Source organism: Lygodium microphyllum, chromosome 5 (assembly GCF_053477565.2).
Source record: "Lygodium microphyllum isolate KBCC chromosome 5, Lygodium_microphyllum_v1.1.10, whole genome shotgun sequence".
Taxonomy (NCBI): Eukaryota; Viridiplantae; Streptophyta; class Polypodiopsida; order Schizaeales; family Lygodiaceae; genus Lygodium; species Lygodium microphyllum.
This window is the reverse complement of record NC_141139.1, coordinates 57,976,777-58,048,865: the sequence shown is the minus strand read 5'-3', so window position 1 is coordinate 58,048,865 and position 72,089 is coordinate 57,976,777. Positions and strand designations below refer to the sequence as shown.

General features: G+C 39.5%; 1 protein-coding gene across 2 annotated transcripts; it reads right to left on the bottom strand.

Annotated features, from left to right (window-relative positions):
• Positions 1–52,345: 52,345 nt before the first annotated feature.
• Positions 52,346–55,449, bottom strand: LOC148035863 (peroxidase A2-like). Of its 2 annotated transcripts, none has more exons than XM_087677872.1 (2): positions 54,689–55,449; positions 52,346–53,097 (listed from the first exon to the last, which is right to left on the bottom strand). In XM_087677872.1, the coding sequence occupies exons 1-2, from the start codon at positions 55,154–55,156 to the stop codon at positions 52,510–52,512; spliced, it is 1,056 nt and encodes a 351-aa protein (XP_087533998.1). In that variant the 5' UTR covers positions 55,157–55,449; the 3' UTR covers positions 52,346–52,509. The 2 variants fall into 2 exon arrangements, with proteins under 2 accessions (XP_087533998.1, XP_087533999.1); XM_087677873.1 differs by having other exon boundaries at positions 52,346–53,094; positions 54,689–55,447.
• Between the last annotated feature and the right edge of the window lie 16,640 nt (positions 55,450–72,089).

Here is a 72,089-nt window from a genome sequence, read left to right as displayed (position 1 = left end):
CATATTTTACTTAAACAGTCTGAATCTCAACAAGTGATTCTCTTCACATGTGCACACTTCATCTACTAAGATGTATATTTTATTATTGAAATTTTCATTGAGCAACATTTTGAAAATTTCAAGTATTTGTGATTTTAACTGTGAGAGAATCGAAGCATAGATACAACTACTAGATGTGCATTTATAGGCATATCTAATACTACATCTACACTCACGTGTAAAAGCTTGAATAGTAAGAATATTCCAATCCAAATATAAATCCACACAGAATATACGTACACAAACCTCACACCCTAACATGCTATTAAATATCTAGTTAAACACACTTGAAATACAAAAACATATAAATTCATTTCTTAAAGGGGGGATAACTCAAAATATGTAAAGCTATCACATAAGTTCAAAAGAGGGATCTATTAAATACAAATTTCATAAATTTTTTACACACAAAAGGGTGCCATATAAAGGGGTTATTTATAGATTGAATGAAAAGTATATGCTTTATTTTAAGAAAATTTACAATAATGGTGTTTCTAAATAGGCTTTGAACACATGTGATATAGAGGGCTTATATGTAGTGAAACCCTCAAGGTTAATTTTAGCTTTAAATTTCATTTTGAAATAAACAAGGTGCCAAGAGAGCTCAATGAGAAAGACCAACTAATAGATGAGGTACAAGATGAGGCTCAAGAGTTCCCATATTAGAGATGTCATACTTATGAGCTAATATGTAAGGAGTGCACTTTGTTCCTCACATAGTCTTCTTCTCCACATAGCAAAAGATAAGTTACTTTTGTTCTTTTTCTTTTGCTTATTCTCTTCTAGTTTTTCCCTTTATAGTTATCTTCATCTTTATGTTCTTTTTCTTCTTGTTCTTGTTTGCTTCTTTAGCTCCTAAAGAAAGCAAGCAACAAAAAACTTGAAAGAAAGAAAGATTTAAGCCTGAGTGGAAATATACTTTTCTTTGTTTGTTTTTTATTTGGAAAATATGTAAATTGTTTTGTTTGTACGTCAATGCTCTGTTATCTTTCTTTTCAATTTTAGGTTTCAATGCTTTTATATACAAATAAGAAGGAGCAAGGAAGGAAGAGGAAAGACTTAATGAAGTAAACAAGAGTCAAGCTTATGTAAAAATGTATTTTTCTTTTCTTCTTCTTAGTTTTAGAATTATGTAAATTTGTTAGATGTCTATGGTGTAGAAATTCAGTGGCTTTTCTACTATCAAGGATGAATGCATTGTAGTTACTAAGTCTTACAAGGGGGCCCTATAGTTCAATTGTCTCGTTGTAGAGCTTAGTATCACTTCTATGACTCTAGCTTGTCTTTGGACTCTATAAGTGCCATTCAATTGGCACATAATTAGGTCTTTCATGAAAAGACTAAGCACGTTGAGGTCAGTTATCACTTCATCAGAGAGATAATTGAGTGCAATCAGATAGAGCTTGTCAATATCTCTATAAATGAAAATCCTATTGATTTGCTAACAAAAAGTCTCCCAATGAGACATTATGCTTTATTTAAGAGGATGATGGGCACAAGATTCAGATATTATCTTTCTTTATCCAATTGTATCCATATGTACATTTTGTATTTTCTTCTTCTTACTCCCGGTACATTCACCTTAACTAGGAGGTTAATGGAGATTAAAGGTTTCTTGTGCCTTGCTACCTATTTTTATTTTATACTCAGTGTCCTCACACCTTTACATTGTAAGTGGCAAGTAGCACCATCACTATCAAATTTATTCTTTATTCTTAATTATGGAATAGCAAAGGAAAGGCAGGTTATATATTGTGACTAATGGAGTCTCCACAAACTAGTCTTGTTCTCTTGAGTTCAAACCTTCATAGCCATTACTCTCATCTTTCTGTTTTTTTTGCTTCTCTCTCACTCTTTCAACTCTAAGAGATTACTATGCTATCAAAATGAAGGAAGAAGCAACAGTAATGGGAAAAAGTAGAAATTCAAAGGAGAAACTATAATAAATATGATAGGTGTGAAAGAAGTTCACGGGGGATTCACTAGTAGTAATAAGGAGACATCACCTGTGTGCAAGAAATATATGAAAATACCCCTTATCTACCCCCTATTTAGGGACCTTACCTTATAAAATATACCTTCCTTCCCTTGAATAACCCCCCTCCTTTACACTCACGTGGTACCATACGGTATAGCACATTAGGTGATGGACTGTATGGAGGATATATTGCTAGTAGATCTACACATGACATTGAGGTTATGCATGTATATAGTTGTCTATTGTCTTTATGATGGCTTGCATTTTGGTCTAAAAAAATATTAAATTTATGTTGCTCATGATAACTATCATCTTAGTAAAAGAGGCATAAACACTACTTCATCCCATATCATTACATAAAGTTATTCTTGATATAATGATAAGTTGGTTTCAATTTCTTTAGTGGGACATTTTCTAGATCACTAGGATAGCATTCATTGCTAGACATGTGTCATTGATAGTGCTATGAAGACTACTTTGTAGGCAAGGCTTGATCCCACATGAGGAGATTGACAATGACATCCATAACTACATGACACTCTTGGATGATGCACGAGTTGCTACTATTAAGAGGCTATTTTCCTTAATGTTGCCCCATCATCTCAAAGATAAAACCTTGAGAAATCCACTCACAACTATGAGGTAAGTTTTTTGTTTTATTTTTTTTGTAACATAACTTTTGAAATGGGCTTATGAGTATTCACATTCACTATTTTTCATTATCCATGGTAGGACCTAGCTTCCATTAACTCAAGCAATGCAAAATTTGGGTCATATCAATAGGTTGGATCCAAGTATGGATTCTAAAAATCTATCACTTATGGATTCTCAAAATCTTTTAGACTCTATTTTGCCCAAATTGAATTATATGTTATCTATGGTAGGATCTAGCTTCCGTTAACTCAAGCAATGCAAAGTTTGGGTCATATAAGTTATGTTGAGGTAAGATCAAGGTATAGATTTAAAATCTATTAGACTCTATTTGTTGGGGGTAAAGGCGCCTCTGCCTAACCACCCGTGTATTACTACACTAACAGTCACTGCCACTGCACACTGCAGGTGGCAGGCGCCCGTCACTGTCACTTTATTCTTTATTCTTTTAGTGACAGTTTGAATAAAGGAAGGCCCAGTCACACATTGTGACTGTTGGAGTTCCCATTTCTAGCCTCTCTCTTTCTTGCTCTTGCTCTCCCACCATAGCTCTCGAGTCCAACCTTTGATCCGTCGCTCCCTTTCAACTGGTATCATAGCTTTGCTTTCCGACTCTTGAGCTTGATTTGTGGCATTCTCAGCATCCCATCGACTCCCTACTTGCATTGGGTCTCCTTCCCGGTAGCCATATCCAACTCCTTCAAGCTCCTGTCACTCCTTGGCTTCCCGAGCACCTTCCTGGCATTGTTGGGCACCTTCAGGGCATTACATCAGGGGTATTTGATCATTTTCTTCAGAGTTTTTTTTCAGTTCTCAGGTCTCACAGGCTATAAACAAGTTGTGGGCAACCATAGCTCACACCTCTTGGAGCTTTCTTCACTTGGATCTTGCTTCCAGCCTATCAAGGCTTGCTGAGGCTTGGTGTAGGCCTTCTTTGGCCCTCATTTGTGCCCCCTTTTGGCCCCACTATTGACACGTGGGACAACAGACCCCCCAGCCAGCTGACGTTTTTTTTGCGCATGTTTTAAAATCTGGCCCAAAAATCACTCTTTTTGTCATATCTCGGGTATTCAGAACCCGATTTACTCAAGATAAGAGTCTAAGTTGGGGTTTTGGCACGCTCCAGATGCGATGGTGATGTTGGATTTGGAAAATTCTAATGAAAAAATCTTCTGCAACAGATTTTAGGTCTGAGACAGCATGTATTAGTATGCCTATGCTTGTTTGGGCATGACTACATAACCGATTTGATGCCTATTGCATCCCGATTGATTGGGGGATTAAAGTTACATGTAATGCTATGATTTTGGCCTGATTTTAGGGCTGAAAATACATAGTTTATAATAGTAAATGCATGCTGAATACTCTTGGGCTGAAGCTATCTTTCATGCTTTGACATATGCCTATTGGTTCCAGATGTATGTCTTGGGTTATGCTATGATGTATTGATCATCGAGAGAAGACTTTGAGCTGGTCATTGAATCCGGATGCTTTTGGAAGCTTGATCTTATTTCAGCCACACTTATTGACATTGGTATATCCTTTGACAGTGATGCTTCTTGGGTTTATGCATACCCGTTGCCTACGGCTTGATGCTCATGTCACGGTTGATTACCCTATGCATACGTTGAGCTTGAGTGCTCACTGAAGCTCCACCTTGGATGCATTTTGGATTATCTGGAGTAGTCTTGGATGTTACTTGGCTTGTTAGAGTTTGGAATGGGATGTATTTGATGTCTTACATGCTTACGGATGCTCTACTGCCTACATGTTTGAGATGTACTATTGATGTATTGTCTTGGGCTTATGTCATTGGCATTGTATCTTGCCTTGGCTTAAGCTTTTGAGCTCATACATATGACTTTTGTGCCAGTGGGAGCATTCTTGAATGCTTATCAGACATTGAGTAGGCGGTACGTTTATGCACTGAGCCGTTACATGCCATTGAGCAGTTTTACAGACACTTGAGACTTTGGGACTTCTTACCTTTTGGGATGATACATCATATGTCTTGGTTCACTATATGCTTATAAGCTAATTCTCAGTTTTAGATCCGTATCTTTGTGAACTGACACCTACTTGTGTCAAGTTTTGGTAGTGGTAGGAACACTTTGCCACATTGACTGGGGGATGTGCCTACTCACTGGCAGATGTTTGTATGACATACTTGGGTGTTGGATTCATGCTTATCAACTGCCATATGCTTATGCTATGCCCGCATGATGTTGGCTTTGGTCTTGGCAATATCTAATTGCCTTGGGATCCGATTTTGACACTATTAGCTCTCTTTTATTACTGAAATCTGAAATTTATTACAACAAGCATATATGTATGGATTGGCATGGATTTTTCATGCTGAGACACTCTGAAATGATGTACTTTCACTAGTACTTGGTGAAAAACAGCTTTGGTTCCACTTTCCTCGCCATTTTCCCTCGATTTTGGTGATTTTTTAGTCATTTTCTGCAGTAAACAGCAAGCAGTTTTGAACTATCTACAATCTTCCAACTTGCATTATGGCGAGTTCGTCAACCAATCATGCTATTTTCAACATCACTAAGCTTGATGGTACGAATTACTCTTTTTGGAAGAGCCAGATTTGGTAGGTGTTGGTGCAGAAATCGCAGATCAAACCTTTGAGGTTAAGCGGGTATCCGCCTGCAACTATGCTAGATGAGGAATGGCTTGAGCTTAATGAGTTATGCAAGTCCACCATTATATTGTCTCTCACAGAACAGGTTCACTACAATGTATTTGAGGAAGAACAGAGTGCATGGCAGTTGTGGGATAAAATCAAGAATCTCTATGACAAGAAAAGTCCAGCGAGTCAAATGTATTGGCTGAAGCAGCTTATGGATCTGCATGAAGGAGAATGTGACTATGTCTGCTCACTTGAGCCAGTTCCATGCTATACTCAAGAACTTGACTTCACAAGACATCACTTTTGCAGAGGATGTCACTCCTCTTTTCTTGCTTGGTACTCTTAATGAGTCATGGGATGTATTCCGCACTGTATTATATGCCTCTACTGCTACCTTGAAATTATCTGATGTTGAGAGTGCTCTTCTGTAGGAAGAGGTTAACCGTAAGAATTTGGATGCCTCTCATGTATCTCATGCTATGACAGTTAGAGGCAGGAATGATGGATATGGAAAGCATGGGAGTGGTAGTGGCCGTGGACAGGATTCTCAAAAATCTTGGTCCAAGTCTCGTGGAAAGTCACGTAGCAAATCCCGTGGCAGGAATGCAGATGTTACTTGTCACCATTGTGGGAAAAAGGGCCATATTAGGCCACAATGCCATGAATTGCGCAATGAAAGGCGCAAAGATAAGGGGAAAGACAAAGTGCATGATAAGTCTTCTGATCGCAACATAGTGCCTACAAAGTCCAGTGTTAAAATTGAAGAGATCAATGTTATGCAACTTAAGGATGTCGATGATGATGATTATATCCTTGAAGCTTCTTCTAGTGCTTCGCAGATGACAAAGATACACTCTATGTATGCACAGTGTTGGCTCTTGGACTCAGGTGCATCCTTTCATGTGACACCTTGCTGAGAGTAGTTTCATTCATACCGTACTATTTCGGGTACTGTGCGCTTGGGTGATGAGAGCTCTCTTGATATTGTGGGCATTGGTGATGTTAGGCTGCACTTTCCTTCTGGCAGTAATTTTGTTATGCATGATGTACGCCATGTACCTGCTTTTTGACACGTAGTCTCGTATCAGTTGGACAGCTTGATGACGCAGGTTATCATGTATCTTTTGGAGACTCTGCTTGGAAGATCACTCATCGCAGACTTGTGATTGCGAGAGGTGCCAAGGGTGGCAGTCTCTACCCCTTGATTGTATCAGCTTCTTTCCTTGATCATATTTTGTCTGTGGGTTCTATCCCACATGTATCTCTTTGGCATGCCTGTTTGGGACATATATCTTTGAAGGGAATGAAAATGCTTTCTGGTTTCCAATACTTACCGCCCCTTGATTATGCATGTTTTGATTCATGTGAGCATTGTCTTTATGGTAGGTAGACTAGGTCTACGCATAAGAAGTCTGGTAGACCACGCATGAGTGAGCCCTTAGCATTGGTATATTTCGATGTCTATGGGCCCATGCCTTGTCAGTTTATGGGTAGTGCAAAGTATTTTATTACGTTCATAGATGATTTTTCACGAAAATTTTGGGCTTATTCCATTAAGCTGAAATCCGATGTCTTGGCTATATTTCAGAGATGGCTTACATTGGTTGAGAACCAGTCTGGGTATAAGCTAAAATGCCTAAGGACAGATAATGGGGGTGGGTGTGTCTCACGTGCTTTTGAGCAGTTATGTGATGAGAGGGGTATTAAGCGTCAGTTGACCGCCCCCTACACCCCCCCAAGAATGGTTTGGCTAAGGGGATGAATAGAACCATCCAGGAGTGTGTACACAGAATGCTTAGCCATGCAGGCCTACCACAGAGCTTTTGGACTGAGGCACTTAGTACAACTGTGCATATCATAAATAGATCACCCTCTAGTGGTTTGGATTTCCAGGTTGCAGAGGAGGTATGGACTAGAAAACCTCCCTCTTATGCGTATCTCCGTGTCTTTGGATGTGAGGAATTTTGCCACGTGCTTGCAAGGAGGCCATTTGGTTGGGTCGTTTAGTTGGTGACCTTAGTATTGATGCTATCCCTACACAGCATTTCGATTCTATGAGTGCTATTCAGTTAGCTAAGAATCCGATCTTCCATGCGAAGACAAAACACATTGAGGTGTGGTATCACTTCATATGTGGGCTCGTTGAGGACAAGTCTATTGATCTTGTCAAGATCTCGACTGACCGGAATCCTGTAGATTTGCTCACGAAAAGCCTCTCTACAGAGTGCTTTGCCTTCCTCAAGAGGTTGATGGGCGTGGAATGAGATGACGTCTTTCCTCATCCTGTTGTACATATGTACATGTTGTACTGTCTTTTTTCTTTTTTATTTTCACTCCTCACTAGAGCAGATTTGCCTTTAAGTGGGAGGTTGTTGGGGGTAAAGGTGCCTCTGCCTAGCCGCCCGTGTATTACTACACTAACACTCACCACTACTGCACACTGCAGGTGGCGGGCGCCCGTCACCGTCACTTTATTCTTTATTCTTTTAGTGACAGTTTGAATAAAGGAAGTCCCGGTCACACATTGTGACTATTGGAGTTCCCATTTCTAGTGTCTCCCTTTCTTGCTCGCTCTCCCGCCATAGCTCTCGAGTCCAACCTTCGATCCGTCGCTCCCTTTCACTATTTTGTGCAAATTGAATTATATGTTATGATAGGACCTAGTTTCCACCTTTTTAACTCAAGCAATGCAAAGTTTGGGTCATATCATTTAGCACGAGGTTGGATCGGGCCGATAGACATTGTGTTGGGTTGCAATTGGCTAAAAACTTTGGGCACCATTTCCATGGATTTTTCATTGCTGTACATACAGTTTTTCAAGGCTCAACAGCTTGTTCACCTGCAGGGAATTAAAAATAGCAGTGAATTTCAGCTTATTAAAGCCAAACAACTCAAGAAAGAGTTCACGAAATGCTCCCAAATTCTTGTACTGCAATTAAATAAGAAAAATGTAGATCAGTCCCAAAAAATGCATGATAATTCAGCCCTTAAGGCTCTACTTGCGGAGTATGGTGACTTGTTTCAGTTACCTACAGCATTACCTCCCAAGAGAGCAGTTGATCATCCCATTGATTTGGAGCCCCATTCCAAGCCGTTCAATAAGCCCCCTTACAAGTTGTCCAAATGTGAAAGAGAAGAAGTGGCCAAGCGGGTCAAATATTTAGTAGATATGGATTCATTGAGCCTAGCTCATCCCCTTTTGCATCACTATCTTGCTGGTCAAAAAGAAAGATGGCACTTTCAAGATGTGCATTGATTATAGAGATCTGAATAAGATTACTATCAAGAATAGATACCCTATTCCTAGGGTGGATGACCTATTAGATGAGTTGAAGGGAGCTAAGTATTTCACAAAGATTGATTTGAGATCCGGATACCATCAAATATGCATGCGTGAAGGGGATGAGATAAAGATTGCATTCAGGACCGATCGTGGGCTCTATCACTTCTTAGTCATGCCCTTTGGCTTGACTAATGCGCCAACCACATTTCAGAGCCTCATGAACAAAATACTCCAGCCTTACTTATTCAAAATTTTATTGGTATTTTTCGATGACATCTTCACTTATAGTCACTCAAAGGAAGCTCACCTTATGCACATGAGATAGATATTTGATATACTTAGATAGCATATACTCTTTGCTAAGGAGACAAAGTGTTCGTTCATGTAGACTGAGGTTGAGTACTTGGGACACATTGTTAGTGAGATAGGCATTAGAGCTAACCCAAAGAAAGTGCAGTGTGTCAGAGATTGGCCCACACCTGCAAATACTACCTCCTTGAGAGGATTCTTGGGTCTCTTCTCATTTTACTGTAGATTCATTTGGCACTATGCCACTATTGTAGCCCTTCTCACTGATAGGCTGAAGAAAGAAGCATTTTTCTGGGATGCATTGGCAAATAGAAGCTTTAATTAGCTAAAAGATTTGCTTACTTCAGCCCCTATCTTGGTATGCCCTGATTTTTCTAGAGAATTCACCATTCAGTGTGATGCCAATGGGAGAGAAATTGGTGCAATCTTGTTGCAAGAACATGGAGTCATAGCTTTTGAGAGCCGAAAGCTGGCTGAAAATGAGAGGGTTATGAATGTCTACGATCAGGAAATGATGGCCATCCTTCATGCCATCAAGAAATGGCATCATTATCTGTGTATGGCAGTCGGTTTAGAGTGAAAAGCAACCATAGAGTACTCAAGTACTTCTTGTCTGAGTCAAATCTGACTCCGAAGTAGAGGAGATGGGTAGCCACCTTACAGAACTATGACTTTGATATCACCTATACTCGCGGGAAGAATAATGTAGTGGCTGATTCCCTGTCTAGGATGTTGGCATGTAAAGTCTATGCTATCATGGATTTACACAGTGATTGGATACATGAGCTTCAGAAGGCTTACATGTTAGACGCTGATTTCAGCAATGTATTTCAGAAATTACAGCAAGAACAATGTGTGGAAAAATCTTCATATCAGCTGAAAAATGAGATTTTATGGTATAATGGCCAAATTGCCATCCCTCATACCTCCCCATTCAAGCAGAAAATCATGCAGGAGATGCATTCAGCCCCTATAGCTGGTCATTTGGGAGTCTTTAAGACCTATGACAAAATTACTGAAAGCTTTTACTGGAAGGGCCTTTGAAAATATGTGAAAGACTTTGTCTTGGGTTGCGTGCCTTGTCAGCAAAACAAGGACAGCACCTTAAAACCAACTGGTTTACTTCAACCATTTCCTATGCTTGAAGGCAAGTGGAGACACATCACTATGGACTTCATTACCGGCCTACTGGTGACCAAGAAAGGTTGAGACAACATCTATGTAGTTGTGGACATACTCACAAAGGAAGCCCATTTCATTCCCACAAAGACTCAGTATAATGCTTCCCAAGTAGCCAACAAATTCATGGAATATGTTCTCAAATTACATGGCTTACCACAGGTCATTGTGCATGACCGAGATGCTAAGTTTATGAGTAACTTTTGGTGGGCAGTTTCTAGCTCTATGGACACTCAGTTAGCCCCTTCCACTACTTACCATATCCATAGATAGATGGTCAGATAGAAACGGTTAACAAATGGCTAGAAACTTACTTGAGGCATTTCTGTCATGATGTGCAGCATGCTTGGGACTCATGGTTGCATTTGGCAGAGTTTGCCTATAATAACTCTACACATGCTAGCATAGGAGTTTCACCTTTTAAGGCCTTGTATGGCTACAAGGTGCCCCTTCCTGTGGTTATCTTCAATGATAAAATAAATCCACAAAGCAAAGAAGAATCGGATAGAATGCAGGCCTTACTTTAGCAATGTAAAGCTAACTTGAAGAGAGCCCAAGATCAAATGAAGCTTTATGCTGATGACAAAAGACGGGATGTGGAGCTCCAAGAAGGCGATTTGGTGCTCTTGAAAGTGCCTAAGTCTAGATATGCCTCCCTTAAAGATGGGTCCAGCAATAAGTTGGAACATAGGTTCTATGGACCATACCGGATTATCAAGAGAGTGGGAGACTTGGCATATCGATTGGCATTACCCCCATCTACGAAGATCCATAATGTCTTCCATGTGAGTTAGTTGAAGTCCTTCATTGGCTCAGCAGTGGACTATGTTGAGGAACTCCCACCGATAGATGAAGAAGGCATCATTCAATACATACCCAAAAAAGTCATAGGACAAAGGGAAAAAAGGCTTCGCTCTCGCTCGATCATGGAATACTTTATTAAGTGGTAAGGTTTACCACTTGAGAAAGCTTCTTGGAGGCCAGCTTCAGTTTTGGAAGAGTTCCCATACCTTTTAGGATCAGATTTGGCTGAAATCTAGCTAGCTATGGCCCTATTTCCCCCCAGACAGACAACAGACAGCACTCTGTTTTGAAGCAGATTTTATTCTGCACTATGGACAGCCATGCACATCATACATGGGCTGAAAGTACTTCTTGAGAGCTCTGTTTTGATGCATAGCACACCCCGTTCGGAGCCTCCCACAGAAAGTTATGATAGATTTACTACAGTAGGGTCCTATAGTAAATAGCATGCTATCCACTGTCTGCAGCATGCATTTACTCCAGATATTTGGGTCAAAAACTCATGTTTATAACTCCCCAATAAGACCCATATATCATACATACCCCATGGCCCATCATACACAATAATACCTCTTCATTCATCAGTATACCCTTGTAATAATGCCACAGAGTAGTTCTTTGATCGGCCCCTCCCAGTTATCACACGTGCCCCAAATTGTTTTTGAGGGCAAAAACCTTCAGGTGGGGATGGAATGTAAGAGAGCGGGATTTAATAACGGAAAAATACTAGCTACGTTGGTTGGTATATAAGGTGAGAGAGACTTAATTTTTCATTATCAGATAAATATACAAGTCTTCTTTCTCCTTTACCTTGCTTCCCAAGCTTCCATGTCTTCCTTCCCTATCTTCTAGTCTTTCTCTCTCTATTTCTAGTTTTTGTCTCTCCTCGTAACTATCTTTCTCTCTCTTCTACTCTTCTTCTTCTTCTCTGTAGTTTTCTCTCTCCTCTTTCTCTCTCCCAGTTCCTCTCCTTGACAAATCCATCTTAGCATAGCAATGTCGAGTGTAGAGCAGTTGGCAATCATGCCCAAGAGTGGAAAACAATCAGTTTCTACCACTATGGAAGCACCTATAAAGTATTCACGATCACACTTTAATGCTGTTACAACTCCCCACAATTCCCTTTTTACTTGTGCATACCTTCTTTGACATTCATTGAGAACTTTTGCCCCAAAAAAATTTCATACTTGTTACCTTCAAGATCCTCTTGGCCAATAGCCCATCCTATCCCAATGGGACTTGTATCCGCAGTCAGGATGATGGGTTGACCATTTGAATAATCAGCCCTTTTGAGAGTGGGGGCTGAAATTAACAGCCTATTTAATTTATGCATAGTGAGAGTATACTCATTATCCCAATAGAATCTTTGGCCTATCATACTACAAGAAAGGGGTTGGCAATCAAGACTGTAAAAAACTACAGAGCCTATCATACTACAAGAAATTGTGCCAGCAGAAGTGAGGAGAACTCGGCATGTTAGAGATGGCCAACATCTGTAGTCGAATTGCCTCTGTAACTCAGTGGGAAAGCGTCAGTCTTGTAAACTGAAAATCCTGAATGTGATTACACACTGCCACAGTATTGTTTCCATAAACCCTATGAGTTCCATCTGCCATGAACTTACAACTTCCCTCCCTTCTTCACCACAAACTCCAAGCTCAATATGAAATATTATCTCATCTTTGATTATCAACATTAGAGGTCCTGTTCTTCTGAAGGACTAACACCTGATTAAAAAGTTTGCTCAGTTTGACTGCTTTTAAATAAACAAAATATTTCTGAATGTGTTGTCCATGTCAGAGGTGTCAATACAAAGGAAAGCCCTTTGATTTTGTATCTCAATCCCTTAACCTTACTTGGAGGATTTATTGGCACAAAAACAGAGCATATTCAGTACCCTGTATGCATTAATCAGATTTCAAAGGATATTCTGAAACAGAAATACACTTCTTGCTTTTTGGCCAGAAGCATCTATGAGAAATTTGCAAATTGAGATAGGTATAACGGTGACATGAATTTTATTGTCATCATCCTAATCTCTTCCAACTCCTAAGGAAGTAAGCGCCTACATTTAAACACCTTTGGACTTGAGAACTCTTCTATCTTGGACCAATAACCTCTGTGGTTGCGACATTGCTTTCACAAACCCTTCGACAACGTGTGGCATGATAAAAACTATAGAATTAAGAATACACATTGAATCATTGAATTAAAAAAATAGAGTTAATAATTACTTTTTCATTGCTCTCTAATGAATGGCAGTTCCTCCAGTTGACAAGCCTGATATAAGTAATTAGTGGCAAGCGACAGAAACCTTACAATTAGTAGCAAGCATTGCAATATGTATCTCGTAATTTCTCTACTTAAAGATGATAAAAAATACTTGCTTTTTATTATGGAAAATTCAATTTAGCTTTAAACTTGACTATTGATTCTTGAGTATGCACGTGTGCACATGATAAAAACCATAGAATTAGGAATACACATTGAATCATTAAGAAAATTAAGTATGTTGCAGTGAATGATCCATCTCATATTCAATGAGATCAGCCCTTGCTAAACTATCTACTTCTAGGTCTATGTTACGAAGAGGTAACGAAACAAATAAGTCTATCCCACTATCAGATGTGTTGCTATATTGCTCAATAACTTCATCAATATCATCGACAATCACATTATTGTCTTCTTCTGCGTTTCCTTGAACATCCTCGCGAGGTTCATCTTGTACTATATCACACATATCATCCATTGTGGTGTCATCATGCACATCATCATTAATTGTTGGATTGTCATCTGATATCTCCATGTCGGTAATATTACCATATATTGGTTTTGAATGATTAGATATAGGGATGACATACCACCATCGGTTATTGTTTACCATTGGATGCTACACAACCTGTATTTGAAAAACAAAAGCAAGAAACTTAAATACTTATTATATTGTGTATATGTATCACATGTATACATATTAAAAAACTAGCCTTTGCATATATACCTGCTCGCATTGTTGAGGTAGTACTAATGCGTCATTCTTGTTTTGGTGAAATTTTGTAGAGTCAATGATTACAAAACCACTTGGATGACGTCTGATTGTGCGATGCTCACCATTTGTTACCACTTCTTTAAACCACTTCACATCCAGTACATATATAAAAAATCGTCTGAAGTCAAGCTTCAGAATATCTTGGATCAAGCCACAATAACCTTCCATGGCACCATTGGCATCCTCGAAGTGAGCAAGGACACCACAATCTTGGGTATTTCTCTTTTCATCTATACATTGAGTTCAAAGATGTTTACTCTCACACCAAAGTGCATTGAATAATGTGCACTAGTAGTAAAAGATAAAAGATCAAACATGTCAATTATTTATATAAAATAAAACTTATAGAAACAAATTAATTGATAGTATGTCTCACCTTTGATAAGCAACCTCGTGCGTATTTCCACTCTTCTTTAGATATATTAATTTCCTCCTCTTTTTCTATTGTCTGCATTTTCTCATGTAACCAATCTATATCAATATGACATGGGAGTGCATTTAGATGATCTGGAAATGAGACATTACGTCCATATCTAGTGCGAAATTCTTGTCTTTCGCTTTTTCTTCTTGCCCTTCCTTCATTATATAGTGTCACCCATTTGCTCATTACATCACTATTGAGCACACAAAAACTATTTAAATTACGAAGTTCTTCTTTTGTTAGCACTTTACTCATTCCTTTTCCTTGAGGTACTACAGAGGTCATCCTCAAGTCTTCATCATCTTTCCATAGTTGTGGTTGAGAGGGATCCGCTTCAGCAAGATATTCAAAGATATAAACAAGGGATGATTGCACTAACCAACCCTCAGCTATGCTTCCCTCAGGCCGTGCTTCTTGCCTCACAAAATCTTTCAAGGTTTTCATGAAGCGCTCAAGAAAAAACATTTACCTTACATGAACTACCCCACAAAGTGCCATCTCATCAATCAAATGTACGAGTAAATGTAATTGAGTAGTCAAAATGGATCGAGGAAAAATTTCCTCCACCAAACAAACCACCTCAACAGATAATACTCGAGCATCTTACAATGTGTTTGGATCAATTTCCTTCAAGCTCACGTATCTGTCAAGATGTATTTGAGAATTGTTTATTTTTGTGTAGAAATTCAAAGATATATAATGAAAAAATACAATGTATACACACCTCATAAGCTCTCCCATCTTGTAAATGATATCACATACATCTTTCGATACACAATGGGATATGCTAGTAGGAAGTACAAACTGAATGTAAACAATATTCATAGATCAAATGATTAGTTGAGGAAAAAGTCATCATACCCCAAAGTTTACACATAGTTACTCCACTAATTACTATATTCATGGTTAGAGATACCCTTACTTGAATCATTTTGTGCCAATCGTGGGACTTCAAACCAGATAGTTGCTCCACACCTCTTTTCTTTTTCTTTATGAAGGCTCCCTTGAGACATCTCATACATCCTGTGGGTGTTTGAAAGCTATATATTTATTCCTTCACTATTTTTTCCTCGTTCTTTGACAACATCCAAGGTGCATGGGGTAGCTCTATCTTTCCTTTGGGTCCAATGCATGGCCAGGCTCGTCTTATGCGACCAATGTTACGTAAATCCTCCCTTACATTAACTGAATCACGAGCGCCTATCAAGTGATCCCATAATGTAGATACAACATTTTTGAATATGTGCATAGGGTCCAACAGGTGATTGATCTTGAGTTCAGTCCAGTACGGAAGATGAAAAAATATAGAGAATCTAACAAACAAACAATATATTATGTAAACAATTCATCATGCTAAATACTTTAAAGTCAATCGAGAGAAATGCACTTCTTACTGACTCATGCCGAGTGGAGGGTGGCTGTCGACATTAATCCATCTCTCCTTCCAATCTCGAATGGTTAGAAATCATGGAGTCATTCCATTAGTAGGGAGAACATATTTGGGAAGGTCAATAGGAAGGAATCGATGATGATTGTCGTAGATAATCTTCTTTAAACGTGCCGGCCTAGAGGAAACTAGAGAGGGACCGCAAATAGGACATGCATGATATCCTGACGTGGTTAAATCTGAAAAAACAAGTGAATTAATAAAATGCAATTGATTCAAGTCCTGAATTTCAAATATAGAGTTATATACATGTACTTGAACACTCTCCGTATCTTGGAAAGTCATGCATGGTCCACAACAACATGGCCTTCAATGTGAAATCTCTAGAGGATGCAAATGCACTTGTATCTTGCACCTCAATACCTTCCCATAACATTTCTAACTCTTCAATCAAAGGCTCTAAGTAAATGTCCATGTTTTTTACCTTGTGCTTTCCAGGAATCAGAAGGGACAACATTACATGACGCTTTTTAATTGCCATGGATGGAGGAATATTATAGTTCACCAATACCATTGGCCATACACTGTATGATGTGCTTTTGATGCCAAATGGATTGATTCCATCCATACCCAAACCAAATCTCAAATTTATTGGCTCTTCTTTGAAAACGGGCCACAAATTATCTATATGTTGCCTTGCCGGTGTGTCTGCAGGGATCCTCCATTTTCCATCACTTGTACGATGATTAACATGCCATGACATGAGCTTTCCAATAGACTTACACTTGAACATAAGTTTTATATGTGGAACAATTGAAAAATGTCGCAAAACCTTACGAGGCACATCCATTGACTTCATCTCCACTTCGTATCTTGATTTGCCACAAACAAGACACTCTTGTGCGAACTCATGAATCCCACAAAATAAGACACAATCATTGACACATGCATGGATCTTGACATAATCGAGGCCTCCCAGAGATGTCAAGTAATGTCTTGCTTGCTCTCTCTTAGTTGGCAATTTGTTTCCTTTTGGAAGCATTTGTGATAATGACCTACATATATTTTTAAAAGTGAGTTAAAAAACCACCAACATATATTTCTGTCTGATTTCAAAATAGAATATTTAATATTATGATTCATAAGCCAAACTAAATTGATACATACTTCAATAACGCATCCAAACTGACATTACTCCATCCATAAATTGTTTGCAAGTTAAGTATCTTGAGGGACGCACGAAGAACGGAGTACATACAACCTTCATACAACGGAGTAGATGATGCTACATATAGTGGATCATCTGGCTTCGTAGAGTGACCTTCTCCCTGAACCAGTTGCAAAAATAGATGGTGTACCATGTTGTCCAAAATCTCATCCTCTACGACTTGATGGGGCATTTCATGAGGGCTACTATCATGGTCGTCAATCTCTACTCTTCTTGAAGACTCCGCCTCCTCGCATCGATGTTTTGCAGCCTTTCGACGCCCGAGAGGGAGCATCTGAGGATGTGGCACCACATCCTGCTCAACCACAAAAGGGAGTTTCATGTACGTTGATATATAATTCCCGTAACATAGACTAGCAACCTTAGTGGTAAAAAAAAACAATGAATACCGGTGATTTTTCTTGGTCCCATTCTCCATACAAGCTGAGGTGTGACATTGCAATTCGACGTGCTCGAAAAATACACCCTTGACAACTATCACATATGCATTTAATTTTTCATCGTAGTCATGCATCTCGATTATGAAGACGCAATGTTTCATCCTCACTTGAGGATGTGCTCATTGACTCATCATCATGTACCGCACTAGGTGCTGACGACAACATGATTAAACCTAATTCATGACAACATCAAAATATTTGTCATTCATATGTTTACATAAGATCTTAATTTTAAATACACAAAAATCATCATAAATACATTAAAACTTATAATAAGAATTCACTATTAACACTTATCTTAAAAACAAAATATTATGATAAAGCCTAAATGCGTGTCTATATCCGTGTTTACGTACGCGTCTATATTAGCATTTATTTACATGTCTATGTTCGCGTCTATACTCGCGTCTATCTGAACAATAGACGCGCATATACACGCAAAAATAGATGCACACATCAAAATTCAAACCATACTTAAATCATTTCTTTTCAAACTGTGCCTTTCCTTTCCTGCGTTTTTTACAGTTTCTGAAGCTTGAGTTTAGCTGACATGCAGTCTCTTCATGCCTCACCTCCTCATGACTCACCTCTTCTTTCATTTCAAATACACAAGAAGGGAAAAAGGAAAGCCAAGGAGAGGAAGAAAGAGAGAACAAGAGAGGAGAACAAGAAGAAGCAGCAAGCAAGCATCAAGGGAGGGTAACTTACCAAGGAGAGGAAGAAGGAGAAGGAAGAAACGCCACCACCTGCCACACCAAACACCCAAGGTGACTCTCTCTCTTTCTCTCTCTCTCTCTCTCTCTCTCTCTCTCTCTTTGTTTCTCTCTTTCTCTCTCTGCTCTGTCTGTGTATTTAGGATTTCTGATTCCATTATGTATTGCATTTTGTAAATCATCAATGGCGGTCGTCGGGCTAAAATCAGCCGACTAAGCGCGTCAAATAGCGCTCTACATTTTAGTGTAGACGTAGATATAGACGCGAAAAAATTTATTCTCTCATTGCATCTGAGGACGCATCTTAGAGCGTGTGTGCTAGCACGTGTTGTAGGTCAATCTACACGCGAGGATACATGCGCGCGTAGATTGACCTGGAATTTGCGTGTGACAGTGCGCCACCACCCGCCACACCAAACACCCAAGGTGAGTCTCTCTCTCTCTCTCTCTCTCTCTCTCTCTCTTTCTTTCTCTCTTTCTCTCTCTGCTCTGTTTGTGTATTTAGGATTTCTAATTCCATTATGTATTGCATTTTGTAAATCATCAATGGTGGTCGTCGGGCTAAAATCAGCCGACTAAGCGCGTTAGATAGCGTGTCTACATTTCAGTATAGACGTAGATATAGACGCGAAAAAATTTATCCTCTCATTGCATCTGAGGGTGCGTCTTAGAGCACGTGTGCTAGCGCGTGTTGTAGGTCAATCTACACGCGAGGATACACACGCGCGTAGATTGACCTGGAATTTGCGTCTGACAGCGTCTCTGTGCTGCAATTTAGACGCAGTTATACACGCGCCAACTCTCCCAGCTCTGATAAAAAACAATATATTTTTGCAATGATGAATGTGACCAATCCCATGTTTGTGTCTATCAGTTTTCTTGTTTATGAGAAGCATTAGCACTTAAGTTTTATGCTCAATGTCTAAAGAAAGCTCTTTGAAAATGTAGGTAATATATGATTTTTTGTATGCATGGAAATTTGTCTTTTTCCTGTGTTTTTCTTGCAGATGTCGTATCCTGGTTCATCTATCAATGACGCGGATTTGGATCGCATGAATGATACATTGGCCTCGTTTGGCAGGGGGGTCAATGCATTTTTTGGAGGTTTTCCTAGTAGGGAAGACTTCATGGGAGAGATGACCAGACACCTTGGCCGCTCTCCCACAGTGGACGAGGTGTTCACTGTCATGTCTGGAATGCCTCTGACGTCTTTGCCTGGCACTACTTCCAAAACTCCATATGCAGGTACACCACATGCAGGTACTCCATATGCAGGTACTCCACATGTAGGTACTCCATATGTAGGTACTCCACGTCCAGCACCTGTACATGCATCGACTGAAGCACAAGCGTCTACAGAAGCACGTGCATCCAGCGAGGTGGAGGGTAGTCGACAGAGAGGGAGGAGGGAGAGTCGAGGGGGAGGACGAGGCTTGTGTGGGGGTTGCCTAGGAGGTGGCGAGGGATCACCCTCACCAGTAGATCATGTAGAGGAGGTTGTACACCAGTAGTATAGAGTTACAAATGCTGGTGGCATCTTCCATGATGATGAAGGAAGGGATGTAATAGCGTACATGAGGAGCATCGTGCATGCGACGTATAAAGATTGTTTCATTGCCTTCAAAAATCAGAAAAGCGGCTTGTGGCAGGAGGTGTTGAGAGCAGTCCATAGGAGGTACCCAAATCCTGAGGGTTAGCGATTCTCGGATGATTGGGGACGCACAAAAGTGAGGGATATGATTCACAACAAAAGATCCCACCTCATGACATGCGCCAGGGACTCACTGCAGAGGCAGGAGGAGCCTATAGCCAATCACCTATGTGCCACCGCATAGAGTGGAAGAAAGCTAAGAAGAAAGCAGCAGAGAAAGTGAAGAGTCGCCAGCACGTAGAGGCACAACGGATCCAAATGGAAACCATGGGATTTACTGATCAGGCAGCAGAGAGTCATAGGAGGCAGAGTTTGTAAGTATATTTTGATTTCTAGTTTTTTAAAATTTATATTTCTTTCTTTATATAATTTGTTCTAATATATTGTGTCTCATAATTGTTTATATATATCATAATTGTTTTGCAGACTACTATCGTTGGTAGGATACCTACTCCTAGAGAGGTAGGTTACCATCGAGGCCATAACCGCACAGCCACATGGCTTAACCTCTATGAGGAGGGTCTCATCACTGAGGACCAATACAACCGGGCTATGAGGATTCGACAGCCAGAGGAGGTCTGTTTTTCTTACTTTCCTATTACAAGTATAGCTAATTATAACTTTTTATCCACCATGTCTACGTAAGCAACCTTGATCTTTTGTGTGTGTAGGCAAACCCGAATGTGGAGCATAGTGAGGAGGGGGATAGCAACGCTAGTAGCCATGGTGGTACTAGCGAAGATGTTTCTTCTTCAGATTCGTAGAGGAGCACCATACCTCCTCATGAGGCCTTGTTTTCTTGTATATGTATGATCCATCTTTGAGCCTACTGCTTGCGGCCACGCTTTAGGTCGCAAGCACTTAAACTTCCCATGTAAATGCTTTTGATCTATAATGAATACATGGACTTTTATTTTCAATTCTCGTACCCGTAAGATACATTGTCTTTTTCCCAAATGCACAATATGATGTATGGGAGGGGAAAAAAAAAAACTAGAGAGCATGTAAATAAATGCGCTAATAGAAGCACAAAATGAATTAAATAAATAGCAATTTTGCTTTATTATGTGCATATATTCATGCGTGTATATGTGCGTCTATTCCGCGCCTATTTTTACGTGGAAATTCATTTATACATGCGATTATAAACTCGACACGGTAGATATGCAAATAGACGGGAGGATAGACGCGCCCGTAAGATTTTCTCTATATTCAAAAATCGTGTCTAAAAGTGCGTCTATGAGGCCTTTTTGTTGTAGTGGTTCTACACACGCAAGGCACTTAAGAATGGGGTTGCAAAGCCCAAGTGGCTAGACGCGGACGACTGGCACTGACTGAGGGAGGAGGCTACAGATTCTCCAGGACGTTGGAGTCAGCAGCACGAGACGGCGAGGGTATGACTAGAGGCCGAAGTGGTCCATCATCTTGGGAGTGGTGGCCACAGGACATATCTGGAGGACTTTGTAAGTTTTTCTTTTGTTTTGCTTGCTTTTTTTTTTGCAATATCCCTTGTACTAACAATCATGTTTCTAACAGTTAGTATTTTATTTTCTTTGCAGCACTCCATTACAAATCGTGATTCGATCGGCCTTAAGATTCGATATACAGAGAGGCATAGTCTCGCTGCATTGATCAACCGATTGTATAGATGCGATGGCCTTGTAAGTCACTCATATTTCTTGTCCGTAGTTACCATGTTTAATTAGAATGCATTATTGTATGGTGGACTGACGTGTAGTTGTTTCTTTTTTTGTAGAGTCCATTTGATGCTTCTTTGCGGCGGGACAAGCTTTAGGATGGCGAGGATATGTAGTTTGCCCTTGGATTCCTGGAGCTTACACACTCTTCTTTTTTGGTCGCCTGATCTGTGTAGACATTTTCTATGTAGTAGTAATATCTTGTCATGATTGTACGAGTCACTTTCATTATGTGATCATGTATTTATTTCATGTATCAGTGTTATGATTTAAATACACTTTGTTTTTGTTTACACAAGCATTGTACAAAGCTGCCCTGCCACATAAATTTTTTTCCCCTGTTACTGTCGCTATTAGCGTCGCAAATTTATCTACACGTGTCATTATTAGCATTCTAGAGTGTCATTATCAGTGTCGTTATTTGCGTCGGTATCAGCATCATAAATAGTGACGCTGATAACGACGCTGATACAGACTATTCTATGGCATCGCCAATAACGACGCTTTTTGCGACGACGGGGGAAAATTTTGTTATTTACATTTTTATCACTTTTAATGTCGGTATAAGGCCTATATCTTGTAGTGTATCTCTACGGCAGTCACATTCATTATGTTGCAAAGTTAGATCAAGTGGTTGAGCAGATGGTTCAATCAAATACCTAAATCAAGGAAGTCAAAGAGTGGATAGTTATGCTTGTGGTGACACAAATACCTAACTCAAGTCAAGTATCTCAGCTACACTCATTATGTACACTGATATTCCCTCTTTAAATCACATGTTGAGAGTGACTCCATGGCACACCATCACCCTAGAAAACACACCAACTAGGTCTTCACATGACTTGTCACTCCATCACCAACTACAACAATCATTCAAAGCCTCACAACATGACCACCAATGCATATACTTGGCTCACTACAAAAGACGACCCTCCCAATCTTCAGAGGGACATGGAATGCAAAGCTTATGTGTCGCATGCATAATGGTCTTCCACAAAGCTTGCATAGTTCTCAAATAGACACAACTCTTGCTCTTTAAGCATGTTGCTTGTTAGCTTTTCAACCTCACCAGAGTATCTACTAATATGTACATTACAACACGAACCTCCTAAAAGCATGTCAATCCCTCTAGACACATAGACAACCTTCACATAGATAACATCTCCTTGAGATCATCCTAGGTCCTTCTCTCTGTTCATGCAAGTTGAATAACGGTTAGAATATATTTAGCCTGACCACATGATGCCACCCTGCTCTTCCTTGATTCTCAAGTAGAGGTTTATAAGGACATTTCACTTCACACTAGTTTTAGGATCACCCATTAGCACTTAGAACCTCATAGTGAAAACTTATCATGAAAATTTCAATGTTTCTCATAATACAACACATTGATAATGTAGCATGTTACCTTGTATATGATTATTTTTCTTTATCACTATATGTCATAAGTATAGTTTCTATCTTTACCCTACTTAAGGGGTAGTTTTCAACCCTTCTTTACTGCAAATAGATTTTTCAAGAAAATGGGGGGTAGCTAGGATAGCCAAGTTATGTAGCACAAATCACACTACTTGTCTTGGGGCTTCTACTAATGTGGCTAATGGAGTGAGTCATAATGCGACTATTATAAATACCCAAGCACTTCCCCAAAAAGACATGGGAAAGTTTGGAAAAATCATGAGTAAGAAAAAGATCAATGGGACTAATTTATACCTTAGAGTGTGATCTCTTTGAAAGCTTGAAGTCAAACTCTTCTTCTTGGTCTTAAGATAGTGATGGAGAAGCTCCTTGAATAATATTTTTTTCAAATTGATTATATCTAGCTTTTACAATCAATAGATTCCTTTTTTTTTGTGAATCATGATGTACAATCTTTAGACGTTAGGTGTTTGTTACATTGCGAATGAATTGTATAAGAATATTTAGTCTATGTGGTTTGAAAGGTGGTAGGGTTGCATGCCTTGCTACTTAAATTTTTGTTCCATCTATAACCTTCATTATTTGTATAAAAAATTTACTCTACAAGTGTCACTATTTGTATCACTATATGCATTGCTATTTGTGTCACCATATGCATCACTATATACATTGCTATTTGTGTCACCATATGCATCACTATATGCATCACTATTTGTGATGCATATAGTAATAGATTTATCATGTCACTAATAGCAACATGAATAGCGATAATGGGGGTAAATTTTTCCATGAATAATTTCATCACTTTAAACATCGGCATTGGGTCTATATGTTGTAGTGATGGCACAAATAGCATCCATGAATATATGATTTTTCAATTTACAAATACAATTTCATTGAGGATGGTAGGGAATGGAACACGTCTCATGTCTAATGTCACTTGTTTGAAGATATTCTTAAAACTTGTTGGAGGAATATTCTCCACCATCATTAATTTGCAAAACTTTGAATTTACTTTCAACAAGCTCCTTGTGCACCTTGCATTGATCAAATGTCTTATGCTTTAATGCTAGGGAATAAAAAAGTATATAATGGGTGTAGTCATCTCAATAAAGGTGAGGAAATATTTAGTTCCAAGAAGGAAGGTAGTTGCCATGGGTCCACACAAACAAGAATAAACAAGTTAATGAGAAAATTGGGTGGACATATCAGATGAAGAGTATGGAAAATGAGTGAGCTCACTAAGTGTGTGTGACTCACAAAAAGAAAGTGGGGCCAATGGGTAGGAAACTCCTAGTGTAGGCTTTTTTATTTTCATTTATTGGAGGATAATCAAAAGTATGAACGAATCTAAAATATCAAAGTAATATAGCTTTGTCTTTTGAGTTGGATTTTGAGAGTTGGGTACTTAATGAAAAGATAGAAGAAACACATGTATACGTAATGAATAGAGATTCTCTTTTTGTGGATATTGATTGAATAAGATTCATGCCAATGTTGGGGATGTAGGAGACCTTGGAGATAGTAGTAGATTGGACACTAGGAAGCCAAATGTAAATATTTTTATATCCTTGAGATTCATGGGTGTTGTTATCTCCTGATATGACTTGTAAGGAACTATCATAAGTGTCGATAAAGAACCACTCACGATAGTTCGTCATTTGATAGGTAGCACCTCTATCGAGAATGACCATTTATCTCAAGTAAGGTTCGGTGTGTTGAGACAAGTTGTAAAACTCAAAAAAGGAGTTGGATTCCCTTCATATGTCTGAATTGTTGTGATATGTGATTAGAGATTACCACCAAAGCATTTGTAGGGACTAGAATTGGGTCAATACTGTTGTGATTACTCTTGCTAATGGATACTCCTTTTTAGTGTAGCACTTGTTTTCTTAGTGGCATTGCCTTGTGAATCAAGAGCAAATGCCATGATATTGGGTCATGTTGATATTGTGTATGGAGTAGAATGGCTCTTTCTCTACTAGGGTAGATGAGGGTTGAATTTGTGGAAAGAAAACGAAGTAAAAATTGATCATTGATGATGATTTCCATTCTAGTTGTTATATGGATATTTGAGAGAATTGGCTAGAGCTATTGATTTGCTGGATTTATCCATGAAAAGATCCTCACTACTATGAGTTCACAAACATAATGAAAAGATGTACAATATGTGCTTATGATAGCAGACCAAGAATGTGGTAATATGGGTGGTTTGGAGCTTCTCTAAGATCCTTAAGCATGTGAGTAAAAATTCATGAAGCAAAGTTTACCATTTCTCAACAAATGGTGTTGTTGACCTCCCTTCTTGCATATTATAGTTGACAAGTTTCTACATAAGATTGGCAACATCCTTAAATTTTTTCTAGATAAGATTGGAAACATCCAAGATATGTACCCTTGTCATGTTGTGATCATTACAATGAAGAAGGATCTCTGTCGAGGAAAATGCATGTTTTTTCTTCCACATGGGAAGGCTAGGTTGATCTCTTGTCATGTCTCCTTTCCCTCACCATCAATGATGGACCATAGGTTTACTTATGTGAAGTAGAGCTACATCTTGGAACTCGAACTCTAATGGTTAGAGCCTATAAATTTCTCCATCTAAAAGGAGAGGAGAGACAAAGGAGAATTGAGTGGTGGCTAAAAGTTTGTGAGAAATAATGGTAAATAGTATTTGAATCACTATTACATTTTTTTAATAGTGGAGCTAGGAACCTTGGTACTATAATACCATGTGGGAAATAGAGATCAAGAATGATAGAATTTTCAAGAAAGTGAGAGACTTGATTGAACAATTGATAGATTCATCACATTCACAAGTTACTGTATGATTTATATAGAAGGTGCCTCATTATGAGTTCAAGGAGGTATATAGACAAGAGGTGGAAATGTGCCCACTTGGTATATGGTACAAAGTGAATAATGTTGAGAAATACGGATCTAGAGCTAGTTAGCTATGGTGGACGCAAATCAAACACACGATACATGATAGATGGAAGAGATTGTAACTCAAGTGAATGAGGTTCCAAGATAGATTATCTTGGACTCATAAAGACAATCTTGAGTAACTCAAATTGATAGTTCTAATACATGTTATGAATGCCAACAAAGTACATGGTTATATAGTTTCTAGATAGTACCATTCTTCCTCACTGTGCTTATGGGATTTTGGACATCTCTTTTCTAGAGCATACAGAGTCACTTATGGGCAACCTCTTTTAGGCATACATTCAGCCTCTATGGGCATACATCATTTGATTTCTCAACACCCCCCCTAAAATGAGGAGTTTCTACCCTTGCTAGCTTTTTTCCCCGTGCATGTGAACATGGACCACGAGACTAGCTCTTTGGCAGCTTAGTTAAGTTAAGGCTTGAAACTTTATATTTTGTTAGGGTTCTTACATCCACTATGGGAAACAAGATCCACTAAGGGAAATTCTTTGTCATTAGCAGCGGAAACAATTTCTTCATCTTCTTTTTAGTAGTTTTCTTCTTCTTGGTCTTTTGCTCCAGTCTTCGATCTTAGTGAGTTTGAGATGGATACAAACATGTACATTGACGTAGCTTGACACGACTTGTTGACTCTTGGGATACATAGATTTGGGGGTTTCATGTGGCTTTGCAGGGCAGATACATTTCTCTTTAGATAGCTTTGGGTCTTCCTGGAATGCATTGCTTGATAGCACATTATGATATTGGGCTTGGATACATAGAGTTTGGAGCTTTAGCTCAGTGGCTAGATGACGATGTTTACTGAAATGGATTGACATTATACTGGCATTGAATTTTCTTGACACTTGTGCATAAAACATCTCCCTTTCAAAGGCACGGGAAGGTCTTACCATTGAGCAAATGCTCAAGGTAGTGTCTAATCCCAATTACATAGATACAATTTCAAGGTTTACAAATGATTTTAATCAATGATGCATACTTTTCAAATTAAGATCACTCACATCCAAGTTAAGAGGAGGGAAGAATTTTGACTAAGTTCTATGAATCATAATGTGAGTAAATAGGTGTAGGAGAGAATTTAAATAGCTTAGTGTGGATAGACTTTTGAGAGGGATATTGTGTGAATGGCCTTTAAGAACTAAGGGTTTTAGCCTTAGTATTAAGATTGAAAAAAAACGAATCTTGATGAAACAGACAATGAAAACGACGACTGTTGATCTGCGCTGATTTGCGAAAGTTGTTGATCTACGCTGATTTGCGGCAGCACTCCCAACCTTGATCCAAGTAGAGCTCTCTTTGCTCAATCTTCTTTACCTCTTTTATGACCAGCTTCAACTATTCAAAAATAGGACTTGAATGTGTTTCCTCTAGCACTATCCAGTCTAGTGCACACTCGATCAGCAAAGCAATGCAATTTGAGGTTTTAATCTTCCACAATCACCTTCTTCTTGATTAGCTAGTCGATTCACAGATTCAGCTCAACCTGGTTTGGTTTTACTCTTCCCTTTTTTATCAAATCTCGAAATCAACCAATCTCTTCTTCACTCTCTATTTCTGTCCAAAGGTAGGCAAGTATGGCTTCTTTCCTATTCGTGGCAAGAGGCTGTGAAGAACAAAGATTTAAGACTCTCTTCTTCTCTTTCTCTCTGTCCACCAAGACTAAAGCAGAGCCTCGATTGATGCCAGGGGGCATATTACAGCTTACTTACTCCTGCAAGTCACAAAAGTCAACAAAGACTTTTTTCAATCACTCCCATAAAGGCTATTCACACGCAGAAGCACAGAATCACGGAATTGCTCTCTGGAAGACCCTGTTCCTATTTTCAGACTTGCTGAACCAGTTTTAGCAAATGCAGAAGGTCATACGCAGGTCATACGAAGATTATATGCAACTTCTACGAAGATAACGAATACTGCAACCGCAAAAGACAAAGACCGTAAAAGCCAAACAAAATTTATAAGCCTTGTATACCCAACTTTGAGCTACGCTCATCCCGCTAATCAGATTTCGAGAGTATGAGGTCTTTTGGATTTTACAGGATGACGGAACAAAACATGGATGATTTAATGGCTGAAGGTGATTTACCCGAACCAACGATGGAACAAAAGTTGGATTTGATTATGATGTAGCTTGATGAAGAATGAAGAGCCCGACAAGCTTTGCAAGCTCAATTGGCCAATTTGCAACGATCTACCACCGACAAAGATGGACCGCAACCTAAAGATATTATACGACCTACCATTGATGCGACACTCGAAGCCCAATCCATCCGCAAAGAAACCAAGATAAGTAAAAGAAATTTCAAATTTCATACTTTCAATGGATATCGAGATGGAAAGACTGTACTTGTATTTATCAGTCAGTTTGATGATTACTTTCATGAAGAGACATATGCTGAGAAAGACAAAATTAAATGTGTCACTAATCATTTAGTCGATCGACCATCTCTATGGTGGACTGTGGTTCCCAAGAGCATTGATTGTCCCACTACCTAGGAGAGTTTCCAAAAGAAGTTTTTGCAGAATTTCGTTCCTCCTCAATTCCATGAAAAAATCCATAAAACAATGAAATCTTCTACAGCAAAGAGATCGTGAACCTATTTTCCAATACACTAAACATTTTTGGAATGCCTTACTGCAACTACGCATGCTCGAAGATGTACTTGAAGCGACTCACAAACACAAGTTTATGTCTGGCCTACTTGAACATTACTATGCTGAAGTCAATATGTTTAAGCCAACAACCCTTGAAGATGCAATTTCTTTGGCTCATGACACTAAAGACAAGATTCGAGGAAGAGACAAGCATCCACAATAATTTCAAGCTAATGGTAACTATGGTTCAAAGCAATTCAATTCAAAATTTAGAAGATTCAATCAAAGTCATTTTCTTCTATCTTCATTCCGTAAGTCTTGGACACGACCACCTGCTTTGTCATCAAATACCAATCCAAACCCTAAGGCATCCTCACAGCCAAATCTCAATATTCCTAAACTTCCTGCCATTGCCAACAATGTATCTAAAGCCAAATCCATAGTTTGTTACAAATGCCATCAACCTGGACATCTAGCAGCCAATTGCCAATCGAAAAAGCCACCTGTCCATATCAATTATCTTGGAGCAATGGAAGAATAAGAACTGAGGAAATGCTTGACTTTACGGAAGATGATAATGACATTGCTACTACTTCAGATACTTTGCCAGGTATGCCAACTCCACATTCTTTGTTGACAATGAAATGTTTTGTGCATGGTAAAGAAAATATTATCTTACATGATGATGGTAGCACACATGATTTTATTTCTGCAAAATTAGTGAAAGAATTAAATTTATAAACTGTTTCTACACATTATTGCATTAAATCAACATTCTTAGGCATGAGATATAATGGAATACAAGAGGTGGATAACTTAGAAATTAAAATTGGTGACTACACTGAACGAAGAAATTTCCGAGTTGTACCTTTACAGTCTAGTGATATTATCTTAGGTATGCCTTGGCGTCATCAGTATAATCCTGACATAGATTATTCTATGCATTCAATTAAAATTTATTTTCAAGAAAAACAAATCACATTGCATGGTATGCACGCTTTTAACAATTTTCCACTGCTTACTCATACTCAAGCTAAACGTGCATTACATAAAAGTAGCAAATCTTATTTAATTTGGGTGAATGAACTTCAAGCTAAAGAAAAGCAAATGCATCCTAGGCATAAAAAATTTCTTGCTTAATTTAAAGATTGTTTTGCTAATGATTTACCACCTGGACTACACCTTCACGTCTTGAAGATCACAAAATAGATTTAATTCCTGGTACACAACCACCATGTAAAGCACCATATAGGCATAACTAAATTGAACATAAAGAAATTCAAAATCAAATAGAAAAGTTACTTAACAGAGGATTAATTAGACCTAGTAGTTTTCCATTTGGTGTACCTATTTTATTAGTAAAGAAAAATAATAATACTTATCGCATGTGCATTGATTATCGTGCCCTAAATAAAATTACTGTTAAGAATAAATATCTGATTCCTAGGGTAGATGATCTTATGGATAAACTACAAGGTTCTACCATATTCAGTAAGATAGATCTTAAATCCGGTTATCATCAAGTAAGATTGGATAAATCTGATATATTCAAAACTGCATTTAGAACACAATTTGGACACTATGAATTTCTAGTTATGCCTTTCGATCTAACTAATGCACCAGCTACATTTAGTCGAATGATGAATCGCATATTTCTAAAATATCAGCATTGTGTTATAGTATTCTTTGATGATATATTAGTATTCAGTAAAAATGAGAATGAGCATTATGAACATCTGTCTTTAGTTTTCAAGTTGTTAAAAGATAATCAATTGTATGCTAATCCCGAAAAGAGTGAATTCTTTCAAATAGAAATTGAATATCTAGGTCACATTGTTTTATCAGAAGGTATTAACGTTGACCCTAAAAAGATAGAAGTAATTTTAAATTGGCCTCCAAAAATGTGTATGAGTTATGTGCTTTTCTAGGTCTTGCTAGTTTTTATAGAAAGTTTGTGCGAAATTTCTCATTACTTGCATTACCTTTGACTAAAATTTTAAAGAAGCGTATTGTTTACAACTGGTCTAAAAATCAATAAAAATCTTTTGATTTATTGAAACATGCATTAACACATGCTCCTGTATTACAACTACTTGATTTCAATAGATCATTCTTTTTAGTAGTTACTGATGCTAGTGGATATGGAATAAGAGCCATCCTTATGCAAGATAATCATCCCATAGCCTATTCTAGTGTAAATTGAAACCATATGAACTTAAATATTCTACATATGATAAAGAATTGCTAGCTATAGTACAAGCCTTACGTCAATGGAAACATTACTTCATGGGTTCTGAATTTATGATCAAGACTGACCAACAAAGCATTAGACATCTCCTTAGTCAATCCCAAATATCTGACCGACATATTAAATGGGCAGCTTTCATTCAAAGTTTTCATCCCCTTATACAATATCAACTAGGAAAAGAGAATGTTGTAGCCGACGCTTTGAGTAGAAGATCGACAATTCATAATATTTCTGTGATATCATTTGATTCCCTTATCCCTATGAAAGATACTTATCATCAGGATATTACTTTTCAAGCTGATTGGAATTAATTAGTTGCAAATAATTGGATTCCTATTGATTCACTGTCTTACAATAATGGATTCATGTTTTATGAAAAGAGATTGTGTGTGACAGTTCCATTTAGATATTTTATTTTGCATGAGATTCATTGTCCTTCATATCAAGGTCATAGAGATATTATATCTACTTTGTGTACATTGACTGAAGATTTTTATTGGCCACATATGGACACCGATGTATCTAACTTTGTATCTGAATGTTTAGTTTGTCAACGAGTTAAAAGACACCATGGTAAACAATATGGTTTACTGATGCCTTTATCTATTGCATCATGACCATGGGAACAAATTTCAGTGGACTTTATTACTGGTTTACCTAACACTAAAGCTAACCATGATATGATTTGGACTGTTGTAGACAGGTTTAGCAAACAAGCATATTTCATTCCATGCAAGAAAACACTAATTGCATCTCAAGCAGCTCAATTATTTTTGAAAATTGTGTTTACTAATCATGGTTTACCAAAAGTTATTATTTCTGATCGTGATTCTAGATTTTGTAATAATTTTTGGATTACTTTGTTTACTAACTTAGTCACAAAGATTGATTTTTCATCTGCATTTCATCTTGAAACTAATGGTCAAACAGAAGCTACTAACAGTACTATTTTAGATCTTTTACGTGCTTACACTATTTCACAACCACATACATGGGATACATATCTACATTTACTTCAGTTTGCATATAACAATACACCACACACAGCTACAAAGAAAGCACCATTTGAAGTTATTTATAGATATAGATTGTCTACACCTGTTGCATCATTATCAAACAAAATTCAAACTACTGATGATATTGCTAATATGCACGCTACTATTTTTTATGAAGTTAAAGATATGCCAAATCCCAACAATCATATACAAACCAAGCCAATAAGAAAAAACAGGCCATGAATTTCAAAGTTGATGATTATGTTTGGTTACGCATAGAAAAACGTAGATTACAAAGTGTAGATAAACACCCAGTTGTGAAATTAGCACCTAGATTCTATGGACCATTCAAGATCATACACAAAATCAATGAAAATGCATTTAAATTAGAATTACCACAACATTGGAAAATCCACAACACCTTTCATATTAGTTTATTACGACCCTTTAGAGGCCAACTACCTGTACACCCTGTCTATGAAAACCCACCTTTGTTAGATGATGAGACTCAAATCCTTGAACCTGAAGCTATTATAGATACTGACTTTATGACCACTAGAACTGGCTGTAGATATTCTAGAATTTTGGTCAAGTTTAAAAACCATCCTATTGAAGAGGCCCAATGGATGCACGCTAGAGACTTGAATGCTTTCCCCACTTTATTAGCTCCAAATTGAGCTAATAGCAATTGAGGACAATTGCTATCCCACCCCGGGGGTATGATGCCAGGGGGCATATTACACGGCGGATTCCGTGCCACGGTGGATTCCATGAGGTTTTACGATGGATTCCGTAAGCTTTTATTATCGGGGCTCATACACAAACTGGATTCTTTGTGCGAGAAGTCGATGGGGATGCCTATCCTTTTTGGGCGTTTTGTTAATTTTATGTGATTCCATAGCAAGTGATTCTGCAAAATACATATTTAATTAATAAACGTTTATGAGTTTAGAGTGCACACTCGTGATAAATTAAGGTTAGGATTGATTTCTAACCAATTTATTTATGTAGCTGAAGACTACTAGGTATTCACTTTTGTCGCTTTAATTATATTATTTTACTAACGATTGTGAATGCTTCAGTTGATGTGTAGAGATAACAGCGGTGGCAGTGGAAAGTATTGGAGGATAACGTGTATTCAAATTATCGTCAATATTTTGATGGGCGCATGTCTTAGGCATGGCGCCTATATTTTGTCGCACCTATTTATCAAGATGTTTGATATTTATTTATTATTTTTGTATGTGCATGGGTGCACAATTTAGATATTTGTATTTGGACATTGTATTTGGGTACGACTGACTTCTTGGGCGCCCATTAGCTTTATTTTTATTTGGCACAAAAGCAAACTCAAAAGCTAAAGCGTGCTATTTTGTAATTTGGGCTATTATTTGAGCTTGAAGATGATTAATATATAAAATACATGCTTTTGTGGAGTGCTCACATGGCATGGGGGAGATTGCACCCAATTGGTCTCTTGTTCATGTCATGCAAGCTTTCTACATTGATTTGTGTGCAAAAAGTAGAGTTATTTTGTTCTTGGGGACCTTCTAACGCTCACTACGCGCGCTTACGGCATCCGATCTGTGCACCATCGACTTATCTTTACAAACAGGCAATGATTAGAACCAAGCAGCTTAACCTCTCTTTCTTCTCAGGATATGGTTCAGCCTCACGCAATTGCTCAAAATAATCAAAGCTTTGAGCTATGAACCACAATAAGCACTTAAATGATAGCACACCTCCTTCCTTGAGCTTCTTCACCTCATATGCAATTATGGCTGTTTGGATTACAAGGAGGAGAATGAAAGAGGGACAGATTATGGAGCTTGCAAGGAAGAAGAAATCACACTGATAGCTACCTAACTTAGCCATGGCTCTGATACCATGTTGAGAAATACGGATCTAGAGCTAGTTAGCTATGGTAGATGCAAATCAAACAAACGATACATGATAGAGGGAAGAGATTGTAACTCAAGTGAATTAGGTTCCAAGATAGATTAGCTTGGACTCATAAAGACAATCTTGAGTAACTCAAATTGATAGTTCTAATACATGTTATGAGTGTCAACAAAGTACATGGTTATATAGTTTCTAGATAGTACCATTCTTGCTCACTGTGCTTATGGGATTTTGGACATCTCTTTTCTAGAGCATATAGAGCCACTTATGGGCAACCTCTTTTAGGCATACATTCAGCCTCTATGGGCATACATCATTTGATTTCTCAACAGAGGATGAGGACATACATAAGTGAGAAAAAGATAGATGGATCAAGTTTGTTGGATTTTAGAGGCTTACAAATCATAGTACTAACTGTTATTCCAACACTTAATTCTAGAATGAGGTATCTAAAAAATAAAGAATAATAAGATTCCTATTCGAAGATCTTATCCTTCTACTCTCAATTGCCAATTTATGCAAGAAGAATAAGCATATATCATAATAACTCTAAAATGGAACATGAAATTAAAGATTACTGGAATGTAATAAATATAAAACAATTAGTTCCCTCTCCTCATTAAAATAGCTTGTCCACAAGCAACACATAGTCCTATGGAGCATGGTGTACTCTTTCTCCAACTTGACCAATAAACAAAAAATAAAGCCATGCTAGAAATACATAGGCAAACAATATTAAATTTTAGACAAAATAAACAAAGTATTGAAAGGATATATGTACTCTAAACATAAATGTAAACAGTCTCAAAACAAAACTTACAAAGTCTATCTTGTAGGAGGTCTATGGCTCCACATGACAGTATTGCCTATAGGACCAGAAGAAGGAATATTACTTGTACTTAAAAATGCAAGCAAAGATGAACCTTGAGCAAATGTTTGATACTCATGCAAGCATGTATAATAAGTATTTCCCAATAACTACTTATCTCGTCTAGAAGACTCCCATTCTTCCAACATTTACCTGCTCCTACAGAGCTCTTCTTACCTCTTCATACAACCACATGTGAATCATGAAGGTAGGTAATGCCTCTAGGAACTTTGGATAGTGCATGGGCTATGTTCTATGAGATGCATTGAAAGCCTATTTTATTTGCTTTTGTTACTCCTTTGTAGTCAACTTTTGTTGATACTACATAGAGTCTTGTATCAATTTAGACACTTCTTCATTTTTGGTGTCTTGTAAGAATTCATCATAGGTTTGCACATAATTAAAGAAAATTCATAGGACAAGTAATTGCCAAAGAGTAGAGTTGAGAGACAAGAGTGTACTAGAGACTTATTGGGTACGATCATCCCTCTATGCATGGGAGAGCATATATCCTTCCGAAATGCGTATGGGGAAATGAAAAGAATAGAATGGAAAAAAACATAACATATGCTTCTCAAATGCATATGGGGAAATACCACCTTTCCACATAATTATAACGAAACAACAAGACTTTGTCATCTCTTTGCCATGCGATTGTATGCTTGTATTTACTTCTAGACTCTTGCAATATTGTAATGTGATTATTATGTGCAAATAATACAATATCAAGGTTTTGGCATTGTCAACTCTAAGTTACTTTCTTTGTCTGTTCTACCTTTTACAAGCTCTTGTTCGCCCATAGAACAACGGAAGGTGAGAGAAGCGAGCGTCCTCACACTTTCTTAGCTTGGTTTAACTCTAAATTATGCACTGAAAATAAATAATTTTTTTGTGCACGAGTTATCTTCAAGAGTAGGAATGTAAATTAGACTTGAGGGACAACCATGTACGTGTGAATGTAGATACACTCATTTTCACATCAAGCACACGGTACCACTCACGAGAAGTGTTATGCATTATAGAATCAACATACGGTTCTCAAACAATAAACTACTGGAAGGTATGTGCATGGTGCTATCATTTTCATATTTCGGAAGATGCAATAAAGTGTTGTCTGAGAAATGGACAGCGCAGAGTTTTGCTTTACCTAGCATTTGGATAAGAGAATTTTAGCAAGAACTTGCGGGGCTAATCGGACCTTGGAATCAATCTAGCTGGGCACGTTTGTAGGATGATAGACATACATTAATGTTGTAAGGGAAGGATTCGCCAAAAACAGAGTGTTCCATAAAAATGCGACATAGCTGGATTTGTAGAAAATTGAAAGAGACGAATATATATATGCTTGCTGAATACACGGTCGCTGTTATTCAGCATATACAGAGAATTGTTGAGCCAAGAATTATGATATTGATCGTGTTTTGCAAAAACATATATGATGAATAGTCATTAGATGCATCGTTTCTTATAATACATAATGTTAATAAATATACTTGTTTTTTTAAGATCGAGCATTAATATCATTACACCCCTAAATGCTTGAACTCAAGATTTTGGAGGCCTAAATTCTTGGAGCAAAGATCAAGCTTTGATGCCGATAGTGAATTCATTAAGAAGTCCCCGGTCACATTATGTCTGTCTGTGTATGTTGAAGCTCCAATTTATTGTCTTCCACCACCTCTTGAATAAAGTGATATTTAAGGTCCACATGCTTGGTTTTCTTTGAATGCTTCAAATTCTTAGCCAGGAAGATGCATGAGGTATTATTACAGAATAGCTTCAAGGATGGACGTGGTACCACCTTAAGTTCTTCAATCAACATCTGAAGTCACAAAATTTCTTTTGTTACAAGTGCAATTGCCACAAATGCAACTTCAACGGATGATAAGGTTACCACAACTTGTTTCTTCAACTACCAGGTGACAGATGCCCCCTGCAAGCACAAAAGAAAAATCAGTAGTCGATCGGCAAGTGTTTGATCCCCCCTCCCCCAATCCGAGTCAAAAAAACCAATGATGGTAATTAATGGACTCCGATTGGAAGAGCAAGAGTACACCAAGCCAAGCACGCGGGTGCATGATAAGTAGCGAATCATGCACACAAGGGACTTCCAGTGTTTAAAACCCGGATTGTGCATAAAGCAAGAAATAAAATTAATACTGAAGCACAAATCAAGGTGAGACCCTATGATAAGATAATGAAGTTTAGTAAGGAGTTACCTGTACGGGAATTGAAGCATATAATCCTTGTCAAATTGAGACGTAGGGCAGTTAGAGAGAGACAACTTACATGGCACAAGAAGTGGTGTAACAGTCGCCTTAATAGTGGTCATACCAAACTGATGTAAGATTTCATGGGTGAACTTAGATTGGTGGAGGTAGAGGAGACCTTGGGACCTATCATGCTAAACTTGTAAGCCAAGAAAATATGAGAGAGGGCCTAAGACAGTTATGGCAAAAGCTTGAGTGAGCTCGGTTTTAGCAGCACGTATGAGAGCAATATTAGATCCAAGAAGACAAATATCATCAACATATAGAGCAACAATAAGAAATGTAGGATGACTATGATGAATGTAAAGATTCAGTTCAGATAGGAGTCGAGAATACCCATTTTGCAGCATAAAATTGTTTAAACATTGAAACCATAAGCGCAACAATTGCTTCAATCCATACAAGGAGCGATGGAGACGAAAAATGTGCTATGGAGCATCCGAATCGACGATGAAGTGTGGAGGTGCTCCATATAAATTTCTTTGGGAAGGTCACCATGGAGGAATGCTGTCTAGATGTCTAAATGATAAATCTGAAAATCAAGAAGAGTTGTTAGAGCAAGTAACACCCGAAAGGAGGCCATACGTAGAATGGGGAAGAAGGTCGTAATCGGGACCTTCTACTTGACTGAAACCTCGCGCAACAAGGTGAGGCTTGTAGCGTGCGATAAAGCCATCAGGGTGAAATTTTGGTCACAAAATCTATTTGCAACCAATGGATTTTCGATCGGGTGGTAGGGGTACCAAGGACCAAGTGCAATTTGCACAGAGAGAGGCAAGTTCAGACTCCATGGCAACTCGCCAATGAGTCACTTTAGGTCCCATTAGGGCATCACAAACATTGAGGAGGTTCGATAGAGAAGGATCTTGGGAAGTAAAACTAGGAGCCAGGGAGGTAAATGCACTTGTAAATGGACAATTAGCCAACAGGGCGTCAAGACGATGAGTGTTGGCATAGAGGTCGGTAAGAGAGCGTTGTCGTAATGAGGCAAGTGAAGTAACAAAATCGGTGGCAAAAGGGATTGTAGATGAAATAGGAGGAGGGATAGACGAAGATGAAGGTAGAAGTGAAAAATCGGTAGGAGAGAGGGTAGGGATTGAGGCAACACGTGGACTCGTTTGGGCCGGAGGGTTTGAACACCATTCACATGTGCCAAATTTCACTTTCAACGGGAATGTCAAGTGCATGCCAGCACCGTTGTGGTGGAGTACTTAAAGTAGGAGAGGAGCCACGTGGAGGAGGGCCCAGGCTGATCGCGTATAATTGGAGATAGGTAAAACAGGAATTAACCCGTGAAGTCAGATAAAAAGGAGTGCTTGAGGCACTCCGTGGTGCAGAAAATGGCGTTGTTGGTGGATCAGTTATGAGCGACGATGCAAGCTCAGCTGGTGGGGCGCCCTCTAGAGGCAGTGCAAGAGGTATGCCAGCTAGAGGCAGTGACAGAGGTAATGGTGCAGCCGCCAGGACAAGATGGAGAGGAGCCCGCCACGAAAAGGTAGAAGAGGCCGGGAAGAATAGTTGCTGCCTTTGTTAATGTTTTGGAAGAAGGAACCCTAGAGGCTTGTTCTTGTGGTGCAGATATGCCGAGTGGAGTGAAGATGAGGGAGTCCTCGTAAAAAATGAGGGTTTAAGCGAAGAAGAAATTATGCTTCTGTGGATCATGCAAGCGGTATCCTTTTACCCCATGTGGCTCCCCATAACCAACAAAAATGGCCTTAATCGCAGGATTGTGAAGCATATTATGATCATCACATGAGGGACGAAGGCATAGACAAGAGACTCGAAAACTCGTAGTCGTGCATAATCAGGTAAATGCCCATACCATTTAGTGTAAGGTATCACATCTATACTACGAGATAATAATCTATTTTGCAAATATCAGGCTGTTGAAACGGCTTCTTCCCAATAGGATGGGAAGAGACCTGAGATTGTCAGCATACTACATGATGCATCCATTAGGGTTCTATTGCGCCTTTCAGCAATGCCCTTTTGCTACGGATTGTCGGGAACCGTCAATCGTTGATGAAGTCCATAGCTACGATAGTAATCTTGAAACAAGTGTGAGGTATATTCCCCCATTATCTAAATGTAGGGTTTTAATTTGATAGGAAAGTTGACTTTCTACTAGTCGGTGGTATGGTTTGACGGCTGTGAGGACAGATTCAAAGGATTTGTCCTTTAAAAAGGAAACAATAGTAAACCTTGTGTAGTCATCAATAAATGTTATAAAGTACTCATTATGAGTTAAGGAGCAGACAAACATGGGGCCACAAAGGTATGTATGAACTATTTGAAGAGGCTGAGTTGTAGGAACACGAGGTGTAGGATACTTAGTATCTTTTAGCTTCCCATAGATGCAACCTTCACAAAGTGAAAGGCAGCTATGTGAAGGAAGGGTAAAATTAAGAGCTGAGCGAGACCATGAGATTTGTAGCATTGACCTATGATTAAGATGACCCAAGCGATAATGCCATAAAAGAGTTTTATAAGGAACATCATTGGACGAGGTATCGACATAAATGGTGTGAGATGGGGTAACGGTATGACCTAGAAAATAGCGACGGCCATACTCAAGGCATGTGGTGCATAGATCGAATGCCATAAGCACGCGTTATGAGCGTCAGAAGGTCCCCAAGAACAAAAAAACTCTGCTTTTTGCACACAAATCAATGTTGAAAGCTTGCACGACATGAACAAGAGACCAATTGGGTGCAATTTTCCCCCATGCCTTGTGTGAGCGCTCCACAAAGCATGTATTTTATATATTAATCATCTTCAAGCTCAAATAATAGCCCAAATTACAAAATAGCACGCTTTAGCTTTTGAGTTTGCTTTTGTGCCAAATAGAAATAAAGCTAATGGGCGCCCAAGAAGTTAGGCGTACCCAAATACAATGTCCAAATACAAATATCTAAATCATGCACCCATGCGTATACAAAAATAATAAATAAATATCAAGCGCTTTGATAAATAAGCGCGAAAAACTATAGGTGCCATGTCTAAGGTATGCACCCATCAAAATATTGATGATAATTTGAATACACGCTATCCTCCAATGCTTTCCATTGCCACCCTTGTTATCTATACACATCAACTGAAGCATTCACAATCATTAGTAAAATAATACAATTAAACTGACAAAAGTGAATACTTAACAGTCTTCAACTACATAAATAAATTGATTAGAAATCAATCCTAACCTTAATTTATCACGAGTGCGCACTCTAAACTCATAAACGTTTATTAATTTAAATATGTATTTTGCAAAATCACTCGCTATGGAATCACCCACGTACACACTAGATTAACAAAATGCCCAAAAAGGATAGGCGTCCCCATCGACTTCTCACACAAAGAATCCACTTTGTGTATGAGCCCCGGTAATAAAAGTTTACGAAATCCACCGTAAAACCTCACGGAATCCACCGTGTAATATACATTCTGGCATCATACCCTCGGGGTGGGATAGCAATTGTCCTCAATTGCTATTAGCTCAATGTGGACCTAGTAGAGTGGGGAAAGCATTTAAGTCTCTAGCGTGCGTCCATTGGACCTTTTCAACAGGATGATTTTTAAACTTGACCAAATATCTAGAATATCTACAACTAGTTCTAATGGTCATAAAGTCAATATCTATAATAGCTTCAGGCTCAAGGATTTCAGTCTCTTCATCTAGCAAAGGTGGGTTTTCATAGACAATATCTACAGGTAATTGGCCTCTAAGGGGTCGTAATAAACTAATATGAAAGGTGTTGTGAATTTTTCAATGTTGTGGTAGTTCTAGTTTAAATGCATTGTCATTGATTTTTTGTATGATGAACTTGAATGGTCCATAGAATCTAGGTGTTAATTTCACAACTGGATGTTTATCTACACTTTGTAATCTACGTTTTTCTATGCGTAACCAAACATAATCATCAACTTTGAAATTCATGGCCTGTCTTTTCTTATTTGCTTACTTTGTATATGATTGCTGGGCTTTGGCAATCATATCTTTAACTTCATCAAAAATAGTAGCGTGCATGTTAGCAATATCATCAGCAGTCTGAATTTTATTTGATAATGATGCAACAGGTGTAGGCAATCTATATCCATAGATAACTTCAAATGGTGCTTTCTTTATAGCTATGTGTGGTGTATTGTTATATGCAAACTGAAGTAAATGTAGATATATATCCCATGTGTGCGGTTTTGAAATAGTGTAAGCATGCAAAAGATCTAAAATAGTATTGTTAGTAGCTTCTGTTTGACCGTTAGTTTCAAGATGAAATACAAATGAAAAATCAATCTTTGTTCCTAAGTTAGCAAACAAAGTAATCCAAAAATTATTACAGAATCTAGAATCAGATCAGAAATAATAACTTTTGGTAAATCATAATTAGTGAAAACAGTTTTCAAAAACAATTGAGCTACTTGAGATGCAATTAAAGTTTTCTTGCATTGAATAAAATATGCTTGTTTGCTAAACCCGTCTACAACAGTCCAAATCATATCATGGTTAGCTTTAGTGTTAGGTAAACTAGTGATAAAATCCATAAAAATCTATTCCTATGGTCGTGATGGAATAGATAATGGCATTAGTAAATCATATTATTTACCATGGTGTGTTTTCACTCGTTGATAAACTAAACATTCAAATACAAAGTTAGATACATGAGTGTCCATATGTGGTCAATAAAAATCTTTACTCAATATACGCAAAGTAGATATAATATCTCTATGATCTTGATATTGAGGACAATGAATCTCATGCAAAACAAAAGATCTAAATGAAACTGTCACATATAATCTCTTTTCATAAAACATGAATCCATTATTGTAAGACAGTGAGACAATAGGAATCTAATTATTTGCAACTAATTTATTCCAATCAGCTTGAAAAGTAAGATTCTAATGATAAGTATCTTTCATAGGGATAAGAGAATCAAATGATATCATAGAAATATTATGAATTGTTGGTCTTCTACTCAAAGCGTCGGCTACAACATTCTCTTTTCCTGGTTGATATTGTATAAGGGGATGAAAACTCTGAATGAAAGCTGCCCATTTAATATGTCCGTCAGATATTTGGGTTTAATCATAAATTCAGAATCCATTAAGTAATGTTTCCATTGACGTAAGGCTTGTACTATAGTTAGCAATTCTTTATCATAAGTAGAATATTTAAGTTTGGATGGTTTCAGTTTACAGCTAGAATAGGCTATGGGATGATTATCTTTCATAAGTACAGCTCCTATTCCAGATCCACTAGCATCAGTAACTACTAAAAAGAATGGTCTATTGAAATCAGGTAGTTGTAATACAGGAGCATGGGTTAATGCATGTTTCAATAAATAAAAAAACTTTTGTTGGTTATCAGACCAGCTATAAACAATACCTTTCTTTAAAAGTTTAGTCAAAGATAATGCAATTAATGAGAAATTTCTTACAAACTTTCTATAAAAACTAGCAAGACCTAGAAAAGAACGTAACTCATGCACATTTTTGGGTATGGGCCAATTTAAAATTGCTTCTATCTTTTTAGGGTCAACCTTAATACCTTCTAATGAAACAATATATCCTAGATATTCAATTTCTGTTTGGAAGAATTCACTCTTTTCTGGATTAGCATACAATTGATTATCTGTTAATAACTTGAAAACTAAAGACAGATGTTTATAATGCTCATTCTTATTTTTACTGAATACCAATATATCATCAAAGAATACTATAACACAATGCTGATATTTCAGAAATATGCGATTCATCATGTGACTAAATGTAGCTGGTGCATTGGTTAGACCAAAAGGCATCACTAGAAATTCATAGTGTCCAAATTGTGTTCTAAATGCAGTTTTGAATATATCAGATTTATCCAATCTTACTTGATGATAACCAGATTTAAGATCTATCTTACTGAATATAACAGAACCTTGTAGTTTATCCATAAGATCATCTACCCTAGGAATCGGATATCTATTCTTAACTTAATTTTATTTAGGACATGATAATCAATACAAATGCGGTAAGTATTATTATTCTTCTTTACTAATAATAGAGGTGCACTAAATGAAGAACTACTAGGTCTAATTAATCCTCTATTTAGCAATTCTTCTATTTGATTTTGAATTTCTTTTTGTTCAATTTGGTTATGCCTATACGGTGCTTTACATGGTGGTTGTGTACCAGGAATTAAGTCTATTTTGTGATCTTCAGGACGTGAGGGTGGTAGTCCAGGTGGTAAATCATCAGTAAAACAATCTTTAAATTGAGCAAAAAATTGTGTATGCCTAGCACTACAAGGGAATGGGGCAATAGCGACGCCGATTAGCGACGGCGGATATCGGCGTCGCTATAGGCGTCGCTATTGGCGTCGCAATTGGCGTCGCTATATGCGTCGCTATTTGCGTCGTCGCGACGCAAATAGCGACGCCAATTGCGACGCCGCAGGAAAAAAAAGCGCGACCGAAACTAGAGCGCCATTTTCATTTTCTTTTGAGAGCGAGAGCGAGGGAGAGAGCGAGGGAGAGAGCCAAGGCTTTGTGAGAGAAGAGGAGGAAGAGACTTGCTGCCGCCGCCGCCACCGCCACCTCCACCGTCGTTGTTCGCGAAGGAGAGGAGGAGCCCTCGTTGCAAAGACAAGCCGCCCATGCTCGCCATATCTCATTGGTGAGTCTCCCTCTCTCTTTCTTTTACTTGTTGAAGGTTTAAATCGTTCTCTTTTGTTTGTTTAGGAGAGGAAATGAAAGAGAAGGAGAGGGAGAGGGAGAGAGAGGGAGAGGGAGAGAAAGAGAAAGAGAGGGAGAGTGCATTCTCTCTCTCTCTCTCCCTTTTGCTTGTTTAATGTTTAAATTACTTTCTTCTTTGCTTGTTTAGGAGAGGAAACGAGAGAGTAAGAGAGAAAGAGAGGGAGAGGGAGAGGGAGAGGGAAAGAAAGAGAAAGAGAAAGAAAGAAAAAGAGAAATAGAGGGAGAGGGAGAGGGAGAGGGAGGGGGAGGAAATAGGAGAGGGAGAGAAAGAGAAAGAGAGGGAGAAGGAGGGAGAGTGCATTCTCTCTCTCCCTCCCTCTCCCTTTTGCTTGTTTAATGTTTGAATCACTTTATTTTTTGCTTGTTTAGGAGAGGAAATGAGAGAGAAAGAGAGTGAGAGGGAGAGGAAGGGGAAGGAAATGAGAGAGGGATAGAAAGAGAAAGAGAGGGAGAGTGCATTGTATCTCTCCCTCTCCCTTTTGCTTGGAGGATGTTTAAATCACTTTATTTTTTGCTTGTTTAGGAAATGAGAGAGAAAGAGAGATAGAGAGGGAGAGGGAGAAAAAGAGAAAGAGAGGGAGAGGGAGAGGGAGAAAGAGGGAGGGAGAGGGAGAGGGAGGGGGAGGGAGGAAATGAGAGAGGGAGAGGGAGAGAACGAGAGGGAGAGGGAGAGGGTGAGAGAAAGAGAGGAAGAGGGAGAGAAAGAGAGGGAGAGGGAAGGGAAGGAAATTTAAGATAATATACGTATTGATAATGGTATGCAATGTGCTTTGCATACGGCCACGTACTTCATCAAAATGAACCCAAAATTATTATTATAGAAGAAGAAACCCTTAAATTGAGTATAGGATAATTTCTCTCAGGTCTTATGACTATGAGTAGAATTGATTGAAATAAATTTTATTACTATAGTTATAAAATTTCATAGATGGCGCGCATTAATTTTATAATGGATTACTTATACTCAAAGTCGAGATATAACAAAAAATTATCTACCGGGACAAACAAATCGTTGAGCATGATACAAGGCCGAGATATAACATCGGAAAATCTCTCGACTACTATATACAATGCAAGGTTTATGGTCAACTTGCAACTTGACGTACATCTCCATAAAGCTATCCATTTAAGCCTCGTTTGCTGTAATGTAGATAAGATGGCAAACGAAGAAGGTCCTATTGTTCAAGACCGCGAGTCGTATCTTAATCAGCGTGTCCCATGTCCTTGCTCTCAATGCAAGATGGCAATTAGACGAAAACGCCGATTGTCTATAGAACACGTACGACGATTTGGCGAGTTTCAATCTGAGATCATTGATTAGGCGATTGCAGACTTTCAACAAACGGTAATTTGAAGTTAGCATTTTTCATGCATTGTACTCTCAAGCTAATTGAAAACCATACACAATAAGATTGAGTCTTGTTGGCAAATTTTGTATCCAGGGGGGTGACATCTCGACCCAAGGGGGAGTGCACCCTTTGCGGCCAATTAGAAGAGTTCGTGGACGTGCGATGGATGGATTGCAGGAGCCAATCGACCACTCGCAAGGCCCATCTATACCGTCAATGCCAGAGGAGACAGACAACCTTCCCGACTTGCCTACAATCTTGGAGCCTGAGATGGAGGAAATGATCGATGCATTGATTCCCATGGATGTTGAGACATCTGATCCACTTAGAGAGGAAGCATCCATACCATTATATGATGGGTGCCAAGTATCTCGGTTGAAGACATTGCTTGCACTCTTAAGTGTGCAAGCAAAATACGGTTGGAGCGATACAAGTGTGACTGAGTTATTCAGGTACCTTGCACACAGACTTCATTATTTTTTTTTAAAACAGTATTATTGCAAACATGGATGGATTTTTCAAGGTGTTTTATGATTTTTTCAGGTTATTGAAATATCATATATTGCCACCTGCAAACACCATGCCTGAGTCTCGTGATGATGCACGACATGTTTTACGGAAGCTTGGCATGGACTACAATAACATCCATGCATGTATCAACGACTGCATATTGTTTCGAGATGAATACGAGACTATGGAGACATGTCCAAAGTGTGGTGCTCACAGGTATCGACAGGACTTGCAAGGGCAGATCATCCCTCAAAAAGTCCTCAGACACTTTCCACTCATCCCCTGCATAAACCACATGTTTCACACGTCTGCCATGGCAAGCTTGACAACGTGGCATGTGCAGAATAGGTCCATGGATGGAGTGCAACGAATATCAGCAGATTCGCGCGCATGGAGCCACATTGACTCTACCTTCCTAGGCTTTGCGCGAGAGCCAATGAATCTTCGGCTCGGTCTCGCCATGGATGGCGTGAACCCATTCGGTCTGCGCTCGACTTTTTACAGTGTGTGGCCTATAGTGCTTGTCAACTACAACATTCCTCCATGGCTTTCTACGAAGAAAGGACATCTCATCCTTAGCTTGCTCATCCCGAGCCGCTACAAAGTAAAAAATATGGACGTGTATCTTCGTCCATTAGTCGATGAGCTTAAGATTTTGTGGGAGGAGGGAGTCACGGTGCAAGATATGAGCAGGCGTGATGGTCGGCGGTCAGCCAACATTCGAGCCATTCTCATGTGGACGATGCATGACTTTCCGGGATTGGGAGAGTGCTCAGGTGAGCAGACCTTTGTTCTCGCCGGTAATATCTATATTTTATTTCATTCAATCAAGTATTCACTAGGTCGTGGATCGCCTTGCAGGTCTCGTTACCTCAGGTTATCATGCATGTCCATTGTGTGGGCAACAGTTAGACTCCCGAAGGTCACGAACCATGAAGAAGATGGTATATCAAGGACACGCCGTTTTTTTGCCGGAGGATCATGAACTCAGGGAAGGTTTTCTTGGACGACCTCCAGCACGTATGAACGCTGCAAGCTGGTACGAGCTGAAAATGGTAAACCCGGATTCACATCCAAATGGAATGCGACGGTTCTCAGTTTTCTACGAGTTGCCATATTGGACCCACTTACAGGTCAACCACTTGTTGGATCCCATGCATATTTTTAAAAATGTGGGCAGCTTGCTATGGGACCACATCACAGGAAAGAGAGACAATATAGGGTCACGAATGGATTTAAAGGAGGTAGGTAAGATGGAGGCGCTTTGGCCGCAGTTGAGTGCTGAAACGGGAGTGCAGCTTCCTCGCGCTCCCTGGGTTTTGTCTACCAAAGAAGAGCGCATTGTAAAGCAAGTAATCAAGTCTATCCGCACTCCGACGGGTATGATGCGTTCTCTCAGGTCCGCATTTTCTAAAGATGACCAAATTTCTGGGCTAAAATCCCATGATTGGCATAAGATATGTCAGGTTTGTGAACAGAATGGATTTTAATTAGCGTGGACATTTTGAAATTTGAAAAGTGACCATTATTCTTAATGCTTTCTCATTTGTGGCAGTTTGTCCTACCAATCGCGATCGCGGGATGCCTAACTCCAAAAATTCGCGGGGCCATTTACAAGCTGTCGACTTTGATGCAATGGATCTCACAGAAAGAGATTAAGACGTCCTCTATTGAATCCGCAAGGCGGGGAGCAGTTGAGACGGTCTGTCTGTTTGAGAAATACCTGCCCACTAGCATACTCACAATACAAGTTCACCTTCTTGTGCATCTTGTGGATGAAGTGGAGATTGCTGGACCTGTCCATACGCGATGGATGTTCTTCCTGGAGCGCTTCATGAAAACCCTGAAAGGCTTTGTGCGACAACGAGCTCGTCCGGAAGGTAGCATGGCGGAAGGTTGGTTGGTGTCAGAGGCGTTAGTGCATATCTCACAATGGCTACCAACGGTGGAACCAGACAATGAAATGCTATGGACGCTGAAGGACGATGACAGGCTGACTGGAGATGTGGTGGTTGGAAATAGGGTAGAAAAAAGAATGGATGCCTCAATGGAAGAGAAGGTGAATCGCTTTTGTATGTTGCACCATGCCTCCATGGAGACGTGGCTCGCCAAGTACCAGATTGCAAGGCAAGATCGAGAGGAAGCGCGAGCTAAATTCCGACGCAGTACGCGTCACCGACCGATTCGATATCCCGAAGGCATGGAGGAGATGCCGCGGTTTATGTCAACACGATGGTTGCATGGAGCCTTGACCGTAGCATCCAGCGAAGGGACAGAGGTCTCAATGGAGGAGTGGGAGTTCTCGAGGGGATGTAGTCCAAAGGTAATGAGGAGTTTAGAATGTGTCAAAGTGGTACTTGGAGGAGCTGGCGCAACAGTTCGACGAGGTCCATCTGGATTTCTCGAAATAGATTCCGAAAAAAAATGGATGGATTTGCGCGACACCTTTGTGTTGCCGGCCCATTGTGAACAGGTACAACTAGTCATTTGCTTGCTAATTGTAATACGACATGGTTTATGTCACAATGGTTTGAAGACGGTTTGTAAGTGTTTGTGAACAGGTAATCTTCTATCCAAATCCCCGACAACCTCGATGGTGGTATGTTATACCTTCAACTCCTCGAGATGCGAGAGTATACGATCAAAGCGATGTTCCAAGCATAGATGAAAAAAATATGCAAATAGAGGGATCGAAATTACAAGGGGTGGAGGCCACCGCAAGCTTGGAGCCCGCATCGGCTAACAATGATGGAAATACAGAAGTCGTAGAATTTTTTGAGAACGAGGCAGACTCGTTCTTTTGTGGTGACATGTCTATCGACCTTCCAGTGTATGCAGAGTTGTGTCAGGAGATTAACATGGGACCATAGAATACTTCATTCTTGGAGAATTGTATTACTCAATTCGTTGTTTAGATCTTCCATAAAGGTAGATAAGATATGCATTTTAAGAGGGATTTTTCAAAAATGATTTATATTAATGTGTTTTGTATAGTTTAAATTGATTATTCTAACATTATTTTTTATCTATGCAGGTATCGATATTTTCAGGATGAGTCGAGGGATGAGCGATGAGGAGTTTCAGGAGATGATGGCACGTATGTCTCCAGATCAGCTCGCGAGATTCAGAGAGATTGCAGATCAGGAGCTGTCTCGTTCTTCGTCAGGGCGCTCTGCTAGATCAGCTTCAGCGCGATCAGATGCTTCAGCTTCGAGCAGACGATCTCGACGCTCGCGACTTGGGCCAGAGGGAGGGACTGCGACTGCAGGAGGATCAAGGGGGTGCTGCTGTGGAGACACCGACGCGGTGTCTCCGTCTCGTCGTTCAGCTGGAGCTCGGTCACCTCCAGGATTTGTCACACCTGTGGGGACGTCCACTCCAGTTACTCCGACTTTTGCGCAGCCGTCGGCAGATGTCACGCCTTTTGGTGGCACTCCTTTTGGTGGCACTCCTTTTGGTGGCACCCCCTCTGGTGGCACCCCTTTGAGTGGCACTCCGGGAGAGGGTACCCCCGTCGGTACACCGGATGTTCAGGGGTCTCCTGGATATGCCCAGGAGCTTAGACGGAGATGGGAGAGGGCCCATACAAGGCACACTCCTAGGGATTATGGATACCTAGTGGATGGCAGGTCAGGAGCCATCATCATGAATGATGAGAGGAGAAGGGTGATGGCTCGCACGAGGGAGTTGTGCCAACAAGTTTTTCGGCACAATGTCCTGGATCATTGGAGGAACATACCGGAGGGGAGCAAGGAGTACATAGTAGCATCCTTGCACGAGGAGTTCCCGGTGCCAGCCGCAGTGGATAGATTCTCTACGGGCTGGATGATGGATTGCATGCGTGCATACATGTCACATAGACGATCCGACGCACGCAAGGCAATCAAGAGTGGGGCTCCAAAGCCCGAGTGGTTAGATGCAGACGACTGGCGCCGACTGAGGGAGGAGGCTACAAATTCGCCAGGACGTTGGAGTCAGCAGCGGGAGGCGGCGAGGGCACGAATCGAGGCCGGATCGGTACATCATCTTGGGAGTGGCGGCCACAGAACATATTTGGAGGACTTTGTAAGTTTCTCTTTTGTTTTGCTTATTTGTTTTTTTGAGATATTCTTTGTACTGACAATCATGTTTCTAACAGTTAGCATTTTATTTTCTTTGCAGCACTCCATTACAAATCGCGATTCTCAAGGGCTTGAGACTCGATATGCAGAGAGGCACGGTCTCAGATCATTGATCGACCGATTGTATAGACGCAGCGGCCCAGTAAGTCACTCATCTCTCTTGTCCGTAGTTACCATGAGATATTTGAATGCATTATTGTATGGTGGATTGATATGTTGTTTCTTTTTCTGCAGAATCTGTTTGATGCTCCTTTACAGCGGGAAGAGCTTTCGGGGGACGACGATTTCGCCCTTGGATCCTTAGAGCTCACATACCTTTAGTTTTTAGTCACCCGATCTATGTAGACATTTTCTATGTATTAGTGATATTGTTTTATGATTGTACCAATCGCATTTTATGCGATATCATGTATTTATTTCATCTATCAGTTTTATGATTTCAGTATACATTCTTTTTGTTTGCAAACGCTTTGTATGCAGTAGTGCAGAAACTATTTTGTATGGCTCTCATACAGCACACAGTGCTATATGTGGCAGGGCAGCTTGCTGCCCTGCCACAAATTTTTTTTTTCTCTGTTACTGTCGCTATTTGCGTCGCAAATTTACTGCACGCGTCGCTATTGTCGTCGCTATCAGCGTCGCAAATTCTCTGTAACCGTCGCTATATGCGTCGCTATTTACGTCGCAAATGCGACGCATATAGCGACGATTCTATGGCGTCGTCAATAACGACGCTTTTTGCGATGACGGGGGCAAATTTTGTTGTTTGTATTTTCGTCGCTTTAAACGTCGCTATAAGGTCTATATCTTGTAGTGTAGGATGCATTTGGTTTTCTTTTGCTTGAATTTCATTCACCCAAATTAAATAAGATTTGCTACTTTTACGTAATGCACATTTAGCCTGAGTACGAGTAAGCAGTGGAAAATTATTAGATGTGTCCATACCATGCAATGTGATTTTTTTCCTTGAAAATAAATTTTAATTGAATGCGTAGAATAATCTATGTCAGGATTATATTGATGACGCCAAGGCATATCTAAGATAATATCACTAGACTGTAAAGGTATAACTAGAAAATTCATTCATTCAGTATATTCACCAATTTTAATTTCTAAATTATGCAGTTCTTGTGTTCCATTATATCTTGTGCCTAGGAATGCTGCTTTAATGCGATAATATGTAGAAACAGTTTGTAAATTCAATTCTTTCACTAATTTTACAGAAATAAAATCATGTGTGCTACCATCATCATGTAAAATAATCTTTTCTTTGCCATGCACTTAACATTTCATTGTCAACAAAGAATGTGGAGTTGGCATACCTGGCAAAGTATCCGAAGTAGTACCAATGTCGTCATCATCTTCTGTAAAGTCAGACATTTCCTCACGTTCTTCATCTTCCATTGCTCCAAGATAATTGATATGGACAGGTGGCTTTTTCGATTGACAATTGGTTGCTAGATATCGAGGTTGAAGGCATTTGTAACAAACTATAGATTTGGCTTTAGATAGATTGTTGGTAATGGCAAAAAGTCTAGGAATATTGGGATTTGGCTATGAGGATGGCTTAGGGTTTGGATTGGTATTTGATGGCAAAGCAGGTGGTCGTGTCCAAGACTTACGGAATGAAGATGGAAGAAAACGACTTTAATTGAATCTTCTCAAATTTGAATTAAATTGCTTGGAACCATAGTTACCATTAGTTTGAAATTGTTGTGGACGCTTGTCGCTTCCTCGAATCTTGTCTTCAGTGTCATGAGCCAAGGAAATTGTATCTTCAAGGGTTGTTGGCTTGAACATATTGACTTCAGCATAGTAATATCCAAGTAGACCGGACATAAACTTGCGTTTGTGAGTCGCTTCAGGTACATCTTCGAACATGCGTAGTTGTAATAGGGCATTCCAAAAATGTTCAGTGTATTGGAAAATAGGTTCGCGCACTACAACAGAAACGAGGCATAGACGCACACGTTAGACGCGCAAAGTCGGGCATGTCTATCAGAGCGTCTATAAATGCGTGTAAACGTACGTGTAAATAGACGTGAATTTTGCGTCTATATATCCGCGCAAATAGACGCTAATATAGACGCGCCGGCAGATGCACACTTATTTAACCATCTAAAATTAGCAATTCATATAATTGAAAATCAAAGTTAATAATTATTTAACCACCTGAAATTGATTCTTGAGCATGCACATGTGCGCATGATAAAAACCATAGAATTAAGAATACACATTGAATCATTGAATTAAAAAAATAGAGTTAATAATTATTTTTTCATTGCTCTCTAATGAATGGCAGTTCCTCTAGTTGACAAGCCTGATATAAGTAATTAGCGGCAAGCAACAGAAACCTTACAATTAGTAGCAAGCATTGCAATATGTATCTCGTAATTTCTCTATGTACTTGAAGATGATAAAAGATACTTCCTTTTTATTATGAAAAATTCAATGCTTGCTTTAAAATTGACTATTGATTCTTGAGTATGCACGTGCGCGCATGATAAAAAGCATAGAATTAGGAATACACATTAAATTAATAAGCAAATTAAGTATGTTACAGTTGAATGATCCATCTCATCTTTAATGAGATCAGCCCTTGCTAAACTATCTACTTCTAGGTCTATGCTACCAAGAGGTAACGAAACAAATAAGTCTATCCCACTATCAAATGTGTTGCTATATTGCTCAATAACTTCATCAATATCATCGACGATCACATTATTGTTTTCTTCTGCGTTTCCTTGAACATCCTCGCGAGGTTCATCTTGTACTATATCACGCATATAATTCATTATGGTGTCATCATGCACATCATCATAATTGGTGTATGTTGACCCCTCACCACTGGCGTGATACCATGTAGAAAATTGAAAGAGACAAATATATGCACAGTCGTTGTTCAGCGTACCAGAGAATGGTTGAGCCAATAATTATAATATTGATGGTGTTTTACAAATACATATGTGACTCTTCATCAACAGATCCGTCGTTGAAGAGTCACAGATCCGTCGTTTCTTATAATACATAATGTTAATAAATGTATTTGTTTATTTTGAGATCGAGCGTTAATATTTCATTAGGATTAATTGGGCTGGCCGCAGTTGAGGCGAATCTGCCCATCCGAGCCGGTGAGGGGGTTGATGTTGCCCATGTTGACCATGGAGGCCATAAAGCTGGTGAAGAAGGCGGACTGGTCGGAGGCGAAGCTGTTGACGTAGCTCTGGATGGTGGCCTGGCCGGAGGTGGACAGCAGCTCCTGGTCCGACTGCAGCAACCCCTGGTTCCCCTGCAGGTTCAGGTAGTACTGGTTGTCGAAGGCGTTCTGGGTCACTGGGTCCAGCGGGGCCACAACGTCAGGGTCCCCGCCCTGCGGACACGTGGCTTGCAATGATTGGAGGTAGGTGGAGTCCAGGGTGGGATCGGGCTGGCCTGTGCCGCTGAAGTTGTAGAGGCGGCCCACGAAGGAGGTGCAGCGGGCGCGCCCGAAGGTGTGGCCCCCCGACAGCGCCGCCACGTCCTGCTCGCTCAGGCCCACATCCCCGAACTTGCTGATGATGGTGGACAGAGAATCGAATGGCGCCGGCAGGGCCGCCTGCACCGCGCTTTGGGTTGCCGCGGTGGTGCTGTCCCTTCGCCCCAGCAGAACCGTCCACGATGGTCCGCCCGCCTGCTTTTGGCATGTCCAACACAGCATCATTAACGTGCTGTCGTCAAAGATCCTTTGCTCTTAAGAGTTTTTAGAACCGACTAAGCTACAACCCACAAGACTTTTTCATACAACTCATGTGCTCGGTTAAGCTCCGTGCCACACCCGACCTTTATTAGAGTCCGTGGGAATTTAGAAAGAAAGTGAACACTCTGGCATGTTCTTTTTGCCTCATCCTTTCGTCCTAAAAATGTTCTCTATTCATGAGCATCTAGTGTTTTATCATCCTAGGACAAGGCTTTCAAGCAACTAAATTTTTTACAAAGATTTTATATGAAGTGAAAAGGCTATCTCAAAAAGTGTTATTGAATTGCGAATTTGTAATGTATTTTAATAATTCGAACATGTAAAGGCTTAGTAAATTTTCATTTTCTACAACCGCTACAAAAATGCCCTCTTGAGCATATAAAAGGGTTCATTTTATTCAACATAAGAGTCTACTTTACATTCAGCATACTTGATGCTACAGATTGAGAGACTTGGTCTCAAGTTTTAAGTGGTCAAATCTCCATGCTTAAGTTAAACAAGTGAAAACTACAATGTCTAGTATATATTTTCCCTAGCATATTCAGCTTTTGTCCCTGTTGTCAGACCATAGGTACGTGTTATATAACATTCCTACATTCATATACGGCATGAACCTTATATTGCTGCATTGTCGCAAGTACAACATCAAGATAGTATGCAAGGGGGACACTAATCTCACCCATTTTCGCTCTCAATTATGCAAATATGAATTGTGATTTCTCTTGACAAGGCAATATGCAAGAGGGACACACTCTCCCCACTTTTGCAATGGGTCATATAAACACATATGATCAATAGTCCTATGATTAATTGATCTTTGTTGAAAATGCTGATATCAAATGAAGGTTGATGAATGGTGCACTCATGGTAAACCTTGATGCAAATCTCACAACCCCTTTCATGAAATATGATTCTTGCCCTTGCTACACGTGTAAGAATATGTGGTTTTCATAGCCTCGATTAGTGCAAGCATGGGATGGAGATAACCCTGGAAACCCTTGTATTCCATTATGTCACCTTTGGTTGCTAACCTCATAAGCCTATCATGTCTGACATGGGGGTAGTCTCTATGAAATATGTATGTTCATGCTTCCTCCGGCCAACCCCCCGGCCCCGCACCCCCCAAATCTAATCATAAAGAAACTGCACATGTCCTTACTTGGTGTGATTCCAACACTCTCTAATGCAATGTCCACAATGAGATCTAGGTGTAATGTCGAGCACATGAAGTGATTGAAAGAAGACGTTGAACTCTTGATAAGAAAGTCTTTTTCAAACTTTAAAATCTAGGATCATTCTAATCTTAAGACGACCAAAGGACCCGTAAAATCTAGGAGAAGCGTATCAGCTCTGAAAAATGGTTTCCTCGACCTATGCTCTGGTGTTGGAAATGTACTTAACAACGCTCTAATAGAAAGCTGGATCATCGAGACGGGGCTACCTATGAGGTTACAACGGAACGTTCCTAGGTCACTTAGATTTAAAAACGAGCTTCAAGAATCGGTCGTGAATAGTGATCGTTCGTTACCAGGACAACAGAGTCTCGCGCTGCAAGTGCCAGGATATCGGCGCACGACACCGTGGCCGCGCACGAGCTCTCCACCGCCGCTTTGATGTTGTCCACTACGTCGAAGCCTCGCAAGGAGTTGTTGTTGGGGAGCGCAAACTGCTCTCCCGAGGCCCCATCCAGCAGCACCGAAGCGTCGCAGCCCTGCACGAAGCAGTCATGGAAGTGCAGCCTCAGCAGGGACGCTGCCATGCGCGTCTCCGCGCTCACCGCCGTCTGCACGGCCGACTGAACCACGCTCTCTAAGTCCGGGCATGACGTGGCATAGAAATCCGACGTCAGCTGGCCTGAGGCCGGTTTGATCATGTGCGGACCGGAGGTACCGAGAACAAGGAGGAGGCATAGTACCGCAGCTGAACACATTAGCCGCAGCTGCACTGCCGGGTTATGATCGCAACAAAGGAACCTCACAGCACTGAAAGAGCGCATGCTAGAAATCCTATAAACAGCCAGAAGCAGCACTATCTCTCTTACTACACACTCGGTCTCTCAGACTGCTTGTGGGAGTGTTGCTGGAGCTGAACGAGCTCGGTGCTACCTTTATAGTTTCTCTCGTGCATGAAAGAATCAAGCAGTTAGTGACTCGGCACTCGTTGATTTCGTAATTTGGTCTTACTGTGAATAACAGACCAAAGCTGCGAGCTCGGTCGCAGCTTCCACGTAAACCAGTGGGGAATGCAGTTGATCGACAGTCACACCCATGAGGAAAGTCCAGGTAGCACCCGAGTCCACTTCGGAAGTCGTTTAACATAGAAGTTTAGAACGACAACTCGCCTCTTATACTAATGCATGGCGGCCTGGCCGATTATGAGACTTTTACGTGTGTGTGGCCTTTGTCAAAAAGCTTGCCTATGATTGTCGCGAAACGAGGCCCACAACATTGAACAGTATGTGTAAGAAATGTGTAAGATATTAGAGTTCTAAACCGTCCCGTTTCCTAATTGGATCCACATCCGACGGCAACTCTGTCTTGACTAATGATCAGCCCTGACATTGGTCGGTCGATTTGACACTTGATAATCAAATATTCATAATATGCCAGCACTTTGTTCAATGAACACGGCGCTTTTTCCCAAATTTCAACCTTCTCAGAAGGTGACTCAGACCAAATGTTAAACGTAAGTATCTCTCCTCTTTCACATCATCCGTTGGCTCGAGTATTCAGTTAGTAATATACCAACTTGCTAGTGTATCGTATCCACTATTTGAGTCATTTCAAATCCGTACTTGCTAGTGTATCGTATCCACTATTTGAGTCATTTCAAATCCGTACTTGCTAGTGTATCGTATCCACTATTTGAGTCATTTCAAATCCGTAGGATCGAGTATTCAGTAAGCAGTATTACAAGTTGCCCAAGTGTATCTTATCGACTACTAGGGTCAGTTAATATACACGTTTTCAATCCGTTGGATCGAGTATTCAGTAAGAAGTATTACAAGTTGCTCAAGTGTATCTTATCGACTACTAGGGTCATTTAATATGCTGGAAAATGTGTATCTTTTCCTTACAAAGGCCTTCCCAAATGTCAACATGTGGCACATCAATGCTAACTTCACCTTCATCTAACAAATGTTGCCAACGTCCTAACATTACCCCAATTACGTATTGTGCACAAGGAGGGAGTACTCCAATAACTTGGAGAGAGAGAGAGAGAGAGAGAGAGAGAGAGAGAGAGAGAGAGAGAGAGAGAGAAAGCAACCTCCAAAAGCACCCATCTATAGTAGTTCTTGGTGGCTAGGACCTAGGAGGACCTCGAGTAGTGCTCGCCAAGTCATCGAGTAGTTTGTTATGGTTCCTCATGCAAATAGATAGACTTATGCGTGGAGACACTCTCACGGTTTTATTTGTGACTTATAAAAGGTGATGAATTGCAAAGGTTCATGACTTCAAGACAAGAAAATACAAATGTCGCAAAAATTAATTTCCCTTTTGAATCATCAACCTTTGCCTTGTAAGCAATGATACTTTGCCTCAAATCGCCACATAAGTTGTCTAGCAAACTCGAAGAGAGAGAGAGAGATAGCAACAAAATCTACAACATGTGGTAGTTTTTTTATCATGCCCACCAAGAGATGGAATAATGCTTGTCATGTTCGCGATTACTTTTCTCAATTACTTTGTTACCCCCCCTCATGTACATAGATGGATTGGCATGTTGATACTCTAAGCATCAATTTCCTTGCAAGCCATGCAACTTTATCCTAAATCAACACATTAAATCATTATAAGAATAGCTAGCAAAAAGTTTCGAGAGATATCAAATAAAGAGACACTATTGATTCCAAAAGACTCTACTATAGTCATAAGAAAGGAGTTTTTCATGAATCAGAGAGAGAGAGAGAGAGAGAGAGAGAGAGAGAGAGAGAGAGAGAATTTGTTCTTCATTTAGGTAGAAACATGCATGGAGATACAATGCTCATCAAACATGGAAACAAGCTCTTGTGCGAGTGAGGTTTTGTTTTGCAATGATTGTCTCTTGAGGGCCATTGAGTTCTCTATAGTTTGTTAAAACAACCAACAGATTCTACCATATTTTACTTAAACAGTCTGAATCTCAACAAGTGATTCTCTTCACATGTGCACACTTCATCTACTAAGATGTATATTTTATTATTGAAATTTTCATTGAGCAACATTTTGAAAATTTCAAGTATTTGTGATTTTAACTGTGAGAGAATCGAAGCATAGATACAACTACTAGATGTGCATTTATAGGCATATCTAATACTACATCTACACTCACGTGTAAAAGCTTGAATAGTAAGAATATTCCAATCCAAATATAAATCCACACAGAATATACGTACACAAACCTCACACCCTAACATGCTATTAAATATCTAGTTAAACACACTTGAAATACAAAAACATATAAATTCATTTCTTAAAGGGGGGATAACTCAAAATATGTAAAGCTATCACATAAGTTCAAAAGAGGGATCTATTAAATACAAATTTCATAAATTTTTTACACACAAAAGGGTGCCATATAAAGGGGTTATTTATAGATTGAATGAAAAGTATATGCTTTATTTTAAGAAAATTTACAATAATGGTGTTTCTAAATAGGCTTTGAACACATGTGATATAGAGGGCTTATATGTAGTGAAACCCTCAAGGTTAATTTTAGCTTTAAATTTCATTTTGAAATAAACAAGGTGCCAAGAGAGCTCAATGAGAAAGACCAACTAATAGATGAGGTACAAGATGAGGCTCAAGAGTTCCCATATTAGAGATGTCATACTTATGAGCTAATATGTAAGGAGTGCACTTTGTTCCTCACATAGTCTTCTTCTCCACATAGCAAAAGATAAGTTACTTTTGTTCTTTTTCTTTTGCTTATTCTCTTCTAGTTTTTCCCTTTATAGTTATCTTCATCTTTATGTTCTTTTTCTTCTTGTTCTTGTTTGCTTCTTTAGCTCCTAAAGAAAGCAAGCAACAAAAAACTTGAAAGAAAGAAAGATTTAAGCCTGAGTGGAAATATACTTTTCTTTGTTTGTTTTTTATTTGGAAAATATGTAAATTGTTTTGTTTGTACGTCAATGCTCTGTTATCTTTCTTTTCAATTTTAGGTTTCAATGCTTTTATATACAAATAAGAAGGAGCAAGGAAGGAAGAGGAAAGACTTAATGAAGTAAACAAGAGTCAAGCTTATGTAAAAATGTATTTTTCTTTTCTTCTTCTTAGTTTTAGAATTATGTAAATTTGTTAGATGTCTATGGTGTAGAAATTCAGTGGCTTTTCTACTATCAAGGATGAATGCATTGTAGTTACTAAGTCTTACAAGGGGGCCCTATAGTTCAATTGTCTCGTTGTAGAGCTTAGTATCACTTCTATGACTCTAGCTTGTCTTTGGACTCTATAAGTGCCATTCAATTGGCACATAATTAGGTCTTTCATGAAAAGACTAAGCACGTTGAGGTCAGTTATCACTTCATCAGAGAGATAATTGAGTGCAATCAGATAGAGCTTGTCAATATCTCTATAAATGAAAATCCTATTGATTTGCTAACAAAAAGTCTCCCAATGAGACATTATGCTTTATTTAAGAGGATGATGGGCACAAGATTCAGATATTATCTTTCTTTATCCAATTGTATCCATATGTACATTTTGTATTTTCTTCTTCTTACTCCCGGTACATTCACCTTAACTAGGAGGTTAATGGAGATTAAAGGTTTCTTGTGCCTTGCTACCTATTTTTATTTTATACTCAGTGTCCTCACACCTTTACATTGTAAGTGGCAAGTAGCACCATCACTATCAAATTTATTCTTTATTCTTAATTATGGAATAGCAAAGGAAAGGCAGGTTATATATTGTGACTAATGGAGTCTCCACAAACTAGTCTTGTTCTCTTGAGTTCAAACCTTCATAGCCATTACTCTCATCTTTCTGTTTTTTTTGCTTCTCTCTCACTCTTTCAACTCTAAGAGATTACTATGCTATCAAAATGAAGGAAGAAGCAACAGTAATGGGAAAAAGTAGAAATTCAAAGGAGAAACTATAATAAATATGATAGGTGTGAAAGAAGTTCACGGGGGATTCACTAGTAGTAATAAGGAGACATCACCTGTGTGCAAGAAATATATGAAAATACCCCTTATCTACCCCCTATTTAGGGACCTTACCTTATAAAATATACCTTCCTTCCCTTGAATAACCCCCCTCCTTTACACTCACGTGGTACCATACGGTATAGCACATTAGGTGATGGACTGTATGGAGGATATATTGCTAGTAGATCTACACATGACATTGAGGTTATGCATGTATATAGTTGTCTATTGTCTTTATGATGGCTTGCATTTTGGTCTAAAAAAATATTAAATTTATGTTGCTCATGATAACTATCATCTTAGTAAAAGAGGCATAAACACTACTTCATCCCATATCATTACATAAAGTTATTCTTGATATAATGATAAGTTGGTTTCAATTTCTTTAGTGGGACATTTTCTAGATCACTAGGATAGCATTCATTGCTAGACATGTGTCATTGATAGTGCTATGAAGACTACTTTGTAGGCAAGGCTTGATCCCACATGAGGAGATTGACAATGACATCCATAACTACATGACACTCTTGGATGATGCACGAGTTGCTACTATTAAGAGGCTATTTTCCTTAATGTTGCCCCATCATCTCAAAGATAAAACCTTGAGAAATCCACTCACAACTATGAGGTAAGTTTTTTGTTTTATTTTTTTTGTAACATAACTTTTGAAATGGGCTTATGAGTATTCACATTCACTATTTTTCATTATCCATGGTAGGACCTAGCTTCCATTAACTCAAGCAATGCAAAATTTGGGTCATATCAATAGGTTGGATCCAAGTATGGATTCTAAAAATCTATCACTTATGGATTCTCAAAATCTTTTAGACTCTATTTTGCCCAAATTGAATTATATGTTATCTATGGTAGGATCTAGCTTCCGTTAACTCAAGCAATGCAAAGTTTGGGTCATATAAGTTATGTTGAGGTAAGATCAAGGTATAGATTTAAAATCTATTAGACTCTATTTGTTGGGGGTAAAGGCGCCTCTGCCTAACCACCCGTGTATTACTACACTAACAGTCACTGCCACTGCACACTGCAGGTGGCAGGCGCCCGTCACTGTCACTTTATTCTTTATTCTTTTAGTGACAGTTTGAATAAAGGAAGGCCCAGTCACACATTGTGACTGTTGGAGTTCCCATTTCTAGCCTCTCTCTTTCTTGCTCTTGCTCTCCCACCATAGCTCTCGAGTCCAACCTTTGATCCGTCGCTCCCTTTCAACTGGTATCATAGCTTTGCTTTCCGACTCTTGAGCTTGATTTGTGGCATTCTCAGCATCCCATCGACTCCCTACTTGCATTGGGTCTCCTTCCCGGTAGCCATATCCAACTCCTTCAAGCTCCTGTCACTCCTTGGCTTCCCGAGCACCTTCCTGGCATTGTTGGGCACCTTCAGGGCATTACATCAGGGGTATTTGATCATTTTCTTCAGAGTTTTTTTTCAGTTCTCAGGTCTCACAGGCTATAAACAAGTTGTGGGCAACCATAGCTCACACCTCTTGGAGCTTTCTTCACTTGGATCTTGCTTCCAGCCTATCAAGGCTTGCTGAGGCTTGGTGTAGGCCTTCTTTGGCCCTCATTTGTGCCCCCTTTTGGCCCCACTATTGACACGTGGGACAACAGACCCCCCAGCCAGCTGACGTTTTTTTTGCGCATGTTTTAAAATCTGGCCCAAAAATCACTCTTTTTGTCATATCTCGGGTATTCAGAACCCGATTTACTCAAGATAAGAGTCTAAGTTGGGGTTTTGGCACGCTCCAGATGCGATGGTGATGTTGGATTTGGAAAATTCTAATGAAAAAATCTTCTGCAACAGATTTTAGGTCTGAGACAGCATGTATTAGTATGCCTATGCTTGTTTGGGCATGACTACATAACCGATTTGATGCCTATTGCATCCCGATTGATTGGGGGATTAAAGTTACATGTAATGCTATGATTTTGGCCTGATTTTAGGGCTGAAAATACATAGTTTATAATAGTAAATGCATGCTGAATACTCTTGGGCTGAAGCTATCTTTCATGCTTTGACATATGCCTATTGGTTCCAGATGTATGTCTTGGGTTATGCTATGATGTATTGATCATCGAGAGAAGACTTTGAGCTGGTCATTGAATCCGGATGCTTTTGGAAGCTTGATCTTATTTCAGCCACACTTATTGACATTGGTATATCCTTTGACAGTGATGCTTCTTGGGTTTATGCATACCCGTTGCCTACGGCTTGATGCTCATGTCACGGTTGATTACCCTATGCATACGTTGAGCTTGAGTGCTCACTGAAGCTCCACCTTGGATGCATTTTGGATTATCTGGAGTAGTCTTGGATGTTACTTGGCTTGTTAGAGTTTGGAATGGGATGTATTTGATGTCTTACATGCTTACGGATGCTCTACTGCCTACATGTTTGAGATGTACTATTGATGTATTGTCTTGGGCTTATGTCATTGGCATTGTATCTTGCCTTGGCTTAAGCTTTTGAGCTCATACATATGACTTTTGTGCCAGTGGGAGCATTCTTGAATGCTTATCAGACATTGAGTAGGCGGTACGTTTATGCACTGAGCCGTTACATGCCATTGAGCAGTTTTACAGACACTTGAGACTTTGGGACTTCTTACCTTTTGGGATGATACATCATATGTCTTGGTTCACTATATGCTTATAAGCTAATTCTCAGTTTTAGATCCGTATCTTTGTGAACTGACACCTACTTGTGTCAAGTTTTGGTAGTGGTAGGAACACTTTGCCACATTGACTGGGGGATGTGCCTACTCACTGGCAGATGTTTGTATGACATACTTGGGTGTTGGATTCATGCTTATCAACTGCCATATGCTTATGCTATGCCCGCATGATGTTGGCTTTGGTCTTGGCAATATCTAATTGCCTTGGGATCCGATTTTGACACTATTAGCTCTCTTTTATTACTGAAATCTGAAATTTATTACAACAAGCATATATGTATGGATTGGCATGGATTTTTCATGCTGAGACACTCTGAAATGATGTACTTTCACTAGTACTTGGTGAAAAACAGCTTTGGTTCCACTTTCCTCGCCATTTTCCCTCGATTTTGGTGATTTTTTAGTCATTTTCTGCAGTAAACAGCAAGCAGTTTTGAACTATCTACAATCTTCCAACTTGCATTATGGCGAGTTCGTCAACCAATCATGCTATTTTCAACATCACTAAGCTTGATGGTACGAATTACTCTTTTTGGAAGAGCCAGATTTGGTAGGTGTTGGTGCAGAAATCGCAGATCAAACCTTTGAGGTTAAGCGGGTATCCGCCTGCAACTATGCTAGATGAGGAATGGCTTGAGCTTAATGAGTTATGCAAGTCCACCATTATATTGTCTCTCACAGAACAGGTTCACTACAATGTATTTGAGGAAGAACAGAGTGCATGGCAGTTGTGGGATAAAATCAAGAATCTCTATGACAAGAAAAGTCCAGCGAGTCAAATGTATTGGCTGAAGCAGCTTATGGATCTGCATGAAGGAGAATGTGACTATGTCTGCTCACTTGAGCCAGTTCCATGCTATACTCAAGAACTTGACTTCACAAGACATCACTTTTGCAGAGGATGTCACTCCTCTTTTCTTGCTTGGTACTCTTAATGAGTCATGGGATGTATTCCGCACTGTATTATATGCCTCTACTGCTACCTTGAAATTATCTGATGTTGAGAGTGCTCTTCTGTAGGAAGAGGTTAACCGTAAGAATTTGGATGCCTCTCATGTATCTCATGCTATGACAGTTAGAGGCAGGAATGATGGATATGGAAAGCATGGGAGTGGTAGTGGCCGTGGACAGGATTCTCAAAAATCTTGGTCCAAGTCTCGTGGAAAGTCACGTAGCAAATCCCGTGGCAGGAATGCAGATGTTACTTGTCACCATTGTGGGAAAAAGGGCCATATTAGGCCACAATGCCATGAATTGCGCAATGAAAGGCGCAAAGATAAGGGGAAAGACAAAGTGCATGATAAGTCTTCTGATCGCAACATAGTGCCTACAAAGTCCAGTGTTAAAATTGAAGAGATCAATGTTATGCAACTTAAGGATGTCGATGATGATGATTATATCCTTGAAGCTTCTTCTAGTGCTTCGCAGATGACAAAGATACACTCTATGTATGCACAGTGTTGGCTCTTGGACTCAGGTGCATCCTTTCATGTGACACCTTGCTGAGAGTAGTTTCATTCATACCGTACTATTTCGGGTACTGTGCGCTTGGGTGATGAGAGCTCTCTTGATATTGTGGGCATTGGTGATGTTAGGCTGCACTTTCCTTCTGGCAGTAATTTTGTTATGCATGATGTACGCCATGTACCTGCTTTTTGACACGTAGTCTCGTATCAGTTGGACAGCTTGATGACGCAGGTTATCATGTATCTTTTGGAGACTCTGCTTGGAAGATCACTCATCGCAGACTTGTGATTGCGAGAGGTGCCAAGGGTGGCAGTCTCTACCCCTTGATTGTATCAGCTTCTTTCCTTGATCATATTTTGTCTGTGGGTTCTATCCCACATGTATCTCTTTGGCATGCCTGTTTGGGACATATATCTTTGAAGGGAATGAAAATGCTTTCTGGTTTCCAATACTTACCGCCCCTTGATTATGCATGTTTTGATTCATGTGAGCATTGTCTTTATGGTAGGTAGACTAGGTCTACGCATAAGAAGTCTGGTAGACCACGCATGAGTGAGCCCTTAGCATTGGTATATTTCGATGTCTATGGGCCCATGCCTTGTCAGTTTATGGGTAGTGCAAAGTATTTTATTACGTTCATAGATGATTTTTCACGAAAATTTTGGGCTTATTCCATTAAGCTGAAATCCGATGTCTTGGCTATATTTCAGAGATGGCTTACATTGGTTGAGAACCAGTCTGGGTATAAGCTAAAATGCCTAAGGACAGATAATGGGGGTGGGTGTGTCTCACGTGCTTTTGAGCAGTTATGTGATGAGAGGGGTATTAAGCGTCAGTTGACCGCCCCCTACACCCCCCCAAGAATGGTTTGGCTAAGGGGATGAATAGAACCATCCAGGAGTGTGTACACAGAATGCTTAGCCATGCAGGCCTACCACAGAGCTTTTGGACTGAGGCACTTAGTACAACTGTGCATATCATAAATAGATCACCCTCTAGTGGTTTGGATTTCCAGGTTGCAGAGGAGGTATGGACTAGAAAACCTCCCTCTTATGCGTATCTCCGTGTCTTTGGATGTGAGGAATTTTGCCACGTGCTTGCAAGGAGGCCATTTGGTTGGGTCGTTTAGTTGGTGACCTTAGTATTGATGCTATCCCTACACAGCATTTCGATTCTATGAGTGCTATTCAGTTAGCTAAGAATCCGATCTTCCATGCGAAGACAAAACACATTGAGGTGTGGTATCACTTCATATGTGGGCTCGTTGAGGACAAGTCTATTGATCTTGTCAAGATCTCGACTGACCGGAATCCTGTAGATTTGCTCACGAAAAGCCTCTCTACAGAGTGCTTTGCCTTCCTCAAGAGGTTGATGGGCGTGGAATGAGATGACGTCTTTCCTCATCCTGTTGTACATATGTACATGTTGTACTGTCTTTTTTCTTTTTTATTTTCACTCCTCACTAGAGCAGATTTGCCTTTAAGTGGGAGGTTGTTGGGGGTAAAGGTGCCTCTGCCTAGCCGCCCGTGTATTACTACACTAACACTCACCACTACTGCACACTGCAGGTGGCGGGCGCCCGTCACCGTCACTTTATTCTTTATTCTTTTAGTGACAGTTTGAATAAAGGAAGTCCCGGTCACACATTGTGACTATTGGAGTTCCCATTTCTAGTGTCTCCCTTTCTTGCTCGCTCTCCCGCCATAGCTCTCGAGTCCAACCTTCGATCCGTCGCTCCCTTTCACTATTTTGTGCAAATTGAATTATATGTTATGATAGGACCTAGTTTCCACCTTTTTAACTCAAGCAATGCAAAGTTTGGGTCATATCATTTAGCACGAGGTTGGATCGGGCCGATAGACATTGTGTTGGGTTGCAATTGGCTAAAAACTTTGGGCACCATTTCCATGGATTTTTCATTGCTGTACATACAGTTTTTCAAGGCTCAACAGCTTGTTCACCTGCAGGGAATTAAAAATAGCAGTGAATTTCAGCTTATTAAAGCCAAACAACTCAAGAAAGAGTTCACGAAATGCTCCCAAATTCTTGTACTGCAATTAAATAAGAAAAATGTAGATCAGTCCCAAAAAATGCATGATAATTCAGCCCTTAAGGCTCTACTTGCGGAGTATGGTGACTTGTTTCAGTTACCTACAGCATTACCTCCCAAGAGAGCAGTTGATCATCCCATTGATTTGGAGCCCCATTCCAAGCCGTTCAATAAGCCCCCTTACAAGTTGTCCAAATGTGAAAGAGAAGAAGTGGCCAAGCGGGTCAAATATTTAGTAGATATGGATTCATTGAGCCTAGCTCATCCCCTTTTGCATCACTATCTTGCTGGTCAAAAAGAAAGATGGCACTTTCAAGATGTGCATTGATTATAGAGATCTGAATAAGATTACTATCAAGAATAGATACCCTATTCCTAGGGTGGATGACCTATTAGATGAGTTGAAGGGAGCTAAGTATTTCACAAAGATTGATTTGAGATCCGGATACCATCAAATATGCATGCGTGAAGGGGATGAGATAAAGATTGCATTCAGGACCGATCGTGGGCTCTATCACTTCTTAGTCATGCCCTTTGGCTTGACTAATGCGCCAACCACATTTCAGAGCCTCATGAACAAAATACTCCAGCCTTACTTATTCAAAATTTTATTGGTATTTTTCGATGACATCTTCACTTATAGTCACTCAAAGGAAGCTCACCTTATGCACATGAGATAGATATTTGATATACTTAGATAGCATATACTCTTTGCTAAGGAGACAAAGTGTTCGTTCATGTAGACTGAGGTTGAGTACTTGGGACACATTGTTAGTGAGATAGGCATTAGAGCTAACCCAAAGAAAGTGCAGTGTGTCAGAGATTGGCCCACACCTGCAAATACTACCTCCTTGAGAGGATTCTTGGGTCTCTTCTCATTTTACTGTAGATTCATTTGGCACTATGCCACTATTGTAGCCCTTCTCACTGATAGGCTGAAGAAAGAAGCATTTTTCTGGGATGCATTGGCAAATAGAAGCTTTAATTAGCTAAAAGATTTGCTTACTTCAGCCCCTATCTTGGTATGCCCTGATTTTTCTAGAGAATTCACCATTCAGTGTGATGCCAATGGGAGAGAAATTGGTGCAATCTTGTTGCAAGAACATGGAGTCATAGCTTTTGAGAGCCGAAAGCTGGCTGAAAATGAGAGGGTTATGAATGTCTACGATCAGGAAATGATGGCCATCCTTCATGCCATCAAGAAATGGCATCATTATCTGTGTATGGCAGTCGGTTTAGAGTGAAAAGCAACCATAGAGTACTCAAGTACTTCTTGTCTGAGTCAAATCTGACTCCGAAGTAGAGGAGATGGGTAGCCACCTTACAGAACTATGACTTTGATATCACCTATACTCGCGGGAAGAATAATGTAGTGGCTGATTCCCTGTCTAGGATGTTGGCATGTAAAGTCTATGCTATCATGGATTTACACAGTGATTGGATACATGAGCTTCAGAAGGCTTACATGTTAGACGCTGATTTCAGCAATGTATTTCAGAAATTACAGCAAGAACAATGTGTGGAAAAATCTTCATATCAGCTGAAAAATGAGATTTTATGGTATAATGGCCAAATTGCCATCCCTCATACCTCCCCATTCAAGCAGAAAATCATGCAGGAGATGCATTCAGCCCCTATAGCTGGTCATTTGGGAGTCTTTAAGACCTATGACAAAATTACTGAAAGCTTTTACTGGAAGGGCCTTTGAAAATATGTGAAAGACTTTGTCTTGGGTTGCGTGCCTTGTCAGCAAAACAAGGACAGCACCTTAAAACCAACTGGTTTACTTCAACCATTTCCTATGCTTGAAGGCAAGTGGAGACACATCACTATGGACTTCATTACCGGCCTACTGGTGACCAAGAAAGGTTGAGACAACATCTATGTAGTTGTGGACATACTCACAAAGGAAGCCCATTTCATTCCCACAAAGACTCAGTATAATGCTTCCCAAGTAGCCAACAAATTCATGGAATATGTTCTCAAATTACATGGCTTACCACAGGTCATTGTGCATGACCGAGATGCTAAGTTTATGAGTAACTTTTGGTGGGCAGTTTCTAGCTCTATGGACACTCAGTTAGCCCCTTCCACTACTTACCATATCCATAGATAGATGGTCAGATAGAAACGGTTAACAAATGGCTAGAAACTTACTTGAGGCATTTCTGTCATGATGTGCAGCATGCTTGGGACTCATGGTTGCATTTGGCAGAGTTTGCCTATAATAACTCTACACATGCTAGCATAGGAGTTTCACCTTTTAAGGCCTTGTATGGCTACAAGGTGCCCCTTCCTGTGGTTATCTTCAATGATAAAATAAATCCACAAAGCAAAGAAGAATCGGATAGAATGCAGGCCTTACTTTAGCAATGTAAAGCTAACTTGAAGAGAGCCCAAGATCAAATGAAGCTTTATGCTGATGACAAAAGACGGGATGTGGAGCTCCAAGAAGGCGATTTGGTGCTCTTGAAAGTGCCTAAGTCTAGATATGCCTCCCTTAAAGATGGGTCCAGCAATAAGTTGGAACATAGGTTCTATGGACCATACCGGATTATCAAGAGAGTGGGAGACTTGGCATATCGATTGGCATTACCCCCATCTACGAAGATCCATAATGTCTTCCATGTGAGTTAGTTGAAGTCCTTCATTGGCTCAGCAGTGGACTATGTTGAGGAACTCCCACCGATAGATGAAGAAGGCATCATTCAATACATACCCAAAAAAGTCATAGGACAAAGGGAAAAAAGGCTTCGCTCTCGCTCGATCATGGAATACTTTATTAAGTGGTAAGGTTTACCACTTGAGAAAGCTTCTTGGAGGCCAGCTTCAGTTTTGGAAGAGTTCCCATACCTTTTAGGATCAGATTTGGCTGAAATCTAGCTAGCTATGGCCCTATTTCCCCCCAGACAGACAACAGACAGCACTCTGTTTTGAAGCAGATTTTATTCTGCACTATGGACAGCCATGCACATCATACATGGGCTGAAAGTACTTCTTGAGAGCTCTGTTTTGATGCATAGCACACCCCGTTCGGAGCCTCCCACAGAAAGTTATGATAGATTTACTACAGTAGGGTCCTATAGTAAATAGCATGCTATCCACTGTCTGCAGCATGCATTTACTCCAGATATTTGGGTCAAAAACTCATGTTTATAACTCCCCAATAAGACCCATATATCATACATACCCCATGGCCCATCATACACAATAATACCTCTTCATTCATCAGTATACCCTTGTAATAATGCCACAGAGTAGTTCTTTGATCGGCCCCTCCCAGTTATCACACGTGCCCCAAATTGTTTTTGAGGGCAAAAACCTTCAGGTGGGGATGGAATGTAAGAGAGCGGGATTTAATAACGGAAAAATACTAGCTACGTTGGTTGGTATATAAGGTGAGAGAGACTTAATTTTTCATTATCAGATAAATATACAAGTCTTCTTTCTCCTTTACCTTGCTTCCCAAGCTTCCATGTCTTCCTTCCCTATCTTCTAGTCTTTCTCTCTCTATTTCTAGTTTTTGTCTCTCCTCGTAACTATCTTTCTCTCTCTTCTACTCTTCTTCTTCTTCTCTGTAGTTTTCTCTCTCCTCTTTCTCTCTCCCAGTTCCTCTCCTTGACAAATCCATCTTAGCATAGCAATGTCGAGTGTAGAGCAGTTGGCAATCATGCCCAAGAGTGGAAAACAATCAGTTTCTACCACTATGGAAGCACCTATAAAGTATTCACGATCACACTTTAATGCTGTTACAACTCCCCACAATTCCCTTTTTACTTGTGCATACCTTCTTTGACATTCATTGAGAACTTTTGCCCCAAAAAAATTTCATACTTGTTACCTTCAAGATCCTCTTGGCCAATAGCCCATCCTATCCCAATGGGACTTGTATCCGCAGTCAGGATGATGGGTTGACCATTTGAATAATCAGCCCTTTTGAGAGTGGGGGCTGAAATTAACAGCCTATTTAATTTATGCATAGTGAGAGTATACTCATTATCCCAATAGAATCTTTGGCCTATCATACTACAAGAAAGGGGTTGGCAATCAAGACTGTAAAAAACTACAGAGCCTATCATACTACAAGAAATTGTGCCAGCAGAAGTGAGGAGAACTCGGCATGTTAGAGATGGCCAACATCTGTAGTCGAATTGCCTCTGTAACTCAGTGGGAAAGCGTCAGTCTTGTAAACTGAAAATCCTGAATGTGATTACACACTGCCACAGTATTGTTTCCATAAACCCTATGAGTTCCATCTGCCATGAACTTACAACTTCCCTCCCTTCTTCACCACAAACTCCAAGCTCAATATGAAATATTATCTCATCTTTGATTATCAACATTAGAGGTCCTGTTCTTCTGAAGGACTAACACCTGATTAAAAAGTTTGCTCAGTTTGACTGCTTTTAAATAAACAAAATATTTCTGAATGTGTTGTCCATGTCAGAGGTGTCAATACAAAGGAAAGCCCTTTGATTTTGTATCTCAATCCCTTAACCTTACTTGGAGGATTTATTGGCACAAAAACAGAGCATATTCAGTACCCTGTATGCATTAATCAGATTTCAAAGGATATTCTGAAACAGAAATACACTTCTTGCTTTTTGGCCAGAAGCATCTATGAGAAATTTGCAAATTGAGATAGGTATAACGGTGACATGAATTTTATTGTCATCATCCTAATCTCTTCCAACTCCTAAGGAAGTAAGCGCCTACATTTAAACACCTTTGGACTTGAGAACTCTTCTATCTTGGACCAATAACCTCTGTGGTTGCGACATTGCTTTCACAAACCCTTCGACAACGTGTGGCATGATAAAAACTATAGAATTAAGAATACACATTGAATCATTGAATTAAAAAAATAGAGTTAATAATTACTTTTTCATTGCTCTCTAATGAATGGCAGTTCCTCCAGTTGACAAGCCTGATATAAGTAATTAGTGGCAAGCGACAGAAACCTTACAATTAGTAGCAAGCATTGCAATATGTATCTCGTAATTTCTCTACTTAAAGATGATAAAAAATACTTGCTTTTTATTATGGAAAATTCAATTTAGCTTTAAACTTGACTATTGATTCTTGAGTATGCACGTGTGCACATGATAAAAACCATAGAATTAGGAATACACATTGAATCATTAAGAAAATTAAGTATGTTGCAGTGAATGATCCATCTCATATTCAATGAGATCAGCCCTTGCTAAACTATCTACTTCTAGGTCTATGTTACGAAGAGGTAACGAAACAAATAAGTCTATCCCACTATCAGATGTGTTGCTATATTGCTCAATAACTTCATCAATATCATCGACAATCACATTATTGTCTTCTTCTGCGTTTCCTTGAACATCCTCGCGAGGTTCATCTTGTACTATATCACACATATCATCCATTGTGGTGTCATCATGCACATCATCATTAATTGTTGGATTGTCATCTGATATCTCCATGTCGGTAATATTACCATATATTGGTTTTGAATGATTAGATATAGGGATGACATACCACCATCGGTTATTGTTTACCATTGGATGCTACACAACCTGTATTTGAAAAACAAAAGCAAGAAACTTAAATACTTATTATATTGTGTATATGTATCACATGTATACATATTAAAAAACTAGCCTTTGCATATATACCTGCTCGCATTGTTGAGGTAGTACTAATGCGTCATTCTTGTTTTGGTGAAATTTTGTAGAGTCAATGATTACAAAACCACTTGGATGACGTCTGATTGTGCGATGCTCACCATTTGTTACCACTTCTTTAAACCACTTCACATCCAGTACATATATAAAAAATCGTCTGAAGTCAAGCTTCAGAATATCTTGGATCAAGCCACAATAACCTTCCATGGCACCATTGGCATCCTCGAAGTGAGCAAGGACACCACAATCTTGGGTATTTCTCTTTTCATCTATACATTGAGTTCAAAGATGTTTACTCTCACACCAAAGTGCATTGAATAATGTGCACTAGTAGTAAAAGATAAAAGATCAAACATGTCAATTATTTATATAAAATAAAACTTATAGAAACAAATTAATTGATAGTATGTCTCACCTTTGATAAGCAACCTCGTGCGTATTTCCACTCTTCTTTAGATATATTAATTTCCTCCTCTTTTTCTATTGTCTGCATTTTCTCATGTAACCAATCTATATCAATATGACATGGGAGTGCATTTAGATGATCTGGAAATGAGACATTACGTCCATATCTAGTGCGAAATTCTTGTCTTTCGCTTTTTCTTCTTGCCCTTCCTTCATTATATAGTGTCACCCATTTGCTCATTACATCACTATTGAGCACACAAAAACTATTTAAATTACGAAGTTCTTCTTTTGTTAGCACTTTACTCATTCCTTTTCCTTGAGGTACTACAGAGGTCATCCTCAAGTCTTCATCATCTTTCCATAGTTGTGGTTGAGAGGGATCCGCTTCAGCAAGATATTCAAAGATATAAACAAGGGATGATTGCACTAACCAACCCTCAGCTATGCTTCCCTCAGGCCGTGCTTCTTGCCTCACAAAATCTTTCAAGGTTTTCATGAAGCGCTCAAGAAAAAACATTTACCTTACATGAACTA

What these genes read in the sequence shown, in the direction of transcription:
- LOC148035863 (XM_087677872.1), bottom strand. Translation starts at nt 55,156, where the DNA reads ATGCGCTCTTTCAGTGCTGTGAGGTTCCTTTGTTGCGATCATAACCCG. An exon ending in CGCGAGACTCTGTTGTCCTG is followed by an intron (nt 53,098 to 54,688) that starts GTAACGAACGAT and finishes ACATGCCAAAAG; the next exon opens with CAGGCGGGCGGACCATCGTG.